General features: G+C 33.9%; 12 protein-coding genes and 1 long non-coding RNA gene across 39 annotated transcripts in view; 9 read left to right on the top strand and 4 right to left on the bottom strand.

Moving 5' to 3' along the window:
* LOC140971599 (G-box-binding factor 4-like) overlaps positions 1 to 1135 on the bottom strand; it is a 2886-nt gene extending 1751 nt beyond the window's left edge. For 2 of the 3 annotated variants that reach the window (XR_012174341.1, XR_012174340.1), the window contains exons 1-2: positions 205 to 1135; positions 27 to 98 (exon numbers count right to left, since the gene is read on the bottom strand). Coding sequence is in view for 1 of the 3 variants with exons in the window: in XM_073433940.1 (XP_073290041.1) it covers positions 27 to 98; positions 205 to 900 (768 nt within the window). In the remaining 2 variants the exon portion in view is untranslated. The remainder of the gene's footprint in view (positions 1 to 26; positions 99 to 204) is intronic. The other variant, XM_073433940.1, reaches the window with a different exon arrangement.
* Positions 1136 to 4210: 3075 nt separating this feature from the next.
* On the top strand, positions 4211 to 5579 carry LOC140958397 (UPF0496 protein At1g20180-like). Its single transcript, XM_073415832.1, has 2 exons — positions 4211 to 4250; positions 4522 to 5579. The coding sequence occupies exons 1-2, from the start codon at positions 4211 to 4213 to the stop codon at positions 5577 to 5579; spliced, it is 1098 nt and encodes a 365-aa protein (XP_073271933.1).
* Positions 5580 to 9104: 3525 nt separating this feature from the next.
* On the top strand, positions 9105 to 12051 carry LOC140971593 (protein PHLOEM UNLOADING MODULATOR-like). The gene is made up of 4 exons (XM_073433932.1): positions 9105 to 9519; positions 10378 to 10772; positions 11180 to 11376; positions 11481 to 12051. Exons 1-4 carry the CDS (start codon positions 9203 to 9205, stop codon positions 11874 to 11876), a joined length of 1305 nt encoding a protein of 434 aa, XP_073290033.1. The 5' UTR covers positions 9105 to 9202; the 3' UTR covers positions 11877 to 12051.
* Positions 12052 to 12568: 517 nt separating this feature from the next.
* LOC140971592 (uncharacterized) lies at positions 12569 to 15039 on the top strand. Its single transcript, XM_073433931.1, has 5 exons — positions 12569 to 12842; positions 13663 to 13751; positions 13991 to 14168; positions 14463 to 14536; positions 14840 to 15039. The coding sequence occupies exons 1-4, from the start codon at positions 12663 to 12665 to the stop codon at positions 14526 to 14528; spliced, it is 513 nt and encodes a 170-aa protein (XP_073290032.1). The 5' UTR covers positions 12569 to 12662; the 3' UTR covers positions 14529 to 14536; positions 14840 to 15039.
* A 3499-nt stretch (positions 15040 to 18538) lies between these two features.
* LOC140971591 (abscisic stress-ripening protein 2-like) lies at positions 18539 to 19499 on the top strand. Its single transcript, XM_073433930.1, has 2 exons — positions 18539 to 18847; positions 19136 to 19499. The coding sequence occupies exons 1-2, from the start codon at positions 18599 to 18601 to the stop codon at positions 19319 to 19321; spliced, it is 435 nt and encodes a 144-aa protein (XP_073290031.1). The 5' UTR covers positions 18539 to 18598; the 3' UTR covers positions 19322 to 19499.
* A 2485-nt stretch (positions 19500 to 21984) lies between these two features.
* Positions 21985 to 27814, top strand: LOC140971590 (cellulose synthase A catalytic subunit 5 [UDP-forming]-like). 2 transcript variants are annotated; one of them, XM_073433929.1, is made up of 15 exons: positions 21985 to 22500; positions 23043 to 23238; positions 23468 to 23652; positions 23726 to 23828; positions 23899 to 24088; positions 24272 to 24344; positions 24483 to 24538; positions 24621 to 24966; positions 25141 to 25278; positions 25366 to 25491; positions 25588 to 25800; positions 25885 to 26155; positions 26326 to 26498; positions 26606 to 26956; positions 27066 to 27814. In XM_073433929.1, the coding sequence occupies exons 1-15, from the start codon at positions 22420 to 22422 to the stop codon at positions 27645 to 27647; spliced, it is 3084 nt and encodes a 1027-aa protein (XP_073290030.1). In that variant the 5' UTR covers positions 21985 to 22419; the 3' UTR covers positions 27648 to 27814. The 2 variants fall into 2 exon arrangements, with proteins under 2 accessions (XP_073290030.1, XP_073290029.1); XM_073433928.1 differs by having other exon boundaries at positions 21986 to 22500; positions 24272 to 24538.
* Positions 27815 to 32620: 4806 nt separating this feature from the next.
* Positions 32621 to 36469, bottom strand: LOC140971588 (protein LIKE COV 2-like). 2 transcript variants are annotated; one of them, XM_073433927.1, is made up of 7 exons: positions 36240 to 36469; positions 35519 to 35571; positions 35321 to 35430; positions 34834 to 35001; positions 34475 to 34572; positions 34044 to 34170; positions 32621 to 32834 (listed from the first exon to the last, which is right to left on the bottom strand). In XM_073433927.1, the coding sequence occupies exons 1-7, from the start codon at positions 36372 to 36374 to the stop codon at positions 32824 to 32826; spliced, it is 702 nt and encodes a 233-aa protein (XP_073290028.1). In that variant the 5' UTR covers positions 36375 to 36469; the 3' UTR covers positions 32621 to 32823. The 2 variants fall into 2 exon arrangements, with proteins under 2 accessions (XP_073290028.1, XP_073290027.1); XM_073433926.1 differs by lacking the exon at positions 32621 to 32834 and adding an exon at positions 33651 to 33902.
* On the top strand, positions 32791 to 33604 carry LOC140971589 (uncharacterized). Its single transcript, XR_012174339.1, has 3 exons — positions 32791 to 32978; positions 33165 to 33288; positions 33382 to 33604. It is a non-coding gene; the product is annotated as an uncharacterized lncRNA (long non-coding RNA).
* A 4019-nt stretch (positions 36470 to 40488) lies between the features above and the next one.
* On the top strand, positions 40489 to 42611 carry LOC140971587 (uncharacterized). Of its 2 annotated transcripts, none has more exons than XM_073433925.1 (2): positions 40489 to 41257; positions 41734 to 42611. In XM_073433925.1, the coding sequence occupies exons 1-2, from the start codon at positions 41212 to 41214 to the stop codon at positions 42498 to 42500; spliced, it is 813 nt and encodes a 270-aa protein (XP_073290026.1). In that variant the 5' UTR covers positions 40489 to 41211; the 3' UTR covers positions 42501 to 42611. The 2 variants fall into 2 exon arrangements, with proteins under 2 accessions (XP_073290026.1, XP_073290025.1); XM_073433924.1 differs by having other exon boundaries at positions 40494 to 41257; positions 41728 to 42611.
* Positions 42612 to 48403: 5792 nt separating this feature from the next.
* LOC140971586 (probable serine/threonine-protein kinase At1g54610) lies at positions 48404 to 52546 on the bottom strand. 2 transcript variants are annotated; one of them, XM_073433923.1, is made up of 7 exons: positions 51704 to 52546; positions 50880 to 51164; positions 50470 to 50787; positions 50172 to 50384; positions 49922 to 50016; positions 49732 to 49837; positions 48404 to 49158 (listed from the first exon to the last, which is right to left on the bottom strand). In XM_073433923.1, the coding sequence occupies exons 1-7, from the start codon at positions 52145 to 52147 to the stop codon at positions 48835 to 48837; spliced, it is 1785 nt and encodes a 594-aa protein (XP_073290024.1). In that variant the 5' UTR covers positions 52148 to 52546; the 3' UTR covers positions 48404 to 48834. The 2 variants fall into 2 exon arrangements, with proteins under 2 accessions (XP_073290024.1, XP_073290023.1); XM_073433922.1 differs by having other exon boundaries at positions 50172 to 50393; positions 51704 to 52544.
* A 963-nt stretch (positions 52547 to 53509) lies between these two features.
* LOC140961676 (light-harvesting complex-like protein OHP2, chloroplastic) lies at positions 53510 to 55260 on the bottom strand. Its single transcript, XM_073420338.1, has 2 exons — positions 54783 to 55260; positions 53510 to 53712 (listed from the first exon to the last, which is right to left on the bottom strand). The coding sequence occupies exons 1-2, from the start codon at positions 55133 to 55135 to the stop codon at positions 53598 to 53600; spliced, it is 468 nt and encodes a 155-aa protein (XP_073276439.1). The 5' UTR covers positions 55136 to 55260; the 3' UTR covers positions 53510 to 53597.
* A 128-nt stretch (positions 55261 to 55388) lies between these two features.
* On the top strand, positions 55389 to 62595 carry LOC140971584 (WD repeat-containing protein DWA2-like). Of its 19 annotated transcripts, none has more exons than XR_012174334.1 (15): positions 55389 to 55572; positions 55659 to 55742; positions 55831 to 55963; positions 56556 to 56667; positions 57468 to 57567; positions 58963 to 59090; positions 59476 to 59545; positions 60107 to 60195; positions 60449 to 60494; positions 60783 to 60856; positions 60941 to 61011; positions 61083 to 61142; positions 61291 to 61349; positions 61431 to 61523; positions 61880 to 62595. XR_012174334.1 is itself a non-coding variant. In XM_073433919.1 (14 exons), exons 1-13 carry the CDS (start codon positions 55528 to 55530, stop codon positions 61330 to 61332), a joined length of 1056 nt encoding a protein of 351 aa, XP_073290020.1. In that variant the 5' UTR covers positions 55389 to 55527; the 3' UTR covers positions 61333 to 61345; positions 61468 to 61863. The 19 variants fall into 19 exon arrangements, 8 of the variants coding, with proteins under 8 accessions (XP_073290020.1, XP_073290019.1, XP_073290018.1 ...); XR_012174333.1 differs by having other exon boundaries at positions 60941 to 61014; positions 61084 to 61142; positions 61291 to 61345; positions 61880 to 62593; XR_012174332.1 differs by having other exon boundaries at positions 60941 to 61014; positions 61084 to 61142; positions 61468 to 61523; positions 61880 to 62593.
* Positions 62596 to 64605: 2010 nt separating this feature from the next.
* The window catches only part of LOC140971583 (protein EARLY STARVATION 1, chloroplastic-like), a 5600-nt gene continuing 2841 nt past the window's right edge, over positions 64606 to 67364 (top strand). The window contains exons 1-3 of one of the 3 annotated variants that reach the window (XM_073433913.1): positions 64606 to 65268; positions 66280 to 66371; positions 66525 to 66718. In XM_073433913.1, coding sequence (XP_073290014.1) covers positions 64991 to 65268; positions 66280 to 66371; positions 66525 to 66718 — 564 coding nt within the window. In that variant the 5' untranslated portion in view covers positions 64606 to 64990. The remainder of the gene's footprint in view (positions 65269 to 66279; positions 66372 to 66524; positions 66719 to 67364) is intronic. The other 2 variants (XR_012174327.1, XM_073433912.1) reach the window with 2 other exon arrangements.

Here is a 67364-nt window from a genome sequence, read left to right as displayed (position 1 = left end):
TATGCAAGAAAAGCCCATTGAGTTACCTTTTCTATAAGCAGCCGCTCATTTTCTTCCTCTAGCTTCACTGCCATTGACTCCAATTCAACTTGATAAGCCTGAATATACGCAAAAATCCAACACCCAAAATATTTAAAAACAGAAAACAAACACAAAAGTCAAACCAATCAAAACGAGCAGCAATCGAAAAGAAGAAAATTCTACCTGCTTCCGCTCCCTTGATCTGGCGGCACTCTCCCTATTCTTAATCATCCTTCTTTGCCTTTGCTGTGCCACCTTATCCAAGGGCTCCAACAAGCTCAGACTCCGTCTCCCTCTTCCACCTCCCAACCCCCCAACATCCAATCCTACCCCTATACCTATTCCCGAAACTCCAGAATTCTTGTAAGCATATATCTCCCCGCCCAACTTCTCCTCTTTAACGTCCGCCGCCGTCTCCTTCTCCTCCTCCTCCTCCTCCTTTGCCGCAGCTTTCACCAAAAAATCCTCTAAAGTCATCATCTCCTCCTTTGGCTGCTGCCCACTCTTTTTCCCAGCCAAAATCTCTCTCCAAACTTCCTCCGCTGTTTTCCTCACCAACTTCCGTTCCTCTTCTCCATCGCTAATCCGAGACACAGCTCCAACAGCATCCAAAAGAGTGATCTCTGCATTCAACAAAGTACCAGTACAACTCTCTGCCTCACCAACAGAACGGCGATGATCTTGATCAGGACTCGGATTCCTTTCCCCGTATACATTTCTCAAAAACCCATCCAAGGGAACTAAATTATCGTGAGAATTGCTGGTGCAGTCAGTTCTAAGAAAATCTATAGCACCAGAAGTAGAAGAGCACGCGGACAGCTTCCGCTTAAGATCAGATTTCCCAGAAGCCGAAGAAGCCATAAGCTTCGACGACGCCATTTCAATAATCGAACAATTGGATAAATTACAAATTTGAGCTTGATCCCAACATCTTTTCCGAAATCCTAGTAACCTAAAAAGGCGTGTGGTGTAGTATAGTAGTGGATAAAATTTGTAAGGATTGGACCTAGGGTTTTGTGAACATTTGGGGATTATATGCAGTGGAGGATATTCAGTTTCTTCAGGTTTTGGAATTCTGACACAGTAAGGGCATGATTGCGTGCTGTGCGCGTGGCTTCATTTCTGTTCCACTAAACTGAAGTCGCACTTAATTACTGCGACTTTGATCGATATTGTTCGAAGCCCAGCCCATCTTATCGGTGAGGTAAGTGGGCTTTGGATTTTGTCTCACAAATCCAATGGATCAGAACAAATTTTTAAAATTTAATTTAAAACGTATAAATATAGGGAACGTTATATCAATTTTATTTTTTTTATTCTTAATTTTGATATTTTATGTGGTTAGATTTTAGTTTTAATTCGTTATATTTATCATATTTGCAACTTTACTCATTTTTCTTTTGCAACGTTGATGTGACACCTATTGCACCGCTTACATGGTTCCAACATAGCGTTGATGTGTACTATCGGAGCCATATCAACAATTCCAACAAAAAATAACTAAAATTATAAAAATTTGATAGTTTAAATGACTAAAACTGAAATTACCAATATAGATAACCGAAATCGCACATATTTATTTCTAATACATATATTTAAATTAATTTTAATAAATGTACATTATAATTATAAATATTTAATTATCTATCCAATTATTTTAAGAATATATATTTAATTAGCACTTGAGACATTTTGGTCATTATAATAAAATTTATAAAATTAATCCATCATTTTAAAATCATACCAAACAACATGTTATTTATCTCACCATACTATTAATCCATATCTCTCATTTTTTAATCACTCTAATTATTAATCATTTACTTATCTCATCACACGTACCAAACGGAGCCTAGAAGTATTATTTTCTGATGGTCGAAATAAGCCTAATCATCGTTCCATTGATAATTAACTGAAAAATGTTCAACGTGAAAGTTTTAGATTATGAAAGACAAATCTATTAGAAATAAACCGACCACGTGTGAACTTCAGTCGTTGTCTGAATTTGTGTGATTTCAGAAAGTTTTTGCACTTGATTTAGGCAATTCTAGTAGATTTCATTTTTTATTTTACTTTAATTTGATTATAAATAAAAAAATATTACATATTAAATTTTTATTAGTATATTAAAATTTTAAGATTCATTTATTGAGTTCTAGTTTTATTAATATATAATTATAATAACAAAATATACATACATAGAGAGAAAAAATTTTTATTATATGCTTATAAATATTTTAAAATTCTAATATATTCAAGTATATAATTTACAAATTGATATATATTTTTATTAATTAATAATTCTAACTTTTTTATACAAAGAGTAAAAGATTATTTAATAATATAATTTTTAAATAAATATTCATTCATTTTTACAATTTAAATAAATAAAATAACCTTAAAAAATAAAATGTGTATCCTTTTGAATTTAATAATAATAATTGAACTTAAAAACAACACAAAAACTCTCACGAAACATTCTCACGAGTCAATGTGAGCTATCCAACTGAAAAAATTAAAAATATTATTTTTTTATGTCAAACTTATTTTTTTCCATGAGGTATAGATCGGTCGAACTGTGTCACGGATATTGATATGTGAGACATTCTCACAGGATACCTACACTAAAAACTATATATCCATGTTAAGGGTAAAATTAATTTTTTAACTTTATCATATAGCAGTGGAGCCATTTTAAATGTTCATATACCAATTTGACAAATTATAAATAATTCATACACAAAAAATGATTTTTACTCTATTTAAAAGCATTTGTCTGGAGCAAATTATTTGGATTTTTTCGTGGATTTTCCACACTAGATTTGGAAAATTGACGTAGAAACCAACTACCACCTCTCATATATATATATATATGTGTCGCTATGCGCCCGTGTTTAAAATTTGAATATAGAAATTAAAGTGAAATTAAATTAAAGGAAAATTGGCAGTCCCCCGCCGTCAATTTTTTTTGTGTTCAGTCTTTGGGTACTTTTTTAGTACCACATTTTCACATAAAGTGTACCACATTTCCACATGAAGTGTACCACATTTTGTATGACATAGTACCACAATTTTGTGGGTAGGGAGTGAACCCAAAGAAATATTTTGATTGGGGATTTTTCACCAACTTCCCCTTAAATTAACCAGCAGTCAATTTTTTTTTTTAAAAAAAAACAAAATCATAAAATCTCACTATGTACGAGATATTTGAGTCACCACAATTTCTAATTCATTTTCCTCGTAATTAACTTGAAAATGATTACAAATAATTAGTCATAAAAATGGCTTAAAAATGTAAACTAAGTACGCATGATTAGTGAATGGAAGATGAGATATGCATGCATTTGGTTAAGCTCATCACCCCAAAAAAGAAGCCTCCACGTTAGGGCAACATTCGGTAGCTTGTAATAAGAGGTCGGGGGTTTCTTGAATGAAGTAATCTTATACACATGTCTCGATATTAAGAATTCCACGTGGAAAATAAACGTATAAATATCAAAATGCAGGCAATTATTTACGTGGGTTGATAACCGAAATACGTGGGATTTATTGGAAGACTTTTCACGTGTATTTGCCAACTTTTCTTAGTGATCAACATCCTTAACATTAACTTACCCCATCATGCATGAATCTCATCATTTTTTTGGTGGTTTACTTAGCCCAAAATAGTAAAAGTTTACCCTCTCTTTTGTTAGATACATGTGTAGTAAATTATTTCTTTATACTCTCTGCATTTTTCTACAATATAAGAGCAAATATATGCTATCCTATAATCANCGTAGTGTCATGCATGCATGAAAGTATTATTGGTAGAGTTAATATTTGCTTAATTAGCTAAACTCTTAAATGTATAGTATAAGAATTTAATTAAAGTCATGCATATATTGTGCATCAAGCTGAGACGAGGATAGACATAAACAGCACCCATTATCCTAGTAAACATCTTCCACAAGATTCTCTCTCTCTCTTTCAAACCCGTATATAAATAGATGAGATGCAACTTGATTTATCCAAAATAGATGATGACGCATTTTAAATACTGGCTGATTTTAAATGTAACTTAGGATATAAATATTGTTTCCAGATGATTACTATGGCATGATTACGGTTCTTCTTCGTACTATTTCACTCTTTTCTTCATCGGATTTGAAGCTGCTTCTTCATATCCTGCAACCAAGAATCACACAGGATGTGGGAAAGATTAAAAAATTCAGTGATCGGGAAGAAAGGTCAGCTCTTCATAGTTATGATAATGATAGATACATGATTTTTGCCGAGACCTACGTACAAGTTTATTTTGTTCAATGTTACAATTTAAGGGAGTTCAATTTCATGATTGAATAGTTTCTTTTAATCAACCCGATCACTTGTATCTTTTTGTGTCTTTAGTTGATTTATTTATTCATGTGTGCACTCTTCAATTTAGTCTACTCAAATATCTTTCCCTGTTAACACACTTCAAATATAAAGGGAGATTTTATAAGCTATGATGTTTTGCAGACAAGAAGAAAATTAAAGAATCTGGTAAAACCCTCATTAATGTTAACGATGAATATCTTTGTGCGGTAAGAACCAAATCCTACGTTGATTTCTTCTTAAAAGTTCAAGTTTTCGTAAACAATCCATCTTCATCACCGAAAAATATCTCCCATGGCGGGTTCAAAGAAATCCTTCAACCTGGCCAAGAAATAATTACACAAGTTTTTGAATCAGCCCTTGTTTCAACCAAATCATCATGTGACCTTAAATCCCTTCTGTTAAATTACTTTGATATAAGTGCCGAAGCCTCGAAATTCTGCAGCCAACTTCTCGAAGTGTTGAGCGAAATTCAAGCTGATTACAGGTTCATCAATCAAGTTATGGATTCCATTACCCACTACTCCTCCGAGCAGTTGAGCTTCATCGTACCTGAGCTGCATTCTTGTGCTATTCTAAAAAACCCCTTCTCCTATATGAGCAAGCAAGATTTTAATCACATTCGTGAGAAACATTCATCTGTTGTACAACATTTGAAGTCTAAGAGGAAAAGGGTGGCAAGAAAAATCAAACTTATTAAATTTTTTAACAAGGCTTCTGGGGTTTGCGCGACAGTAGCCTGTGGTTTAGTTGCTGCAGCAGCCATGTTTTTAGCAGTACATACTCTCACAGCTTTACTAATGGGGCCTGCACTTTTGAGTTTGCCTATAAAACGGCTGAAGAAAAAGATCGTAAAGTACTTTCGATTCTTGAAGAATGGATCTTTGACAAGAACTTTGGGGCTGCTTGATGTAGCAGCTAAGGGTGCATATATCTTGAACCGAGATTTCGACACAATGAGTCGACTAGTTGTTCGACTTCAAGATGAGATTGAACACAACAAGACAATGATTCAGTTCTGTTTGGAGAAGAGGGAAGATAGGCTTTCTTTTGAAGTGTCGAAGGAGCTTAAAAAGAGTGAATTAGGGTTCAAGAAACAGGTGGAGGAGCTTGAAGAGCACGTTTACCTCTGCCTTGTTACGATTAATCGGGCTAGAACATTGGTGATCAAGGNGAAAAGCCTTCAATATTTAATTCTTTAATTTTTTTCATATATGTAAATTTAGTTTATTCTTTAATATTTTCATATGTGAATTAATCTAATTGTTTGTTATGTTGATTTTGGATGTGTTGTAATTAGTTAAAATACTTCATAAAATACAGAGATATATCGTGGCCTTGTTCCATATATGTTTCCGAGTTTAGAGAACACTTTGCAGAAATTAAATGTAGATTTACTTTTATTATGGAGAAATTATTATTATGTAATCATAAATATCAATTTAAGTTTATTAGAACAAATGACTTCTCAGTTTATCTTTTCATTTTTATTTTCAAACACAGCCCACTTTTATTTTTTTACACTTCTTCATAATCTACAAAATTTAATCACTTCTTAAAATCATAATTTATTGCAAACACTTAGTAAAGTTAATTATAAAACAAATTCAGCTTAAGTAATAATTATCATGTACGTAGATTAGGAAATCCTTGATTTTTGAATATTTTTAATTCCTTAAAACATAGTATTTCACCCGTAATCGTATTAGGATGTTATCCCTATTAGAACTAAATTATTAAAATAGATTTTTTGCAATTAGTTTTGGTGTATGGGCAAAGGCTTGATTTCTAAAATAATCAATAAATCTATCTTGTAATTTGTTTACTGTAGAGATGCATCGAAAAACCAATAAGAAAATGCCTATGTTCGAAGAACATTTTTTTGAAATCAAAATGAGAAATTCATTACTGATTGTCGATAACATCATAAATTAACGAAAGCTAAAGTATAATCATGTCTTCACAACTGATCATAGAACCGGCCGCTTTAGCCAAAAAATGAGCAACATGATTAGTTGATCAACAAACAAAAATAAAACCACAAAATTATATTTCCAACGCTAAGACTCTACAATCTTCGAAAATCAAACTAAGACTAGAAACATTACTCGTCGGATTGTTAGAATTTATAACATAAGTGCATCCGATTCAACCAAAACATTCCAGAGGTTTAGATCCTTAAGCCAACTCAAAGCTTCTCGAATACATAAAGCTTCTGCCATTGTCGAAGAATAAGTTCCCAGAAGACAACCATGTACAACAACTTTTACTAACCCGTGATGATCCCGAACAATGCAGCCAAATCCCAAGTGGTTTGTTCCAAAGTACATTTACAATCCGCCCTCGCGTCTGAGTAGAGGTAGTGTCCCTCTGACTCGCCGACATCCACTGAATACGCATATCCAACTCCAATTTAAAAATATAAACTGCTGATTTATACTTCTCATTCCAAACCACATAATTTCTGCCAAATACTCCACAATATTACTGCCACCAATTTTAAATCCACACCAGTACAATATAGAACCAATGATTCGGCCACCAATCTCCGAAAGAACAAGATGATTCCAAGAAACTACCCAGAGAAGTAAGACTCCAAACGCTACGAACAAATGGGCAAGAGACCAAGACATGAAACTCATCCTCAGGTTCATGACGACATATAGGGCACCGCACAGAAACATCCACCCGACCACGTTGTAGTGCCAGCATAGTTGAGAAAAAAGATGAAAGAGTCCGCCACAGAAAATTTCTTACTTTAATTAGTAGGGACCTTCAGATTCCAAATCAACAACCAGTTTACCCCTATAACAAGAATGGGTGGTAAACAAGAAGAAAACAACAATTTGTACCCACTTTTCACAGTATATAGACCCTTACGATCATCTCCCCATATCTAGTATTCATCACAACCTTTCCTACTTAGGGTAATAGAACATATTAATCTCCTCTTTCACAAAAAAGATCATTAAGAATATCCATATTCAAACTTCCATCCTCCGTCCAACGCATTGAGTTTACTGTTGCCTTCTGCAGCACTTCAGGGCACGGGACTCAAATACTCAATATAAGGATTTTCCAAATCTGGTGGCCAAGGTTGTCCCCAAATCTTTGTTCTCTCCAGTGTACCCATACGTTTCCTGGCCCCTCTCCTTATCAACTCATGTGTCGAATTATGCTACGCCATACATAACTCGGGTTAGCTCCAACTTTAGCTTCAAAGAATATCGTCCTAGGATAATATCGGGCTTTGATAACCTGTGAAATTAAAGAGTTTGGCTGTGTCACTAGTTTCCAGCTTTGTTTGGCAATTAACCCCATGAATTTGCGGAAGCCCAAACCCCCTTTTGCCTTATGCAGTGTAAGTTTATCCCAGCTATGCCAATGTAAACCATCTCTGTTGTTACTCGATTTCTCCCACCAGAAAGAGTTCATACGCTCCAAATCCTTACACAACAACATAGGCAAAAGAAACACACCCATAACATACTACGGCAATGCTTGAACCACTGCTTTAAGTAATATTTCTTTTCCCGCACAAGATAATTGTTTATACCTCCATCCATGCAGACGGTGCCATGCATTTTCTTTTATGAAAGCAAAAATATCTGATTTATTTCGACCAATACGAGAGGGAAGACCAAGATAATCACCATGGTTAGTAGTGTACCTCACACCAAAAGATTTCCAAATATTATTCTTCACATCAGAGGGCACATTTGAGCTAGAAGAAATAGAAGACTTCGAGAAATTTACCGTCTGTCCGAAAGCCATTTGATACAATCTTAGACAGGTTTTGATATGACCGCTTTTATTCTTCGTGAATCGAAAAAATAGAAAGCTTTCATCCGCGAAAATGAGATGGAAGACAGATGGAGCATTACGAGGCACTTTAACCCCATGAATATTACCTCGACTCATTTCTTCTTGTAAGAGCGCAGACAACCCTTCAGTACATATCAAGAAAAGATAGGGAGAGATAAGGGATCTCCTTGACGGAGTCTCCCATGAGGAATGATCGGGCCAATATCATGACCATTGTGAACACCTTTTCCCTCACTGAAGAGACGCAAATCATGATACAATCTACCAATTGACAGTGGAAACCCATTTTCAGCATCATATTTCTGAGAAAAGACCATTCAACACGGTCATACGCCTTTGACATATCGATGTTCAATGCAGCCTCCCCTTTTAAACCTTGAGTCTTGCGCTTCAAATAATGTCCAATTTCAAAAGCTATAATCACATTATCTGTTATACCTCTACCCGGAGTAAATGCACTTTTAATATGAAAGATTATGGAATTCAGCACCCTCTTCAATCTGTTCGCAACCTCTTTAACCACAATTTTATAAATGACGTCACATAAAGTGATGGGACGAAGATCAGATAAAGTTACCGGCTGTTTCTTCTTTGGAATGAGCACTATTGAAGTGTCGTTTATCCCATCAGGTAAAAAACCATGGGTGTGTGTGTGTGTTTTAACTAAATATCTTATTATTTTATTTAATATTAAATATTGAAAGAACACTCTAACAAAAATAATCTAGATAGATTTCATTTTTATTATAATCTCTAAATTTTTTATACAATAATTACTTTAAAAAAATTGATGTACATATGTTCATTAATTGTGATATTAGTTTTAATAAAATTTTGAATAATTAGAAAATATTAAATAAAGAAATATTTTTTTAATGCGACAGATATAACTTGCAGTCTGAGATAGAAATGAAGAGAGAGAATTAAATTCTTGCTAAATTTTTATACCACTCTGTCGCAAAGCTCTATTCTATTCTTCCCTCGAATCGGCGAATGTATAATGAGTCCCGCGCCTAACTCCTGGTGCTGCCTCCGTTCGCTTAGTATCGGCGGTCTGGGCTTCACCGCAATTGCATATGTGGGCATAGATTACCTTCGCCACATATCGCCGCCCTGGCACGATCGGCTGCAGCCCTTTCTTTGGGCTGCTCTAGCTATTGCCGCCGTTATACGGGTCCTATTTTACAAGCACTGGTCTTTGGAGCTACGAGCCGCCATTCCCTTTATCCTCTCGTTGATTTTTATGCTCTCAGCTCTTCTCTTTGAAGCCATTTCTGTCCGATCTGTTACCGCTGTTCTCGGGCTCGACTGGCACAAGTATGTATACGAAGAAAATACTGTACAAATTTGAGTTTGTTTGTGGAAGTACCTGAAGCTTCAACTTTTTTTTCTGGCCGTTTTCTATGTTTTACGGAAAGGGTCTTGGATTTTTATGGATCTTTTGGTTGTTGCATACTATGTGGCCAAGATTTAGTTGCAATTGGAGCTTTCTTTTTACTGATTGTTGTGATTTTCTTACCATGATTGTGATCTGTGCGATTTCTTTTTGTAGTTTAAAATTTGACGAGCTGTTGATTGAGTTTTGGGCTCTGAAAATGTCAGGGAAACAAATTATTGAAATACTCTGCTCCTTGTGTTACGTAATTGGTCCTTAATTTTTATTTTTATCTGGCAAGTTAATCCTTCCATTATGGAAAGCATTATATCATATATACTTTTATAATGAAGCAACGATATGGGTCAGATGATTTCATTCCGAAATATATTGGATAATGTTAATAACGTATTGTCATGTCACCTTTTTATTCTATAGGTAGGAGAAGTTAATGTTTTCAAATGGGGCTTGTGTATGATTAGTAATTTATTTCTTCTTTGAGATCTCGTGGTTAGATTTGGAAAGTGCATTAAAAATAAAACTTCCATCAGTCCATGAGCTAGAATTTTTAATGTTGCTTCAAAAAACCTTCTTTCCCTGGCTGCTAATCTTGGATTCGTGGTTTCATTAGTTTAGATTAAGTTCTTGGAAATTATTGTTTGGCTGTAGGAAGCAATAGATCCCCTAATCAAGATTCTAAATTTAAAATCACAAAATGGGTAAAATATACCGCGTTAAACTTTGTTTCACGAAATAACTATGAATATTGATTATATAATGGTCTTCCTAAATTTTTATAGTGCTACAGCACCTCTTCCTGATGTCGGCCAGTGGTTGCTGCTTGCATTGAATGAGAAATTGCCTCCAACAGTGGTTGATATTTTGAGAGCTCGTATCATTGGATTGCACCATTTCTTGATGTTGTTCATAATGCTTGCATTCTCAGTATTATTTGACTCCATCGAAGCCCCTGGCCTAGGCCTAGGTGCGAGGTACATGTTCGCCATGGGTATTGGGCGGCTTCTTCGGGCGATAGCTTTTGTGTCTACGATACTTCCTTCACCGCGCCCGTGGTGTGCATCTGCTCGGTTTAAAGTCCCTCCACAACCTCATCGGTGGGCTCAGAAGTATTATGTTCCGTATTCTACAGATTCTAACGCTATACGACACATCATTCAACATGATTTCGCATATGGTATCACATCTTTATTATTCTCTTCATGATCATATGTACTCTACTGTTTTGGAAACTTGTTTGTAGGTCTTCTTCATGTTTGCATATTGATCCGTTTAATCCATTAGTATTAAATGAACCAAATTCACCCTCATGAGAGTGAGATTTAGAATAATTTGTTCTTATTCGGAGAGTTTAGTAACAGTTTCATAGTTCGTATGACATTCTGGTTGTTTAATAAGAATTTCAAAGTGTCTTGCATTACATAATTTGTTTTCAAGGATTGAACATCTACCAGCAAAAAATGTAAGTATTATAGGATTGAGAGTCTGCCATTGTAGCAAAAATTATATCTAATTATAAGGATGTTATTTGAAGATTTCAACACTTCTTGGGAGTTGCAATAATTCGATTCATCCTACTTTCAGCTGTTGCAGGAGATCTTGGCCTTGCTTTCCAACCAGAGTGGGGGGCGATGAACTTTCTTGCTGATTTTCTTCGACCTACAGCTTCTGAGGCATCTTCTTCATGGCTCAATCTTTTGAAAAAAGCTGGTGGTGGATGCAACGACCTACTATACAGTGGCCATATGCTTGTTGCGGTCTTGACAGCTATGGCCTGGACAGTATGTATACAAAAAAAAAATTTCACTCAAAACGCCCCCGAATTTGTGTGAATTTCCAGAATTGATCAATTCCGTTTGCTTCCTTTCTTGAAAAACTGTCGCAGGAAGCTTATGGTGGGTTCAGCTCAGCACTTATCTGGATCCTCGTCTTACACAGCGCACAACGAGAAATCCGGGAACGCCACCATTACAGCGTGGACTGCATTGTAGCCATCTACATGGGCATCTTTCTGTGGAAAATGACAGGTTTTTTCGGGCCAACAAAGAACACTGCCAGAGATAGGAGGCTAAATAAACTTGCGAAAATACAAAACAGATTACTGCAAGCGGCCAAAGACTCGGATATGGATGAAGTGAGGGAACTTCTTAAAGAGGTGGAGTTGAGCAGCCAAGTTGGCCAGAAACCGAAAAGCAAGGGTATGTGGCTGTTTTCGGGTGCAACCATTGTCTTCACACTTGTAATGGTACTTCTTGCTTTCACATTGACAAGTGATGGCTGATTTAGTTTGTCCATTAGATATTTCCAAAAGATAGAGGCTGCCGGTTTGTGTGTCATTTTCTACTCTTTTCAAACTTTTCTATAAGCCGATGCAACTTTTGTAGTGAGTGACCCCTTGACTATAAAAGCAATAGTTTGCCGCTTTCTTGAAATCCCAAGTTGTTTTTACTTGTTCATTTAAATTTTATTACTTTTTTGGATCAATGCATAGTTATTAATGTAATCTAGGATACAGATGTAATTTGACAGTGCCTTGCCTTAACGAGCACTCACAGGGCTGATTGCTTTCTTGTTTTGAAGTCGAAGTTTTGTTTTTCTACATTTTTAAAAAATATCCACTTTTCAAAATATAAAAATATCATTACTCCATTTTTAAAAAAAAATTTATTTTTACATATCCTCCTCGCCTAATCATCACTTTTATTTGAACTTTTAAGCTCTTCCAGAAATATTTATATCGTACATTACCTTGATACATCTATTTTTAAAAAATTATCAATAACTAATAAAATTCTAAAAAAATTAGAAATTTATTCAGCTTATTAGTATTGTTATTTTCATAAGTAAAATTAAACATATATTTTATTTTGTAACATATTTAAATTTATTTTCGCAATCACCAAGTTGTACCTTCCCCATTCCCACACGCCAAAGTCGCATTCCCTTCTATATAACTTCAAATTCACACGCGTTTCCCTTTGAGTCTTCATTTTTCGGTGACACAGAAACAACAATTTAGCTCCTACGACTCAACTGTTGTATATATTTCGGTAAAAGAGCGACGGAAATGGCCGTTTTAGTTTCGCCCGCAGTCACCAGAACCGCCGTGAATACGCCGCCGTATGCCGCATCGGTGAAAGTGAAGTTTCCGCTATTTTCTTCTCTTCAATTTCCGAAGGAGCTCCGTATTTTGAATACTCGGAGCAAGTCCCTCAAATGTGAAACTAGACCCCGGAGCCTCACGCTGGTAAATGTTAACGAACAAAATTTGGACCTTTTAGACTAATTTGCTTTGGGTTTTGGTTTAGAATTCATTGGAAGGTCTTTTGTGATAAATTTTATTTTGGGCCGATGGAATGTTTCTTTTTCTTTCTTTGCTTTTAAGTGATGGATTGTTAGTTCGAAATGAAAAAAACTTTATGCTATGCGAATGGAATTGCGCTGTACATGATATTAGGTGGAATTCTTTATTATGTTCCTTGATTTCCCCGAAACTGAGAAGGGTGTGATTTTTCTGGAGATGTGTTCCATTTTTGTTTCTTGATATTTTAGTTAAAGAAGATATTCTGAAAATGCAAAAATGTATAATTTTTTTTTGGAAAAAAATTATACCTCTGATGATGCAGTTGGGTTAAATTAGGTTGAGTTTTCTCTCAATATCGTTGTAGATAATGTTGAACTATAATGCTAATACTTCATATTCTTTCGATTGTGAAAGTAAAGTAGCTGATATTGATTCACAAGCCAGAAGGTCGTGAAAAACAGTAAAGAGGAACATTGCACTTTATTGTATCTCCGGTTTACAAGGATGAGGCTTGTGGTTATTCATAGGAAAGTTGGGGCATGAAGCATTATAAACAGTTTTTATTTTTCATCCAAAAGAAAGGAAACCTGAAACTAATTTGTGAAAGATAAAGTTCTGTGCATGAATAGTTGACGGTAACTAGGTAGTCTATCTTTGTCATTCGTTTGAGTTATTTGAGCTTCATTTATCTCCATACTTTGATGTAGAAAGGTTGAATTTAAAGATCTTGGATATTTTACAGTTGTGAGTGTTATTGCATCAGGTTGCATCAAAGAAGGAGATATTTGCTTCTTTTGACGAGTTGTTGGAAAGATCTGATAAACCAGTGTTTGTCGATTTCTATGCAACTTGGTATGTCTCTTTTGCTTCTTTCAGCTCTAGTAGTTTCTCTATCTTATAATCATTGTCTTGATTACCTATTTTGGTTTTAATAGCTATTCATTATGATAGCAAAACAACCAAGTTACAATCACAATGCTAGAATACCAGGATTACTTTGTTGAACTGGTGTGAGCTAGCACGGATGCTGAGCACTGTCAACTTCTCACTTAAATTTATATTGAGCTTGATTCGGCTTTTGAACTTTTTAGGTGTGGTCCTTGCCAGTTCATGGTTCCTGTTCTGGAAGAAGTGAGCTCTTTAATGAAAGATAAGATTCAGGTGGTCAAAATCGACACTGAAAAGTATCCCACAATTGCAAACGAATACAAAATTGAGGCATTACCAACTTTCATTTTGTTTGTGGATGGGAAACCATGTGATCGATTTGTAAGTATTATTTTCATTTCATTGAACTTATTGAATGCTTGCTTAGCATCTAAAAAGTTGGAGCTATCTTAGAATATTATCTACTGAGCTAGAGAAAACCTTGAGTGTGAACTCGTGTGAGATGGCTAGACACAAGAAATGCACACTGTTTCCTGGTATAGGCTGTGTATTAAACATGTCAGTAATATGAAATGTTCCATGATTCACATTAATGATTTAATGTTTGATACCACTTTTAGGAACCATTTTTAATTATATCCATTCTTAAATATATTTGTATATGTCAAATTTCAGGAGGGTGCGATGGCTGCGGAGAAGCTCGTTGAACGCATCGAGACTTCGCTGCAAGTCAAGCAGTAGTGGCAAAGGTGAGATCTCGTGCACATAAAAAGTAGTCAAACAAACACACACAAAAGAAAGTGTTTTGGTTTCAAGCGAGTTACCTTTACTGCTATGGATATGGTTTCTTTTGCAACTGGTGTAACGTTTGGGTTCAAACCAATGGGAAAACATGTTATCAGTGGTGGAGCAAATGTCTCCCTCAAATTTTGGTCTTTTGTGTTAGTTTCCCTACTAAAAGAAAAAGAGTATGGGGTGCACTACTGTGACTGAAACAATATGAAGTTAAATGGCATCATCTTCACGTATACTATTTCATCACTCAATTACAGGAGCATTTTCCTCATTGTTGGATGGGCAAAGGCACCACCAAAATTTGTCACAACAGCATAACAAATTCATTGATATGTCTCAATTTTTAGTTAGTTTCTTTCTTCCTCTCTGGTTGTGTAATGGTATGTGTGAATCATTATTTATCAAGAAGAAAACAAGATGAGATTCCAAGTTATTTTCTTCATGTCTTTAGTTCTCACTCTTATCTCATCGCGATTAGAAATGCGAAACATAGTATTGATGTGATTTCAGCTTCAGATTTATCTAATTTATTGTGATACAAGTCATGTTGGAATGTGCAATAAAACTTGCTATAAATTATAACAAATACATAATTACCTTTTTTATATATATTTTTAAGTTGGAGTTACTTAAATAAAAAGTTTAAGCTCATGAAAATGACTATAAATAAAGCTTATACTTGTTAGGAAATTAGATTTAAATTTTTTGTATTCCTTTTGAGAGAAAAAAATGGCATACTCGGTCTCTTTCAACTATGTCACCATTATCAATAACTAGATTTGAAATTCAATAAACATAAATTCGTCGAAACAATAAATATAAATCAAATGCTTCAAATTCCTTGGCTAATTCTATCCTAATATGGAGATTTACTTAACTTTGAAATGACTATGATTCCAAAAAATAACTATGATTAACTAATTCCGAAACTTTTAACTTTCGAAACTTTTTTCCCCTTCAAATACAACCATAATTATTATTAAAAAAAAGAAGGTAAAACTGTTTACTTAGTTTAGGATTTAAAATAGAAAATATAGACAAATTTTAGTGAAATATAAGTTTTAATGTACAAAATGAAAATATAATAAATATATAAAACGAACTACGTATAATTTGAAGATTTTAGTCATTATATTTTTCTGTGTTGTAGAATTTACAAATAGTTAGAATAGGTTTATTATCAATTATAAATGGGTAGAATAAAATTTTATTTTTTATAAATTTCTTATAATAATTAAAATTAAAAATATTCGAATTTTAAAAGTACAATTTTACTACAAAAACAAGAATTATAGAAGTTAAACCATCAGGTATAATTTTTATATAATTTTTAATTTACAATATTTAATTGTAGCAATAGAATACTTATACCTTAACTTATGTCTCCTCCTTTTGTTAATCGTGGTTAGATAATTATGAAATGACATGTCAAAATATAAAGAAAAGAAATGGAGCATAAACGGTTTGTTTATTTTCGTTAATCATGTTTAAAGAAATATAGAGCAATTTTATAAACCCCCAAAAAAAATTGGACACGTGTAAAAAAAACTAAATAAGAGTGTAACCCGTCTGGTGTGGTGTAAGGTAGAAATCGTTTGGATTTATTAATTTTAAAGATATTTAAATTTATAGTTATTGTTTTGTAAAATAAGATTATAAATTTTAAATTCATCTCTTACATGTTTAGATATTATTTTATGTTAATAAAGATGAATTTCAATTTTATCTAATAATAAAATCATTTGAAATTATTATACTTTTATTATTAATATATAAATAATATACAAATAAATAACAGGTAAATTTAAAACTTGATTTATTATTTTATTATAACAATAAAATTAATCAAATGACAAACACACTATTTATGTACTTCATAAAACAATCATTACTTATAGTTGATTCTAAAAATATTCTATATTCTATATTATATTTTAGAACATATCTCACTGCAATTATCGGTTAACCGCAAACAAATCTGTATAAGATTTATTAAGCAAAATCAACATAGTTTAACATAAACAGATAAAAGCTTTTTCATAAGAAAAAAAAAATCAAAATATATGTTTTTATCTCTAGAACCTTTATATGGGAGTAAGTATCTTATGAGACGGTCTCACGAATTTTTATCTGTGAGATGAGTCAACCCTACCGATATTCATAATAAAAAACAATATTCTTAGCATAAAAAGTAATACTTTTTCATGGATGATTCAAATAAGAGATTCAACCCACGAAATTGATCCGTGAGACCGTCTCACAAGAGTTTTTGTGTTTATTCTACGAGCATTTATTCAAAATATTTCCCCAAACCATAAAATTCAAAACCAACATTCCGATAGTTTTTAGAACTTAACTAGTGAACTAAAAGATATTATTTTTATGTTGCATAAAAATATTTGTACTAAACCATATTTTATAACGAATATATCTTCTCTAAATATACAAACTTCTATTATTCCTCTTCAAATTAAAAAAGTTTACTTTTGTAGCACATTATTGAGATAAAGTGTGAGAACGATAAATTTTGGCTCTTATTTTAATAAAAAAACAGAATATTCTGAATATTTGATGGATTATTCCCTCAAACGTGGGGCTTGTGAAATTAACATTGCCGACATGTTTATTCACCCTAATGTCCAAATCAATACAACCTTTAATTTTATTTATTAGTATTTGTTTAATCATAGTTTCAAGACGCCCGCCAACTGTAAAAACTGTAAATTGTAATGTAAAAAACACAAATCTAATAGGATGATCACTTCTCCCTTTTTTTGTATATAATATAATTACCCTTATTTTTCAATGTTTGTATTAGCCAAGAAAAATCTTTCTAAATTTAAGATATTGATATTGAATAAAAAATAAATAAATAAATAAATTGTAACTTAAGTTTAATGTACTTGACTTTAATAAGTTGTGTAACCAATCAATTATTTCACCAAAATTAATGCCATGGAAGAAGAGCAACTGAACAGTTGACAAATAACGAACGGCCACATGCTAATATACGTACCATATACACAAATCCATGTGTCACCATACAAAAGCTGGTAGTCTTTTTCTTCCCCAAAATTAATGAAGCTTCTTTCTATTATATTATTTAATTTAAAATCATTAATCTTTATTTAAATATATAAAATTTATATTTCACAATAAATTAAATTTAATGTATATTTATGTACCATCTGCCAACATTAACTGGTAGATATGATAAAGAGTGAATATATTAAAATATAATTTTATTAAAAATAAATTTATTCGTTTGTTGGATAATTTATTAAAAATTAAACTAATTAAAGAAATACCTAAATGCAATGAATCGTCCTTGTGGAATAGTAGCCCGACTGATACATTGGAGTGTGACCCTATCATCTCCGGTATCATGTGGTTCATTTCCTAACCAGACCATTTTATTTGGTGAAGGCCTACTTACAAAGCAGAATTATAATAATTTTTATAAAATGGAGCAAACTTTTAATTATCTGATTGAATCCATATACCGAATCAAAATATATTTTGTCTATTGACACAAAAATGATATTTTTTTTTATAGAAAATATACTCACACGTATGATTAATTTATATTCCAAATAAAAGAACTCAAATCATGATTAGATAGAGATGGATGAATAGTATGAGATGAAACCACCAAATGATGAATAGTATGAGATGAAACCACCAAATTAATTTATTTATTGAATACTTTTTTTAATACACAATGTAATTTCTCACACTACCGATTAGATTTGAGTGTGGATCCGAAACTTATTTATATCAGACAATGAATATAAAAAACAACTAAATTTACTTAAATAAATTAAGGAAACTACCTGCAATAATCGAGACTCTAATTTGAGGCCAACAAATCTCGGCTTATCTATTTAATATGTAGTTGGATAGTCGAGATATTTAGGGTATCACATCCTCTATATAAATGGTGCACACTTGCCAGGTCTATACGATATTATATCATTAAATTGATAAAATTAATATATTTTTACTAAATATCGATCATGTCTCAGGAGAAGCATCACCACCACGGCCTTTTCCACCACCACAAGGAGGAGGAGCCGGTTGCGGTGGTTTACACGGAAAACGTTTCTGGCGTGGATGACAATACCGGCCTCGGCTACGAAACCACAGACACTGTTGGTTACGTTGGGGAAAGGCCACACCATGATTATGAAAAGGACAGAAAGGAGCATAAGCATAAGGAACACCTGGGCGAGATGGGAGCTGTGGCTGCCGGTGCTTTTGCCTTGGTGAGTTTCTTGTTGCTTGTCCCGTTGATTGACCGTTTGGCCATCGATTTTTTTTCTTCATTATTTAGTCATTTTCACCGTTTTGGTGACTTGGTCACTACTGAGGGTCACATCATTACTATGACGAAAAATGATTTTAAAGAAAGGCTAAATTTTGATGAATCACAGAACAAAAACCTATAGAACGAAATTTGAATAGGTGAAGTGCCTTATGAGTGCAGGATCAAAATTGAATTTGGCTTACAACATACATTTAACATATATCTATGGCATAAAATTTACGTGTAGTACGAGAAACACGAGGCAAAGAAAGACCCGGATCACAAGCACAGGCACAAGATAGAGGAAGAGATCGCGGGTGCGGTGGCCGTGGGAGCCGGTGGCTACACATTCCACGAGCATCACGAGAAGAAAGAAGTCAAGGAGGAAGAAGAAGAAAGGGGCGAGGGAAAGAAGCACCACCACCTCTTTTGATTATATGTATATATAAATATTATGTATTATTATTAAATAAAGCTTGCGTGTGTTGGTATTTACATGGTTTGGATCACAATAAGTAAGATGCTTGTAATTGAGTTGGATGATGTTTATCTCTTTCTGGCCTGGGGAATTTTTGTGTGAGAATTTGTCATATATAAATGATGATTTTGCATATTGGATATTTTTTTATGTTAAATTGGTAAATAAACATATAACATAAGAGTTATAAGAATTACAAAATACATTTTAAAATAAAACTTTATTGAAATTTATTTTTTTGGCTTGATTAATTCACCCATCCCATCACTAATACTGGTACTTAATGTCAAAGCGATCATGTCAACGGTCGGATTAAATCATCAGTATAATTATTTTTCCCATTCAACCGTTAGGATTAATAAATGTTCTGAAATTATTTGGAACTTATAGAAAATAAATTTTATGATAAAATTAGGTATTTTTTTATGAACCATTAAATACGTCCATAATTTGAAACTCTCTCTTTAAACCACCCGTTTATCATTTAATAATATGATAAAGTACTATGCAAATATTTTGAATTGCAATATAACTAATTTCTTATACATTGAAAGTCATTCCAACAAATAATGTATTTGTAAGAGTAACAATTGTTAGTTGTTCGGTTGGATAAAATACTTGAGAGTTGTATGTATGAGCTTGGACAATCATCTTTTTTTGAGCTAACTTTTAGATTGAGTTAGGTCAAAGTTTTAATCTTAATAACAACTTATCCAATGCTGATTGACATGTTGTAGTTATCAAATTATAACATTTTCCCCGAGATTGCCAATCGCAGCTTGAATTGGGCTGTTTGATGAATTTGGATCCAATATTCCAGGGTTTAATTGGGCTGTTTGATGAATTGGGATCCAATATTCTCCGATAACTTCGATAAAATTTTGATTCTTCGACCATTTTCGCGTCCCAGTTGTCGCTTTGGAGATATATTATCTACAACCTAATTGTGTCTAATTGTTTGGGACAGGAAAAATATTTTAACTGGGTTTTCAGATAAAAGTTCCAATCAGCACCAAACCTATGCGATAATCTTAAACGATAAAGTTGCATTATCGTATTTTTATTTCTTGCCACAAATATTATGTCCTTGGAAAGATGCCTTCGCCGGACTATAGATAAAAAAAAAAATGTTAATTTTGGATTCTCAAGAATTGCTGAATTCATTTTCTATTATCAATAATCGAAAGCATAATCAAATTATTTACGTGCGAAGTGATACAATGTTTGCTTCGAAATAATCGTGATAATTGTCGTATACTATTGGAACTTGTTTCCAACGTGACAGCTACATGTGTTATATTTTTCATTTTAAAAAAAAAATAAGAAAGAAAGCAGGAAAACAAAGAAAGAAAATCCCTTTTCTCCGTTTGTAACATAATACAAGTAAAGAATATTTCAATTCAAAGAAGAATGGAAAAAAAGACAACGTTTCTTTTTTGAAACCAGTCATATTCTTGGCCGACGGCAATCATATTAATTTTATTTTTATACATATTCCTCAAATTTTAGTTTAGAAACATGAAATTAATTGAAAATTAAATTTTATTTATTTAATTAAAAAAGAAATTCTGATATCTCATTAATTAGAGTTTCATAATTCTCCTATAACAGTTATTCGATGTTGCCTGAACCCTCGGCAATTGCCTAAAGGATCAAATCGGCCGCCGCTGGTCCAACTTATATAGGCGTACAAAAAAACCAAACTCGAACCATTGAATTTAAATACAATAAAATTTTGAACTCGGTCCTGTAAAATTTCTTCAGAAAATTATTTACAATTTCGAATGGGTAAAATGTTAATTTTAGTCCAGCGTGTATCGGTACGTGACACTTTTAGTCATGCATGGTTTGTTAAATCAATTATAATCGTATAACTATGTTTTTTTTGATTAATTTAATCATTTTGATCGAAATCATGTAAATAAATGACTAATATTTATGTTAAAATTTATAACTACGTTGTCAAATATATGTGTATCTCGAGAAATTTTTTTTAACCACGTACTTGCAAAATTTGAACGATAAAAATGGTCGTTTAATTACATTATTTTGGGTGGAAGGACTAAAATTGATCAAAATGACACAGTAACACGACTATAATTGATTCAATGAAACATACCTGGTTAAAAAAATCACACACAGTACATATTAGACTAAAATTGACTTTTTTCCATTCAAATAAATCTTATGAAATGTAATACAAATATACACACATGTATAATTTATTCATTAATATTATAAATGACACTAATAAGTTTATTTTATATTGTTACAAGTGTAAATAATATTTAAAAAAGTAATTTTGAACTCGCCAGCTAAGTTACTTGACCTCATGAACAAGCTCTATGTTTGTATTTAACATATACAAATATTTTATCATAAAAATATAACATTATATTTTATCATAAAAATATAGTATTATATTGAGAATATTAATTCTATTTGTTACTCATAAAATTCAATTTTGAGCTAAAAAATTCATAAAATTACCCAGAAAAAACCTACAGATTCTATACGTGATCCTACCACCATCACAATACTTTATGAGAAGAACTAAGTACGATTCTTGATCATTGAACTTGAGCCGTATGCATGTAACCTTAGATACGTTAACTGCCATTTCTGCTATTCTTTGTCCGTTGCTTGTTCCTTTTCCGTATACGTTCTTTACACAAACACAAACTGACAATTTTTTTTATCGACTTTTTTGATCTTTTCGCCGACCTGGTGGCATTTGGTGAAATATTCTTATCCACTAAAGAATGAAATAAGGAGGGAGATAAACCCTTCGCTTTACTGATCACTTGTTTCCCTTCACAAAATGAAATGATAAATAGTGTTTCGTTTTTCTGGAGCCTTTTAATGCGTCGTTTTGGTTTGATTTAAAGAGGATGTGGTTGATACATAGAGAAAAAGAAATAAATCAGAGTGGCTTGTGTTTCTTTCTTTCTTTCACTAGTACCAATGATCCTTGACTGAAAGATATTCGGGTTTTTTGTTTGCTTCTTATTGATAGTGAAGTCGTGCGAAGAAAAAGGAGAGGTTCGGAGGGAATGGATACTAAAGGGAAACTTGTGGCTGGTTCACACATCAAGAATGAATTTGTAATCATAGATGCCGATGAGATTGGAAGAGTGAGTTGCTTACATGCATACAATTATGATTTCTCCCTTCGTTTTTCACTTTAGGTTGTTTCAGGGAAAATTCACGTATAATTTCTGAGAAGTCCACGGTTTCGAGTTTCGCCCTCTTGATTGAAAGTACACTAATAGATTACATCACCTCTTGATTCGTGTCGTCCCTCCTCCTGTGATTTCGTGTGTCGAGCCCTTGGTAGAACATTGCTGGCCCTTTACACGTGACTTTGTTTCATGATGTCCAACTCCTAGCTATTCGTTCTAAGGTTTCTTTTTGTGAAAGTGCAGATTTTCCAGGTTACGGCCTACAGGCCATCTTAGTTTGAAACCTGTTGGTGGTTTAACAGGAATTTCTTGTTAGTGTTTTATGTTACTGACTTTTCTTCATTTTCTTATGCTAACTACCTTTTCAGCTTTTCGAATTCCAGGGCCGTTACAACTTCCAAATTCTTCTTCCTTGCATTATTGTACTTTAGCATCTGTCGTATGATATCAAATCTTATGCCAATTCACGTATAATTTAATTGTTTTATTGGCAGGTGACATCTGTGCCGGGGTTTACCGGACAAATTTGTCAGATTTGTGGAGATGAGATCGAGCTTAGTATAAATGGGGAGCCTTTCGTTGCCTGTGATGAATGTGCATTCCCTGTTTGTAGGCCTTGCTATGAATATGAAAGGAGAGAGGGAAACCAAGTCTGTCCACAGTGCAAAACCAGATACAGGCGATTAAAAGGTAATCTATTCTTGTGCATATCAATGATGGAACGAGAATTTTCATCTGGAGAAACTAGATCTCGAAAAGTTTTAGATGCTGAGAAATTTATATTTTCGTGCATATAGAACACAAAAATATATCAACTGTTGAGAAATTCAAGTGGGAGTGGGTGATGGCATCTGCCGACCCTCCTCTGTCAAAAACTTCCGCTTTTTCAGGTGTGATTCATAGGCCTGTTGACCTTCAGGGAGTCGTAGAGTCAATGGAGATGAAGATGAAGACGAATTCGATGATTTAGAGAACGAATTTGATTATTTCAGCCATGAAAGGAGCTTTCATCACCAGGTTTCTGAAGAAGATCTCGCTACTCGAGCCGTACGGGATCACTCTTCTGTTAACCCGGAAATTCCTCTCCTTGCTTGTGGCCAAGAGGTAGATGTTACCTCTTTTGTCATATATGGAAATTTGATTACCATTTTTTACACAAATATGAATCTTGATTAAGGATGATGCAATTTCCGGGAACAAAAACGGTCTTATGATCCTTTCCTTCATGGGTCATGGAAAGCAAATCCATCATACACGCTGTACCGATTCCTCCATGATTGGTAAGTTTTTTTGGATTGAGCATGCAGATATTGGGTTATTTTTGTTGATTGAAAGTTCAATTTCCTGCAGAAACTTCTGTGCCACCACGGCCAATGGATCCTAAGAAAGACCTGGCTGTATATGGCTATGGTACGATCGCATGGAAGGACAGAATGGACGAATGGAAGAAAAAGCAGAACAATAGACTTCAAGTAGTTAGATGTGAAGGAGATAAAGGTGGTGACAATGGAGAAGAGCTGGATGATCTTGGTTTACCCAAGTAGGTCTTCTGTTTATGCGCATGATTATTATTGATGTATAATATTTATAAGTATAATAATTTATATTGCAATTATAGCTACTTAAAATGATTGTATAAAGTACTTTCGCTGACGATTCTTCATCTATGGAGTAATGAACATGAAAATGAATCGACTAAAACCTTGTTTATCATAATTAACAGGATGGATGAAAGTAGACAGCCACTGTCTAGGAAGCTAAGTATTCCTTCGAGCAAGATAAACCCATATAGAATGGTTATTCTACTTCGAATAGCTATCCTTTGTTTGTTCATTCATTATAGAATTCTTCATCCTGTCAATGATGCATATGGATTGTGGTTAACGTCGATTATATGTGAGATATGGTTTGGTTTCTCATGGATATTTGATCAGCTTCCTAAGTGGTTCCCAATTGAGAGAGAAACATACCTGGATAGACTCTCACTAAGGTATAGATTTTTCTCATTTTCTCTGTATGTTTAACTTGTTATTTTTGTTTCCAAACATCTGCATATTCAACTTCTTAACCAGGTATGAGAAAGAAGGAAAGCCTTCTGAGCTGCTGCCTGTGGATATATTTGTTAGTACAGTGGATCCCAAGAAAGAACCTCCCCTCATTACTGCCAACACAGTTCTTTCTATACTTGCTGTTGATTACCCGGCGGATAAGGTTGCATGCTATGTCTCGGATGATGGTGCTGCCATGCTTACTTTTGAAGCTCTTTCTGAGACATATGAGTTTTCCAGGAAATGGGTTCCATTCTGCAAGAAATTTAGCATAGAACCTCGAGCACCTGAGTGTTATTTTGTTCCGAGGGTCGATTATTTGAGAGACAATGTAGAACCAACGTTTGTGAGGGAACGCCGTGCAATGAAGGTGTTGTTTTTATTCCCTTTTATCTTTTTTGACATTTTTGTCATTAACTTGTTATATCGCTTCAATTTGAAAGATTTGAACTGCATACATTCAAGAACATGAAAAAGGAGAAAGAGGTCAAGGACTCAAATTTGATGGCTGAAACTTGTCACTCACTATTAATTGTTTTGACAGAGAGAATACGAAGAGTTCAAAGTTCGAATTAATGGATTGGTTGCCACGGCACAGAAGGTTCCTGAGGAAGGTTGGACCATGCAGGATGGAACTCCATGGCCGGGGAATAATATCCGGGATCACCCTGGAATAATCCAGGTAGAGCATTCTGTATTTGTATTCTTCCTATTAGCAGAATGGTAGTGATTTAGAAGGATATGAGAACGAATTTAGTTATCTTGACAGGTATTCCATGGTCAAAATAGGGTTCGAGATGTTGAAGGGAATGAGTTGCCTCGTCTTATATATGTTTCTCGTGAGAAAAGGCCGGGATTCGAAAATCACAAAAAAGCCGGGGCTATGAATGCTTTGGTAACTCACTTTTTTTTCTCTTGCTTGGCTTATCTTTTCTTTGTGAGATGAATTTAGAATATTACTGATGGATGATTTGTGCTTAATTAATTCAAGGTACGGGTGTCAGCTGTCATCTCAAATGCTCCTTGCTTACTCAATCTTGATTCCAACAACTACATGAATAACAGCAAGGTTCTCAGAGAAGCTATGTGTTTCATGATGGACCCTAAGGAGGGCAAGAAAATATGCTACGTGCAGTTTCCACAAAGATTTGAAGGAGCTGATAAACATGATAGATATTCAAATCGTAACGTTGTCTTTTTTGATGTATGTATAGCTTCTTTCTGGTTTTATATTAAAGTTACCTAATTGATCTTTGAAAATGTTAAATTATATTTTTATTGGCAATAGATAAATATGAAAGGACTTGATGGGATACAAGGCCCAGTTTATGTTGGAACTGGATGCATATTCAGGAGGCAAGCCCTTTATGGATATGACGCCCCTAAGAAGGCGAAACGATCTGGTACCACATGCAACTGTTGGCCAAAATGGTGTTGCTGCTGTGAACCTGAAAAGAAGAGTAAGAAATGGAAATTAAAGGATGATAAGAAAAAGAGCAATAAGATGGAAGATTCAACTCAAATTCATGCTCTTGAAAATCTTGAGAAAGGGGTAGAAGGTGAGAAAATATATGTTAAAAAGTAATCAAGATCATGAACACCTTAAACTTTGATATATGGAATCTGTAGTTAATAATCATGAATATGGCAACTCCTAGAGCTTGTCTCTTCTTCAGATTCTTGAAGATCACATCAATATCGTAACTTTTTTTTTTGTGTTTCGTGGCAGATGTCGAAAGAATAAAATTAGAGAAAAAATTTGGACAATCACATGGTTTTGTCGCATCAACTCTTGTACAGGATGGAGGCATTCCTCAGGGTGCAACACCTGCTTCCCTCTTGCAAGAAGCCATACATGTCGTTAGTTGTGGTTATGAAGATAAAACAGAATGGGGAAAAGAGGTATAAATAAATCTCCGTGGCCACTTTTGAAAATATTGTCCTAAAAAACCTTCTCTTTTTTTCATCATTTATGCATACACGGTAAGTTTACTGTTCATTATGACCAGGTTGGTTGGATTTATGGTTCGATTACAGAAGATATTTTAACCTGTTTTAAGATGCACTGCGATGGATGGCGATCTGTGTACTGCACTCCCAAAATATCGGCATTCAAGGGATCGTCTCCAATCAATCTATCAGATCATTTACATGAGGTTCTTCAAAGGGCCTTAGGATCGGTTGAAATTTTCTTCAGCAGGCATTGCCCTATTTGGTATGGATATGGATGTGGCCTGAAAATACTACAAAGAGTTTCGTACATTAATTCCGTTATATATCCCTTGTCGTCACTTTTCTTGATTTCTTATTGCACCCTGCCAGCAATTTGCCTTCTTACAGGAAAATTCATCATCTCTGAGGTATGATAGCTAATGAACCTTGAACCATTTGCAATTCTGGATAATATTTTAAATTTCGATTCATTTTAAGCGTTTTTTTTTATTGAGAGTTTTCTTCTACAATCTGCAGATCAATAACTATGGAAGTATAATCTTCATAGGCCTATTTCTATCGATGGCTGCCACTAGTATCCTTGAGATTCAGTGGGGCGGCATAGGACTCGACGACTGGTGGACAAATGAGCAATTTTGGGTGCTCGGGGGTGTTTCATCCCATTTTTTCGCTCTCATTCAAGGTCTCCTAAAGGTTTTGACCGGCGTAAACATGAACTTCACTGTTACATCCGGAAGCGCCGATGACGGAGAATTTTCCGAACTTTACATCTTCAAATGGACATATTTGTTAATTCCTCCTATGACTTTGTTGATCATCAACATCATTGGAATCATAGTTGGGATTTCAGACACTATCATGAACGGGTACGAATCATGGGGACCTTTTTTTGGCAGACTTTTATATGCATTATGGGTGATCGTTCATTTATATCCGTTTCTCAAAGGTTGCATGGGTAAAAAAGAAAAACTTCCCACCATTATTCTTGTATGGTCGATTCTTCTGGCTTCTATTTTAACGTTAATGTGGGTACGTATCAACCCGTTTTTGTCGAGAGATGGAATCATACTAGATGATTGTGGGTTGAATTGTGATTAGTAGTTTATATATAGAAAGAACTACGCAAAAACATTGACTTGATAAAGATCAAGTGGCCCCTCATAACCAAATTTATAGGAGTTCAAAGAAGCTCTGGTGATCAGTGTAGCTGAACACATGCTTGTATTGCTATGTAATATGATTCTCTGAATACAGTTAGGTGTACGTCCAAGTTTATTCATTAAAATATCAGTTTCAATTTCAGCATTATTTTTAGGCATATTTTCATCAAAACATGGAAGGCTTTCTTGGGGTTATTAGCTTGTCTTTTAGGGTCTTCACAGGATGAAATGACAATTTAATGGTATGCAAATTATTTACGGAAAATAATATTATATTCTACAAATAATTTTCAGATATTTAAACATCCAACAATTGACACTAAAAAAAACATAATTTCAAATAACAAAGCATCAGGTCCAGAAAGCATCCATTGTTCTAACATAAACCACTATAATTAAGTTTGATATATATTAAACAAAAATCCCATATCGCCACATCTTTTTAACCACAATTTGTCGAAAAAAGTCGCATATCATTGTTGAATTTCAATTGCCAGGAATCATTAAAAAGAAACAAAAAATAATTACAATTATTGAGCAACTGGGTTGTGGTTGTGGCTTCTGGATGAGGAACCTACCGGAAGTAGGAATTGGTAGCTTATAGGTGAACAATGGACAAGTTTTTTTACCCAACGACGCTACATTCTTATGAGTAAATTTAGTGTAAATTCAAGTTTGGCATACGTAATTCAATTGAGGAGTCCTTTTTTGGGCTTTTTAACCGTTTACCGCACATTTCGTAATGCTTTAGTAAAATAAAGTAAAACAAAAAAGTTTGACAAACTAACGTGTCACGCCTCTTGTTTAATTCTTTTTTTAAAAAAAAAAAAGCAAGTCACGCCATCTGAGATGGCGTATTTGCTTAATAATTATTTTTTTTAAGGTGTGACTTACATTTTTCTTTTTTTTTAATAAAAAAATAATACACTGAGTTGCTTTAATTATTTCACGCCTCATCACATATATTAAAGACAAAGACTGCAACAAGCACATGCAATATTAAAGCCGCATAGTATTTTCGTCGATCGATGCAATGTAATAAAATTGGTCAAAGGCTAAAAAGCCACGTGAGATTGATTTATCGAAAATTGGATGGTAGTGAAAGGCTGTAAAGCCATGTGCATGTGCTCTTTTTTGTTTTGGAAGCATACGCTCACTTTGCCTATATATTAGGAAGAGTTGGGTTTTAAGTTTTTCTCACTTTCATCTCGAGTAAGTTTTCTTAATGTTTTTTTATGTAATTTGTTTATTGGATTGACTCAAATTTTGAGTTAATTTTAATTTTTTTGCAGGTAAATTTTGGTTCAACCGTTAATATAAGGTATGTATATTAATATAATTTTTTATGTTAAATATTAAATTTATAGAAAAAATTATTATTTATGTTAAAATATAATTTGTATGCTATGTTGATTTATTTTTGTTCTTTTAATTATAATTATTATTTGTTTTTGTAATTANATAAAAGGAAGTCACGCCGATTAACTCGGCGTGACTTACTTAATTTTTTTAAAAAAATTTAAAACCAAGTCACGCCCATTGATTGGGCGTGACTCGCTTAATTTTTTTAAAAATATATATAAAAGCAAGTCACGCCAATTAACTCGGCGTGACTTTGGCGTGACTTACTTAATTTTTAAAAAAATTTTAAACCAAGTCACGCCCATGACTTGCTTAAATTTTTTAAAAAAAAATTTTAAAGCAAGTCACGCCAATGTACTAGGCGTGACTTGCTTATTTTTTTAAAAAATAAATTTAAAACAAGTCACGCCACTTAATTGGGCGTGTCTTATTTAATTTTTTTTTTAATAAACAAGTCACGCCAATTGAATAGGCATGACTTGATTACTTTTTTTTAAAAAAAAATAATTTTTGACTCTTGTTATTGAAAAACCATCTTTCGTAAAGAATTACGATACATGACAGCCCAGATGACAGAGCCGAGTTTGCAGCACAAATTAAGGAACTGCTTGATATGAAAATCATCATACCAAGTAAGTCACCACACATGTCTCCAGATTTTTTGGTAAACAAAGAAGCTGAGAAGAGACGGGGAAAAAACATTTAAGCATAATCTTATTGCAAGGTTATGATCGTTGTTCTAATTGATTGATTTCTAGAGAAATCATATCAATTTCGAACTGTAGAGTTGTTCCGGGCATATTAACAGATCAGTGATGATCTGGTTTTTTCAGCCTTTATCAGGCCTCTGGTAAAGACACATCAACTCTGAGCCTGTATTCCTATCAGTTTTGAAGGTACGGGAGCTTTTGGAAGGGTTCCTAATATCTTCATTTTTTGTTTTCCTTGGGCTTTTACTAATTGGGCCTGGAAAGAAACTTTTGGTATTGTGAATTGGTTTTCGGGAACCAATTCAATAGAAGAAGTATTCCAAATTTTAGAATATCCTTTGGCTGCTTCTTGGGCATCCGAGAGAAGTGGAAAGCCTTTGAAGACTTTCTCTTTTCTGCAAGTTTTAGAATGTAAATGTATCGTAATTCTTTACGAAAGATGGTTTTTCAATAACAAGAGTCACAAATTATTTTTTTTTTAAAAAAAAGTAATCAAGTCACGCCTATTCAATTGGCGTGACTTGTTTATTAAAAAAAAATTTAAATAAGACACGCCCAATTAAGTGGCATGACTTGTTTTAAAATTATTTTTAAAAAAAATAAGCAAGTCACGCNTTAAATTTTAAATATTTCCTATTAATAATGACAAGCTCATCATAATAAATGATTTTTATATATCTTTAAAAAATTAATAATAATTACAAAAACAAATAATAATTATAATTAAAAGAACAAAAATAAATCAGCATAGCATACAAATTATATTTTAATATAAATAATAATTTTTTCTATAAATTTAATATTTAACATAAAAAATTATATTAATATACATACCTTATATTAACGGTTGAATCAAAATTTACCTGCAAAAAAATTAAAATTAACTCAAAATTTGAGTCAATCCAATAAACAAATTACATAAAAAACATTAAGAAAACTTACTCGAGATGAAAGTGAGAAAAACTTAAAACCCAACGCTTCCTAATATATAGGCAAAATGAGCGGATGCTTCCAAAACAAAAAAGAGCACATGCACATGGCTTTACAGCCTTTCACTACCCTCCAATTTTCGATAAATCAATCTCACGTGGCTTTTCAGCCTTTGACCAATTTTATTACATTGCATTGATCGACGAAATATTATGCAACTTTAATATTGCATGTGCTTGTTGCAGTCTTTGTCTTTAATAGATGTGATGAGACGTGAAATAATTAAAGCAACTCATATTATTATTATTTTTTTTTTAAAAAAAAATGTAAGTCACGCCTTAAAAAAATAATTATTAAGCAAATACGTCATCTCAGATGGCGTGACTTGCTTTTTTTAAAAAAAAGAATTAAACAAGTCACGCCATCTGAATCTCATATGGCGTGACTAGTATTTAAAAAAAAAAAAAATTTAAGTCACGCCTGTTCAAGAGGCGTGACACGTTAGTTTGTCAAAATTTTTTTTTTTAATTTATTTTACTAAAGCATTACGAAATGTGCGGTAAACGATTAAAAAGCCTTTTTTTTCACGGTAAACGGTTAAAAAACCTGTCCTTTTTTCCGTCTTGCCCCCTTCTGTTTGAATATCTTAGTTGGGCTATATGCCTAGAAATGATTTAGAGATCCTTGAAATTAGCGTCTACCTCCCCTGACTTCAATTTCCACCCCAAGTGTGAGCTGTTGGGGATTCCTCATTTAGCGTATGCGGATGATCTTCTTCTTATATCAAGAGGTGATGTTGGGAGAGTATTGAAGACCCATTGAAGGGGGCGTATTGGGTCTCAGAGATCTTAAGGCTTGGAATAAATCACTGTTATCAAAAGTGTTATGGAACATTCATTGAAAAAAGGACTTCTTGGGGATAAAGTGAGTTAATCATTTCTACTTTGCGGATTTCTGGGGTTGGGGGTGCCGAAAAGAATGGATTCCCCATCACTGAAAAGCCTTGTCATGATTCGGGATGAAATGAGAAATAGGATGGAATCAGAAGACGATGTGGGGGCACATTTAAGAGATTGGTTTGATGATAGCAATAATAATGAACCTTTCCAACATCTGTTTTCTCGTGTCATAAGACAAAGGAATTATGGAAGAAGGTGAGAGATTGGTTGGAGTCGAAGAAAACAACGGGGTCAGCACAAGCCTTGCTCCGAGCTTTCAGAAGTTGGTATCATGGCTCATCTAAAGTTGCAAATTTTCGTATTTCAGCCATTGTTGAGACCATTTATATATCATATCTGGAACATGAGGAATAGACAGTTGTTCATGTGGAAGACACAGATTCGGATGCTACTTTGAGGAAGATTCGGATTTTAATGCATGGAAATCGCATTATGGACTGATGTGGGGTCTTTTCCATTGGTCTAGCTGGAGACCCGGGGTATGCCCCCCGTATTTGTAGCTGGAGATCTGGTGTATGTTTGCCACCGTTTTTGTGTTATTATACTGGTGCATAATGTTTAGCACACTACTAGGATGTTTGGACAGAGATTCAATTGCTGGGTCACACGCTTTGCTCAGGGCAGTGTACGCGGACTTAGTGCATCGGCTGTACTTCATACAGTTCACGCTGAGCTAGGGATATGTTGATTTCTCCTGGTTAGACCCAATGTAATTGTACGAACTATATTTAACTTTAATAGAATTTTTTTCATTAAAAAAATTGAGTGAGATCAATGGGAGCGAACCAAGTTGTAGCTAAAAAAATTGAGTGAGATCAATGGGAGCCAACCAAGTTGTAGCTAATTTAGTGTAGTTACTTTTTAGGAAAAAATAATTATAAATTTCAAACTACTCTTCTCCTTGGATCCATTACTCCATTACATCGTCCCTGTTGCACACGAGGATATATCAGTATAGGCATTATTACGCACAAGAATGTACATTTTCAATGAGAGATTATGAAGCAATTGAGCCCTATCTTGGTTGACTATTGGCTATCGTGCTGAAATTCTGATGCTTGTGGTGTTCAACCAGGTGGGAAGAAGCTGTTGACAGTCGACACCACAGCCACGTCTGAGGACTGGGTTTTTCTCCATTCTTGAATACTCCATGTTAAGCCCAAGCTCCATCAAGGAGGCATGCCCGTCGGTGGGAGTAGCTAAATGTGGAAAACCGATTGGCCTGGAGGAGAAAATAAAAGTAGACTTGATCGTTATGGTTCTGCTGACGTTGATCCGAAGACCGGTGCAAGTCTTGGGAAGGGTGAGGTACGGCATGTTCCTTTCTTCTATTCTTGGACAACAGCTCAATCATCAGGCTTTTTAAATTCACATTGGAACCAGTATAATAGAATGTTTATGGTACAAAAATATTCTGACAAGTGCTCGTGTTTTTACCGAATCTCGGAATAAATGTTCAAGTTACGTATTATTACATGCTGTATGCGTTTACAGTGCACGATGAACAACTAGTTGATGACATTCCAGTTGAGAAACTGTTGGTTCTCGACGTCCTTGGACATTATATGCGCTCCTAGCCAAGTAAATTTTTCCAACACATCAATTCCGAATCCTCAAGGTCCGTTTCTGGAGCATGTTCAGTTTCCTCGTTGTCATTTTTTTTCAGTCCTTGTTTCTTATGGCACTCATCAAAAGTTGATAATTCATACAGGAATTTACTGGGACAAACTATCTCCAGAAAAGCTTGGTCAAATAAGAATACTTCGAGAACTGGAGTAAAATGGAGCGAAAATCAGGGCAAAAGCATCCTTGTGGCCCCTCGGAAAAATTACCCCCAACAGCTCAAAGGAAACGTTGAATCATTTAATTCTATGAATTGTTTCAGCTCGTGTAACAACCTTTTTTTGATTCATTTGGGTCAATCAAGTTTTTGCTCCAAATAATTATGTATTTGTATCAGTACGAGTTAGCAAAGCAAAATAACACAACACATGATTGCATTCTTTAACGTCAGTCGTCAGGCTAATTCTGGGTAACTTAACAGCCGTTAAGTATTGTTGTCAAAGGAGAAGGAAGATCGTGGGTGTAAGACTTAAATTGGTCATAATCACAGAGAATGCGTGGCTCGAATAATGCATGTATAACTTGCTCCATTTTATTCATTCTGGCGCGTAATCCCTCCAATAGGTGTAATCAACTGAGGCATCGACATCCCTACGGAAACAATTATCTCTGAAACAAAAAAAAAGGAAGGATGGACGGACGGATGGATCAATAAAACCCCGAGCATTCAGAGCATCAAGGAATCAAAATTGGAGGATCTGATTTAAATGGTTAAAAGGCATACTCATTAGGACAAAAAGAAAGACCTACCTATGCCTTCGCTGACAGACAAATTTGGTCTGATAATCTCCTTAGAGTTAACAAGAAATACGTCTCCTATATATAAATGATTTGTTGGCACATAAATGGAACATAATTCTTCATCTCCATCTTCTCTCTGCAATTAAGCAACAAGACGACTAATGAATGACTAGCGAAAGCAGATATATGTAAACACCGGTATTCATCAACATGTCAGGACATGACCTGCCAAAAAGTAGCTTCTTTATCAAAATCATATAATGACAATGTGTTCTGGTTTAAAATTCAGTCCAACACCTCCTTCCCGGTATTTTCAATGGTGCAAGATATGGCACACCCAAGTGGAAATCAACTAATTACCCCGAAAAAGATGAAGAGACAAATTTCTATGTGATTTTGGAATCCAACTTAGAGGTGATAAAGAGACGAGAGCTAAGAACCTGAAGAACAATGGATGATGTAATGAATCCCAGAGCATATTCTCCAACACGAGGATGACGGATGATGGCAAATTCCTTGAAAGCGGTTGTATTCTGGTCTAAAAGAAAACAAATGATGTTTTAACAGTATTCAAGAACGTATGAAGATACTTGTGTAACACTAGAATGCAAGAAGAAAAACACCAGTGGAATATCAGGGCGACTGAAACAATGTTATAAGATATCACCTTTCTTGCTATATTCAAAAACCCAATTGGAAATTATTTTAAGACCAAAAACTAAAATAGATACATCCAACATAGTAAATCCGCTTTGTCAAACAACTGTGAGCTTAAAGTTCCTTTGGCTTGTACAGTTACCTGGAGATATAGAAGAGCTAATTTGCTTGGATGCTGAATACAAATGTTTTACAAATGGCATTTTTTTTATAAACCATTCCCCTATCAAGAAAACTGTAGCACCCAACCACGATGAAGCAAATACACCAACAAAGAAAATAAAGATTAACGATGTGAGGAATCCAAGGCCTGCACCAAATATAAAGCGAGAATCAGGAAAATAAATTCACAATTAATGAAAAAATGCAGCCATTTAGTGAATTCACTTATTTTCGTCTGCTCACTATGAGAATGACAATTCATCATAATCAGACAAAAAAAGAGGACAAAAGACTGATTGAGATAGCATAATTTCATTAGAAATATATTCGACTAACCCAAAAATAATTTTCGCAAAGTAACTGTTCTTACATGAAATGTGATTTACAATTAGAAACTTAAAACCAGGAATCAAGGATTAAAACTGAGTGTGTAGTATGGCAGAAAATATCAATATTTAATGACTCACCAAATATGTCAACCCCAAGTCTTTCATATATAGGGCTGAAAAAACCATCTACAAACTGAATAAACCACCAAGTCACGAAAAATGTAACAGCCACCGGAAAGAGAACGACACTGCAATTTTAATGTCACCAAGCAGAGCTATGTAAAAGCTCGAAAAGGGACAGGAAAACATTTCGGACCATTGAAATTAAAGTATTACCATCCGGTCATAAACTTCTTTGAAACCCAACTCTGAAAAACAGCATGGAAGGCCTGATCAAATACAGGAGTTAGCATGATTACTAGCAGAAGAAATTATATTTATCGAACTGTACAATGTAAACCAGGAACAAAGCTGTACAAAGGTTGCTCCAATAGAGTAAGAAACTTATGTAGTTTATGTCAAAAATGGTATCGAAAAATTAATTCGACGGAGTTCAAGCATGAATTTTTGGAATTTTAAAAAAAAAAATACTTTCTTTTTTAACAAGGTGTGAGATATACAACCGGAGGCTAGCAAAGAAATTCAGGAATTCACCAAATCATCACTGCAAAGATTGTAGATACGACAACAATGCACCATCTAGAATATTTTCAGAGGGAAAAAAAAGGTATTAGATCATGCATTTTGTAAACCATTTATTTCCCTCATTTGACGTTTCCTCTTCACAATGAGGATTTCACTCTTGTTATTACTTATTATATAGTAACAGTAGTAAGACTTTACAAGCTATTCGTACACATGATTTAAAAATAATTCAATCAGGCCATTATGCATATAATCTTCATCGTTTAAGATTGCAAGTTCCCAAATTTAGGCAATTAAGGTAAAATTATTGCATTCTTATGATAAATTGAGTTAAGAAAAACAAAACAAAATTGAAAAATACATAACAATTGAAAACGCATATAAGTGAGGATACAGTAGAAATATAATTGACCTGACGGGTGGAGGAAGTGTTTGGTGAACGCGGAGGGGATTTGACGGGATCTTCCTCATCCTTTTGACCCAGCGAATTCGAACCACCAGCTGACTCTTTCTTTCCCCGTTTACTGTTAATAAATTCCTCCGCCATTGAAGAGATAGAGAAAGGGTGGACACGTCGTCCATTTTAGTAAATCTTTGTAACTTAGGGAATTTTCCCAATGGTCCCTCCGATTTTCTTGCAACTCCCAAATACCAAATATTGTTAACAGTAAATCTACTATTAAATTATATCATCAATCTATATATAAAAAAAATATTATTTTTATTATATCGATTGAACATCCGTCTCACAAAAATTTTTTGTTTATTATTAATAAAAAAAATTGGACTAAATTTGAGTCAAATTTAATGTTTCACGCTAAATAGTATCTTAATTTTTTGGGTTGGACTCCATTCCCGAGCCCAACTTTGTTCGATATGTTTACACCGTACTTGATCAAGTCAAACTTTAAAAGCTAAAAATGGTTGCAACCGGAAAGTCATCAATTTGGATAAGGATTTTAAAGTTTAATTAAGTTTGACATGGTAATTGTAGAGAAGTCAACAACCCTTCCACTGGGCCTACTAGACATCCTTGGTCCTCTCACCTTAAGTTTAATAAAATTTATATTTTCAAAACGAAATTGGGCAATGGACAGACGACGCCTTATTTGTCTAGGTCTTTGGACCACAGGCCTTGAACGAGACTGGACTCAACCAGTCAGACTATGTTTATGAAATTTGATCTATTACGTTTCGGTTCGGCCCATATGAAAATAATTGGACAAACATATATCCAACCCTATCGATGCAGCACAAAACATTTTTTTTATAAAACCAATTCCAACAAAATAAAAAAATATATGGTTTGAGATCAAAATGAGGTTTGAATGTAGATGTTGTCCTCCTTAGAACTCGATCAAAAAAACTAGTCTTGGATATTTAGTATGGAGTATTTTCCATTCGAATGATATCATTGGATCGAATTCAATCGTATCGAGCTTTTGTGACGTTTCCAACACGCATAACAAAAATCAATGAACATCATAGATATGTGCTTAGATTTTTAAGTTTCGAGTTGCGAAGTATTGGATCCTGAATATACAAACAATTTTTATTTGTTGTATTGCTAACTTATTTGATGACATATAACCAAGTCAAGATTGCTTCAATCATATTTCTTTACTAGTTATTCGAATGATGTACTTCTAAATTGAACAGTATCATCTCCGATCTTCAGTGGAGAGGAGCCCAAAAACAGAGCAATGTGGAAAAATATTTCAATAATAAATGATTAGTAAAATAATGATTCAATAGTAGTTCGACAAATCTATTTTCTCACTATTTTTTAAAAACTCAATTCTAACTATTTTCGTGTTCAAAGATTTAATTTAATGTCTAAAAATTTCCCAGACATTTTTTTAAACAAGAGACATATAAAGGTAAAAATCATCAACATATTCATTTGGTTGATTCTTGAAATGATATGATAATGATATATGATCTAAAAATATTATGAATATAAAACGTGATGAAATAAAAATACAATCAACTCAACTAATGTCTCATTTGACTCGAATTCGAATCATATGTGCCTCTAATATAATTTAATTTATTTTTTTTATCAGATTATATAATTAAAAAATTGCGTTGATTTTAAAACTAAATGAGGAATTAGGTAATCCGTCTGGCCCTACATAGACCTACCTACGGCCTATAGCTCTTTAATGGAACCCACCTAGTTTTCACCAAATGAATCCACGTGTGAGTTAATCGGGTTTGACCCTACCTCCTAATTTGACACCAACCTAATAAATCTCGTCCATATCCTTTCCACACCTCACTTATCCCATTCTTAATCCCGACAAATTCCACCGAACTATTATTATTGCATCTAATAAAAAGATAAATTCAACTTATTTATTTATTAAAAAAATCACATGATCCAGTCACTACAAATGTTTTTTTTTTATCATTATTTCTCTAATTTTTTTGTGATATGATCCTATTAAAGAGAAAATTTGTAAAATAATCACGGTCAACTATTTATTTAAGAAAATGACTTTTTATTTTCTTAAATAAATAGTTGATCGAAGTTAAAAAACAAAATACCGCGATATATTGTATCTATCTGACATAATTTATTAATGATAAGTATGCTAATTGTCGAATCAGATACAAGAGTTCATTTCAAAAGTCGAAAATTCTAAAAAAAATTCTTAAATTCAATTCGAAGCTCGAGTTATTCTAAAATTAAGGTCCGACATATATTTCTTTAATAAATATAATATTATAATGTATTAATAAAATTTAAAAACTCGCAAGTGGCTCATGAAAAATATTTAAATAAAATAATTTAAACTCAAATTCGATTTAAAAAAATTAGTATATATTTAAATTCTCCTCCGATAATTTCGAACACAGCTATAATAGTTCCAAAATTAGGTCCAGGATTATTGACTAATAATTTGAAAGTGTTATCCCATGATTAAATAAAAATATAAAGTTTCTACCCGACATGCAACTCATAAAGAAAAATATCGTTTACATTTTTGTTAATATTTGTATGAGAGACGATTATTTAGTTCGAATTCAATGTTCCTCACGTATTATTATTATTATTATTATTATTATTATGTTCCTCACGTATCTCACAATAGATTATCACTGACGACTCAAGCTCTATATACATAAATATAAATATAATACTAGATGAAACACTCTAATTTTGTCGTACAAAAAGGCATTAGCACAAATTAGTATTATTATTATTATCATCATCCAAAAGTCACACAGGTGACGTGCTTTGACCAAATCACACATATTTTAGAAAAATCATATTAATGAATTTTGAAAATTAGGATATCATTATATCTTTCGTGCAAAAGAGTGGAGGCGAAAAGCCATTTATATTATGCGTCCTCTATTATTAATTTGATTTAGCGAACCTTCTTGTTTTTTTTTTTTTTTTTTTTTGCTCATATTTATAATAACAAACAATCTTTTTTTATAAAAATTAATATGTTTTTATGAGTGAACTAAATATGAAATTTGTCTTACAAAATTAACTCGTGAAATCATCTCATAAAATTTTTCATGTTGTTTTAAATGCGTTCAACCGCGTCAGTCATGCCCGAGTATATTGAGAATGAAACGAAGGCTTCAAAAAGCACATAGAAGGCGTTTAAAGAAAAATACAAGTATTGTACAAAAATACTAATCGATGTTTATAATAATATCTTTCAAAATGTTTATTTTGTTTATGACAATATGATAGTGAGTCGAATGATTTAAATAGGTTATTTTAGGAGTCAATCTTACAACTAAAATTTTTAAAATCATGAGACCGTCTCACGGATCTTAATCTGTGAGACGGGTCAACCATACCCATATTCACAATAAATAGTAGTACTCTTAGCATAAAAAGTAATACTTTTTCATGAATGACCCAAATAAGAGATATGTCTCACAAATACGACCCGTGACCGTCTCACACAAGTTTTTGTCTAAAATCAAATCAAATAATGTCAACCCTCAAGTTGTGCAAAAACTAAGATTTTCATTTGATAATCTCCTGGCTTCTCATTTCTTCCCCTTGCGTATCTTACTCAAATTAAATAAAATCAAATACAAGTAAAATTATAATACAACGAATTCAGCATTTTTTTAAAAGTATTACATTGAGATGGTCTCTTTCATATCGGAATATATTTAATTATATCACTGCACCACTGGATTGATAGTCGGATTTAGAAATTCGGTTGAAGCAGCACTCTCAGCTAGTGACATTCGAGTACCAAACCCGAACCGGAACTCCAGCCCAATTCCAAACGGAAAGCGACCCCATACAGAAATTTGGCGTTGACCTCTTCTGAGTCTGATTGAATTTCGGAACCGCATTATATTATCTTGTTGCACCAATTTTAATTCAGGAATTCATCATCTTATTTAAATTTATTTTGCATCAGTTAAACCAATTTACCAATAATTAAATTAACCTCTTTGTTTCGTTTCCGTTTCCAATTTGGTTTGGTATTGCAAATGGTTGAGTTTACTTACACACCAAGAAGTTGAGCACCGACATTCCTTTCGGGTCCCCCAAGAGGCAGGTTCATTTTGTCACTAACCGGTTAAATTAATGGTGGGAACGCATATAATTTTATAGTCGGCTATTTCAATTTTATTAAAACCAAACGAAAAAGCAAAATGGAAACATTATTTATAATATTAATACTAATGTAATATGTATTTGTAATAGTTTTTTGGAATTTTTAAAACATTTAAGCACAGAGGTGCGCTTTAACTTACTGTTCCATTGAGAGTGCCTTTTAAACATATTCCTTTTCGCTTCTTCCTATAATAATATTATTTACCTGTAAGAGAAAGGGTCTTCGTCGTAAAACGGGGCTGCAAGATTATGCACTTTGTCGAGAATTGATCAAGGCTTGCATGCGCTTCTTCTTCAAAAGTCTGCTGTACACGGAATATTTGTGGACAGGTCGTAAAGTTAAATTTTGCGGTTTAGTATTCGGTGGACGTATTGTCAGAAAAATTGTTTGGTTTCTGGAAGATTGTGTTTTGATTCTTGCTTGGATTTGAGTTGGCTGTGTTTGCTAGGAAAGGTGGCGAACAGACGAGACATCACCGAGGACGCCAGGTTCCAGGCAACACAAGATGTAGAAAACACCGCCACCGCCACCACCGCTGCGGTACCATACTTCCCCATACAACAACAGGAACAACCAGATTACTTATTGTCGGCGGTGGTGGCGCCGCATACTCTTCCCGGGTACAGAATCGTGTCGGGACGGAGGCAAGTCGGCGAGTCCGAACAAACTAGCAGCATAATTACGGCCACTGCTACTGAAACTTTTTCACCTGTTTATTCGTCTTCGAGCTTTGGCCAGAAAAGGAGACGTGATCAAGAAGGAAGCGCCGCCGCTCAGATGATTTATTCGGGGTTTGAAGGGTCGTCTTCCTCGGTTAGGCCTGGTTAGTTTTTTGACATTACTTTTTTTTTTTTATTGTTTTCATTTTTGGTGTTCTGGAACTTCTCATTCTCACACCATGTTAGCTTGATTTCTTCACAGTTTTTTTTTTCTTCTAAAAAATGGAAATTTACAATATAGTTACGCATGTTGGAAAAAAAACTACAAGTTTTTTTCCTCTTATTTGAAATATTCTGTTGAATAATTTTTGTTTGGAAAATTGTAATTTTGATATAAGAATTTGTTATTTTGAGTTTTAATCCGATAATTTAAGCCTCTTCTCCATCTCTCCTTCACCGTCAGGTCACGCACTCAAATAAGAATCGCATTATAATAATAAGTATTTGAGTTATCATGCACTCTTCAAATTCAAAGTTACTGTGAAATTATTTTTTCTTAATGAATTATTTACCTATCCAATTCATTGTCAACCCTTTTACCCATTTTGTCCATTTGTTAATTTTCTTTTTCCAGATGCAGGGGGGAGCTCAAGTATGACACCAGCTACCACCCCCCCGCCCCCCATTTCCTCCTCGGCTCCAGCCGCCACCCCAGCAGAACAAACTACACACCCCGAATCCTCAACCACCACTTCACATGAAGAGATGGGAGAAAGAAAAAGATACAGAGGAGTACGGCAGAGACCCTGGGGAAAATGGGCAGCAGAAATACGTGACCCACACAAAGCGGCCAGAGTTTGGCTAGGCACTTTCGACACCGCAGAAGCCGCCGCCAGAGCATACGACGAGGCTGCCCTTCGTTTCAGAGGCAACAGAGCCAAACTCAACTTCCCTGAAAACGTCAGACAAATGCCACCGCCACAATCTACACAACCCACCATATTAGCCCCTACTCAGTCAGTACCCGCTGCCGCTGCAGCTTCCACTCTACCTCCGTCATTCTTCCAATCCTCCGCCAGGGACTACTGGGAATACTCGCAGTTACTTCAAAGCACAGCCGATTTCCAGCCGCAGCCATCCACGACTTTTTTTGAGCAAATGATGTATAATCCATCATTAGCTGGTTTATACTCAGATGCATTAAATTCTTCATCTTCTTCGCAGCCTTCATTCATTTCTGAATCGGTTTCCACTTCTTCTTCCTCTTCTTCGTATTCCCTGCAGTTCTCTAGTGACCAAACTATAAGTTTCCAGCCACCAGGGAGCGATCAACAATCTCAAAGGAGCAACCAGAATTTTCCCGCGCCGCCGTGGACCTCCCAGCAATATCCTCCGTCGTCTTCTTGATTTGATTTTTTAAGTTAAGATATTAGCGTTTTTATATTTGGGTTTTTGAAAATTGTATGCGCGCACGATTTTAGTTACTTTTTTCAATAAATAATTAAATTCAAAATTCAATGATATAACATAAATAATAAATTAAATTTTAATTGGTAATAAAATTGATAGCATCTAAAAACAGAAAAATTACATAACACACGTCTGATTGCTGGTTTTAGTTTAAACTTGAAACCAAAATAACTAATTTAGGTTTATCCGAAATAGGAAATGGAAAGATATCGGAGGCCTAGGAATGGAAAAAAGTGAGATTTATATTTTCTTTTAAGGGTGCGTTTCAATCGGTGGATTGGAATGGAATGAATGAATTTTGATTATAATTTTTTTAATAATGAAAATAAACAATTTATTTATATGCACTTTAGTAATATAAATTATGATGAATTTTAAATTAGTTCACGATTGATTGAACTTGAAATCAATGTTAATTAACATAATAAAATTTAATGTTAATTAATATAAAATACTATATAACATTAAGTGATGAATATAAAATTCATTTGAAAATATATCAAATCTACTTAGTCGTGTTTTTTTGGATTGAGTATATATATGTTATATTATGTATTTTGTTAATTTTAAATATTGGAGAGAAGATGTATTTTTTATTTTAAAACCATGGTTGATTACTTTTTTTAGAAAGTTTATTAAAAGCTCTAAATTCTTAAATAAGTTACCTAAAATTTTTTGTTACTAAAATAGTATAAATAAGTTTTTCATTATTTATAATTGGAGAAAACACAGAAAAAAATAAATTATTATTCATTAAATTATTATTTTTTGGTTTAATCTTAATTTATTTTTTATTTTCAAATTATCACTTCGAATGATTTTTAATTTTTATGTTTTATCTTGTGTTTTCTTCCCTATTTTAACTTTACAAATTAAACACAATATTTTATTAAGAAATATGGATATTATCGACGAAATTGGATACTATCTGACACGATCATTTTGAAATAAAATTTTATTTATAAAACTTGTGCAAAATAAAAAACAAACAAACAAAACATGCATAAATTAATTTCAATATTTATTTTACATCTACATAAAGTGAATAAAGTCAGAATAATATTTTACTTGACAAAAAGTATTAAGTTAGTTGCTAGAAGGTATAATAGATATTTTGTAAAATAATATAAAACAAAGTAAAAATCTTACTTTTATCACAAGTTTTAACAAAAATTAATTTTTAACACCTGATATTTTTAGGTGTTTTGTAAGAAAAAAATTNGTAAGATATATATATATATATATATATACACACACACACATACTGACATTTTAAATACAATAATAAACAATATTAGTATAATTTTATGTGTGTGCATATATTTTTTATAATTATTTAATATTTAAATATTCATTTTCGTCATTGAGATTACTTTTTCTAACTCCGTCTCTGGTGTCCCATTCCTTATCGATAGCTCCAAAAAATGTCCCTTTTTACACATACTTCTAAAGTGCTCAATTATGAAATTGGGTTCTCTCAAGTGACGTTCAAAAGAACACAAACGTTGATATTGTTTTCGTTAAGAAAACATTTACAACGATTTTTTTCCCTGTTATTGATTTTGAGGTGGCTTTCCTGTAATGCAAGTTGACCCATTCTTTGTTACAAAACGTGAAGGAATTAAATCAAACCAATGAGTTGTCCTAATATTTGATGAATCATCGGAGTTGATCATGATTTATAGCTTATGTGATATCAATGTCTCAGAATTTTGAAAATGAAATATTTATATCTGCCATAGACACCAATTACCCACGAAATTTGTGTTAGAATTGGATTTTTGGGATAAAGTAATAATAGATATGTCACTCTATGTTTTACTTGGGAGATCATCAGCTACAAGTAATTATTTCTATTGGAGAGAAAATGATGTTAGGGAAAGGGGCACATTTCAAGTATATAACCCATTACCAAGTCTTTTTCCACCTTTCTATTCAGTCAATTGGATATGTATGGTTTGCTAATTCAAAATTATTATTGTTTGGTATTTTAGTTGAATTACACCAACTATGTTGTTAAGAAGTCATGTAATATCTATATTATACCCAAAATATCAAAAATCTAAAAAGAAAAAAATACAATTTATTTACTCCAATAATATATTAAGGATTTTTATAAAATTATTATAATACTAATTTAAAGAATATTGATAATAGTCCATGCTATGCTATATTATTGAATTGAATACGAATTAAAATAACTAATTTTGATATCTAAAGCATGTCGAATTTTATAGTATTTAATATATATCTCCATAATAATGTTATATTTATGAGAAACATAATAAACTAAATGCCCAATTAAACACAAAATTTAGGAATAAAATTACCGAAACCATACCGATATTTTATATATAGATTTATTAGGAATATATATTAAATTAAGATCCAATGAGTTAAAATTAGGTTCCAATAATATCAGGATTGTTACACACACACAATTCCTAAATGCTAATTCAAAATTTCATAGTTTGCTTTTGTCTTAGTCCAATCTGTAATGGAACATTTTTTTGAGATGGTTTTTGCAGAGACAGGTGGAGTCCAATTTCTCTACGTACTGTTATGTTAGGTCCTACGCTACTGTTGGTCGATTCAATTTCATATCTTATTCCTAATCTATATGTATAATTTTGATATGTTGTTTTATATTGATGGAGACTTTATGACGGCAGCAAAATATTTATAAAAACTTATGAAACATCAAATTGAGTGTCTTCTTATACACTCTTCTTAGTCTCGAGAAATGTGCTACATTAAATGCTCTAACAATTATCATGTGAACGATCGATGTGACGTTCCACAAAATGTTCTTGCGACATCTATGATAAGCATGTCAACATATGAACAACATATCAAATATATATATGTGTATATATATATATATAATAATAATAAAATAAAAAAAACATATACACATTGCACAATTTAATGAGTAGACGTTACAAATGCGAAGATCTAATTGCACTTGATTTATCTTTTATGCAGTTTTATCAACTATTTTTGTGCAATCATGTAGCAGGACCCAACTTGACAATCATTCCCTTTAAACTTTAAAAATAAATCATTTTTTTTTCGTTTAACTTTTAAATTATAATTTTTCTCTTCTTAAATCTCGATAACCATCGCATCGAATTGTCGATCGGTTCCTTTTTTTGTTTGGTATAATAATTAAAGACTGATTTAATTTTGTTTGTCACACAATTTTGGTGAGGATGGATAGTTCCCATGGTTGTGAGACATGTAGAGATATGCGCCATGAATCATAATAAAATTTAACCAGCAATAATAATAATAATAATATAAAATTCTTGTGAGACGGTCTCACAAGTTAATTTTGTCACGAGACATATATGTATTTATATCATCTATGAAAAAAATAATATTTTTATGTTAAAATGTTATTTTTTTTTATTGTAAATATGAATATGGTTAATCATAATAGATTTAATCAATAATAATTGAAAGGAAATTAATTGACCAAACAAAGTTCAGTGAACAAATGTGCCAATTATACATTTTTCTATGTTCCTTTTAACTTATGGCAAAAACTTGTGTGAGACGGTCTCACGGGTCGTATTTGTGAGACGGATCTCTTATTTGGGTCATCCATGAAAAAGTATTACTTTTTATGCTAAGCGTATTACTTTTTATTGTGAATATGGGTAGGGTTGACCCGTCTCACGGATTAAGATCCGTGAGACCTACTCTTAACTTATTTATGACCTAAACCAAACAATTAGGTCCTGATATTTTACAATGTTCGCGTTGCGTATATGAATCAAAATAAGTGGAATATATTTGTTAACTTTTTTAATATAAACTTATTTGACGACAAATAATTTATTTATATACATAAAATAATAATATACGTTTCGATATTGCTGTTTAGAATAGAAAATTGATCTGATACATAGTGTTAGGAATTATTTTGTTCGACAGATACCAAAAGTAATAAAAATATTAGACTAGGATGTAAAATCGTGAATTTGTGTTTTATCAGAATTAAATGTTGTGCCAGATGTTACAACATCTCGGACAACATCTACATGCAGCGGAAAATTAACTTTTATAACACAAACTCACTTTAAATAAATAATTGGACAAGTTTAAATATGCACAAGTATAAATACTTGTGCGGTGCCTTATGACAAAAATTAATCACTAGAAAACCAAATCGTTTACACAAAAACCTATCACTAGTGATTTTAACAAAAATCAATTTCCTCAACACTTTGAGAAAATAAAGTTTTCTAAAAACAAATAACCAGAATAAAACTTAAACAAGAAAGCAAAACGTGATGCCAAAAGGAAATCCACGAAAATGATCTTCAGCCAACTTCTTCACAGATGTTGGCAACATTCAAGGCAACACTCGGTATCTGCACTCTTCACAACAGCAACGTCTTTGTAGAATAATTATCTCTGAAGAACACGATATGCGAAAGTATGATATGAATTATTGAACGAGGAAGAGAGAGCATCAATGATGTCCTTGATCTCTATTTTAGATGTAGACTTTTATTTCTACAGGGAAATCTATATCATAAGGAAAGTAAGAGTTTTATTAGAAATAAACTCTTTTAAATATTGATACCAAATCACAATAATATCTCATTATCAAGAATAAAATCCTAGAATATTTATCTCATTAATTAGAAAGACAAGGTCTCATTAAATATCATATTATCTAGAAAGTCAAAACATATTTAATTATTCAAAATCATATCATTATATTATTTGCATAATTATCTCATTATCTAGAAAGGCAAAATATATGCAATCAAATCAACAAAGAAAGACAATTAGAGAAATAAATTAAATTAAGAAATTATTAGGAAAATATATTTTCCTTCACATAGGAAAGGGTGTTATGCAATAATCGTATGAGAAATAAATATAAGATACTGATTGTTAAAATACATAGGGGAAAATATAAAATTTAGTCATTATTATATTTTAAAATTTTTAAATATGAAATAATCACAAGATTAACATCTCTTGGGATGGGTCTTACGACCAAATAGTTCGTGGGTCTAACGAAAGGCCTTAGTAGTTTGTAAAGCCCAATTCATACTATAACGGGCAATGGCATTGGAAAATGGCCTAATTTCCTTGGTAGGAGCAAAGAAATTTAATTTGAGAAATCCTATGTTTTAAGCCGAAGGTGTATGAATTTTAAATTTCTGTGGCCAAAAACATCAATTGAATCTTTATTAAAGTGACGAGTGAGCATATATATTGCATGGTAATCCGAGCTTTAGGCTCACATGCAAGGTCACGCCAACTAAAGTAGCATGTCAAAAACTTCTGTGAGACGGTCTCACGGGTCGTATTTGTGAGACGGATCTCTTATTTGGGTCATCCATGAAAAAATATTACTTTTTATGCTAAGAATATTACTTTATATTTTGAATATGGTAGGGTTGACTCGTCTCACAAATTAAAATCCGTGAGACGGTCTCACATGATACCCACTCAAGTAGCATTCATGATTTCAAGAGTGAGGCGAAAAGCATAAAAATGCTAACAAAACGTTGAATGTTTTAGGAAAAAGTTGTCGAACAAATAACACAAAATTTGGCTTTTGAACCCTCTTTATTCGGATAAAAACTATGTCAAATACAAAACTTTTCTTCCCAAGAATCGAATGAAAGATTGGAAGATTACGGAGAAGAGCAGATCATATCCCCAGTATACATCCGACTTCGAGTTTCCAGGTCGATCCAATTACATGTACACGTTCAACGGGCCGATTGCGAACAAGAACCAATCCTTTGCAACGTTAAATGAGCCAGACGTGAAAAGGAAGAAGGAGATTGCTTCCTATAACATGTTCACTACGCGAGGTAAAGTCAAGACATCTGTTTTAGAGAGTTTCAAGTGGATCAAATCTAAATTCAATGATGTTCGTTAATTGACAATCAGTGTATAATGTTTAAGGTAGTTGGATATTAATATCTTAAAGTTTGATCCAAAAGTAGTCGTTCATTATAATTTTATCCAACAATTCGTAGAGGCAACCAATTCAGGCAGAGAGTCGAGTAGCATACCTTCTAAAGGATCACATGTATGTTTTAATTATTATATAATGGATTTGCATTATACGCGCTTTCGAAGTTGATGATTAATCCACAACAGAAAGTTACCATTGTTTAATCATGTCTAAAGCGATATATATAGTACGTATAGTAAAGAATTAAGTACTACAATAATACAATAAACTATAAATTAAAGAAAATGCACCACCCTCTACCATTTCCATGCCTCCTGGTCATCCACGAGGCCTGTTTTTGTTCTCCAAACTCCGGAAGTCTCTGGTGGATGCAGACCTTTGCACTGTGCCCAATCTGTAGGTACTATCATGATCTAAGATATCGTTGACTGCACGTCTATTATCTGTGGGTAACGGGGGCCGGTTCTTGATATTCCTTGTACCATTAGGATGAGCTTCTGTCCTAGGAACGACAGACGAAGGAAATAAAAGAGTCGGGCTTTCCCCATTTACTCGTGGCTTTGTGTTTGTAGATGAAGAGCTTGATTTGCTGCTTCCAGGTTCTGTGCTAAAGACCGATGTCTCTGTACTTTTCTGCAGTTCCTGAATAGAAGGAATGTCAAAAGGTTTGATCAGCTCTGGTGAGTGACATTTTGTACAAAAAAGTTTAACAGAAGAATGATCTTGAATAAAAGGATGGTCAAAAGGTTTGATCAGCTGCAGCAACTGATATTGTTCGGTGCGGTTGCTTAACCTTTATGGTGATCAATGCATGATACAAGGGTTACTTAGTATGAAAGATTTGAGTCGGAGTCACATAAGTTGTAAGTTGGAGCAATCACGGAGGAAGAATTATTGGGAAGATTATCAATGTGACATTGCAACAAAACATGGTGATTGACTAATGTACTATTTAAAAGATTTAGTGACACTTCTAGTATCGGTTACAACTTTTAGCTCAGCGACAACTGCTTTTTGACTCAAATTACAACCTTCAGAATTGGTTGGTGTTACACTCTAGCTCCCGCAAGACGGGACCCTATGAGCAAGAGTCAGCATAGCGGGCTACACTAGTAACTTATTTCAAGTTGTTCAAGTTTTATTTGAATTGATTTATGGAGCAATAAAACTTTATTGCCCAAACGTGACTAACTTGTAAAGTCGCAAATAACTTACAACTTTAGCTCCTTCAGCAACTTCTTTAGGTTCCTCAGAAGCCAGACTCTTTTTCCTTTGCTCTCTCTGTGATTGAGAACGGAGCCTAGCTTTATAGGTCCTATGTCTGTATAGAAGAGAACATATTTACACCTCACTTAGAACCAGGATATAATGTCGGTTATTGATGTGGATAAATTAAACAACTTACCTTCTCTTCTCATTTATCAAAGCTTGGTCATCATCTTCAACATGTATTATAGGCAAACCAGACACTTCACAAGCTAGAGGACTTGTCACAAAGAACTGCAATTATAATTGATGTCACATTGAATCGTTTATTAATCAACTCTGTCAAGGACCAAGAAACAAGAAGCTCCATATCACGGTAAAATATTCATTATAATGTACTTGTGCCAAAAAAGGGCGACTAGTACGTAAAATATTCCTGTTTGACTAACCTCGTTTTGGAGAGCGGAACCTGCACTTCCACGATACGCAGGATCCAGAGCAAGAAGAATGCTCAAAAGGCCGAAGGAGGAAGATGGGAAGTTCCTAAAATTTCCCCAAAGGCTGGACTTGTATGACTGTGGAGGTTTAAGAGCGGTGGAGAGCTTCAGCCGTACATAGAACTCGTCTGGAGGTGTGCCACATAGTTTGAAAATCCTATGCAGCTGTTCAACCTGAATATGCATCATATAATTCATGGCATAACAAACCAAAAAGTAATGCATATTTACATAAAATTTATTGCACTACCTCTGTTCTGCCGGGCAAGATGGGCCTGCCAGCAAACATCTCAGCCATGAGGCAACCGACACTCCACAGATCGATTCCTACCCCATAATCTGTGGAACCTAGAAGCAATTCAGGTGCTCGGTACCAGAGGGTGACAACTCGACTAGTTAGAGGACGCTTTTTTTCTCTGTTGAAGAAATTCGCAAGCCCGAAGTCTGCAATTTTCAGCATCCCATTTCTGTCAATGAGTAAATTAGATCCCTTTATATCTCGGTGCAGTATACCCCGGTCATGGCAATGCTGGAGGCCTGAAAGTAGTTGTTGCATGTAACACTTAATCTGCATAAAATAACGTATTATAACATCAATAATCGAAATAATTCTACCAAACCCATTCATAGAAATTAAAGCATCAGCAGAAATACTTAAACCTGTGGTTCTGTGAGCCTCTCCTCTGACCGTGATAGGATTCTGGATAAGTCAGAATGCATACAATCGAAAACCAAGTACAGGCTATACTGCATTCTTGAGGTGGCTAATCCTTCAAGCTTCACAATATTTGGATGATCCAGTTTCTGTAAAATCATGATCTCCCGCGCCATGAATTTCACACTCTCAGGTTCTGATGTGTCGAATCGAACTTTCTTCAAGGCTACGATCTTTCCAGTGTCTTTATCTCTAGCTTTATAGACATTGCTGTAAGTTCCCTGGCCTACCTACATGATTAAAACCAAGTCCATTTAATCATTTCTTTTTCGAAATAAAATCATTCTTCTTGTAAAAAAAATCATAATGTATGACAGCAATGAGACCTAACAATTATTAAAAATCTTGGCACTCGGCTAGCATTAGAGCACCAAAAATATGCCTAACATCTCAGGAGAAGCATGGTCTGTACATGCACTGAAAACAGCAGCCTCCCTTAAACGATTAGGATAAATATTTGACTCAGCAATCCGGATCTAGTTTTACATTTCTTGCTGTATCTCCTGTTAAAACTAGTCTTGTACACGAAATACACACACGACATGCATCTGCAACAAGAAATAATTATTTTGACTTCACTCCGACACGATTTTCCTTACATTAAATTTTTCGTAAATGCCTTTTTCAAACATACTTGATCGCGGAACTATTCTTCATCAACCAATTAGCGAGCCGCATGTTATCAAGAATCTCTTTTTCGATAATTTATCATGTTGAGCTACACACTTCGAGCTCCAAAATACTAAAAAGTAAGTGAAAGTAGATAAACCTTGTCAATCTTGACATAAGAATCAGCACTTTTCGGAACAATATTCTTCAAAACTTCTCCTGGAAGGTTATAAGCCAGCCACTTAGGCCAACCATCAACCAACCCATCTTCTTCATCCTTCTTATTCAACTCAATTCTCTTAGAAACATTCCCATTACTCCCCGCATCACCATTGCTGCCGCTACTCCTTTTCCCTTCATCGACAGCCCTCATATTCCTTTCCTTAACGTCCCTTTTGTCCACAAAATTTACCCTCCCGTTCACGGCTCCATTTCCATTCTCTGTCCTTAAAACCCGGCCTGACTCATGCCTTGAAACCCTCTGCCCGGCCGACCTCCCCGTCCCTACATACCCTCCTTTTACATACCCATTTTCCATCTTCAACTTCTCGAGCTCTGGTGGATGAGACTTAATCGAAGGCCTAGTGCTCTGTGCACACCCCATTTTCGTAAAAAAAAACACTTTAAAAACGTAACAAGTTTGATGGTCCAACGTTAATGCAAATGTCCTTTGATCAACCAGTTGTACGTAGTTTTTGAACCATTATTACTGAATAAAACAAGAATTCTACAAGAACAAGGGAATCGGGGGAAATACGACATGTGGGAGAAGGGGAGATAACAAATGTTTTGTTAATGATTTTAAAAAAAGCAACGAGAAAGTGAAAAGACAAGATTTTGAATATGGGAATGATCCGACAAAAACTTGGCCGGCAGCAGGGGGCGGCAGTTTAGATATTCACGGTTTCAGGATCATATTTTGTGCCTATACTTTGCTTCTTCCGCTGAATATAATCATCGGAATCACTGAAGGCCGCCAGTGGCTTTTCCAAAATCGACGTTAAATGCATTTAAATTGATTTACCAAAAATAGTCTTAAATGATTCCGAATACATGAGTAGCTAATCAGATATCTCGAATTCTTTTTTTTTTTCGTGAAATAAGTTAAAATTAATAATTTTTACATAAAAAATTTTTAAAAAATTTTTTATGAATAATTCAAATAAAATATTAATCTCACAAAATTAATGTTAAGGTTTTTGCGACTAATATAAAATAACGGAAATAATTACGTTTTAAAATTGATCATAAAAACGTAAGATAAGTTAATTGGGCTCATCATTTGAAGCTAGTTAAAATTATTTGACACATGCGCAAAAGGAGGAGGTAATAATTTATCTAGGGCTCATGGGCTTTTTATGACATTTTAACAATGGGCTTAATAATAGGCTTATCTACACAAACTTTTATTGGGCTTCTAAAGGACGACAGAACTGTTGTTGCCCTTTAAACAAATTCTCAATTCTTATAATTCCTAAATATTTCACGATGATTAACAGTGTAACAAACTCTTCCCTCTGCTCAAAAAAACATCTCACTTTATTAATTTTATTCGCCTAAGTAAAAAAATTTAGGTTGTCCCAAAAAATGTTAATTTTTTAAAAATATCTAAGCCGTGAAACTTCTATAAAGCTAATCGAAGCACATGGGATGCCCTGAAACAGACCATTCTAATTTTCTTCAAAATAACGATTGAAAAAAATATTTTTCAAATAAAGTGTTTTCATATTCAAATTTGGCTGAGATAAATTTGAGTGGGTGAGTATTTGATTAGTAACCATAAGTTCGATTATTTCTACCAACATATTCTCATGCGAACCTATTACACGTGACTTGTCCAGTGCAATTTACCTGGCTAACATAGTTTGGAGGCTAGTGCGTTAACCCGAGAGTTTACCCAGTGCGTCTCGAATGATAGCGGTTGCGGGTTACCACGTCATTAAAAAAAAGAAGAAGAAGAGGAAACTGAACAAAACTCGGAAATATTTATACAAAATACAATATGATTTCAAACAAGAAAGCTAATGAATATCAAGAAAATTGGAATGATGTATTCATTCAAGATCGAGAATTCCGAAATTGGAAAGGAGGATTTTGAGTTGATCAACAAAGTCTGACCCAGTTGCATATTCTGTTAACATTCCCACAGCAAAACCAAAGATTGCCCATCTGCTCAAAAAACAACCCATTATTATTATTATTATTATTATTATTATTATTGTTATTATTATCCAATAAGTCAAGCAACAAGATTATAACAGCTAATCTACATAACATTTTTACACAGGACACAACAACATTCTGATTCTTAATCTCGTTTTCCAGTAAATTTAGACCACGTTAGAGCAAAAACAGTTTTTTTTCAAACAAAAGAAAGTATAGACACAAAAGATTAGCCTGCCTTATAAGCTGGCATATGTGAAAGAGTGAGCAAATCTTATTAATCGCTCCTAATTATTTGTAAAACCCACAGATTGATTGTCAATCCCTTGAGAGGCTAACACCAGCAGCAGCCACACTTCCTATATTTTACTCAACTCGTAAAATGGACCTCTGACCCGATTGTGGCCATATTTCCAGCTCGCCTGTTGTTTCACAGGCTCGGTTCTTAACAAGAGCATCAGTACTAAGCAGTAAGTACAAAAGGAGGGGTGCATACCCAAAATATAATCTAGTAGATGGAAAGTCACTTCAAGCTCAATATCAATTCAAAACTTATTTCACAACATCTAGTGTGCGTGCACACACCAGGTCTTGGAAAATCTCATTTTCAACCACTGTGTAAAATAATTGGCCACATTGAGGAGTTTATTTGATATATAGGTGATTGGTGACCTCTTAGCAATGAGAAACAGAGGATTGTTAAGAGTGAAATGGGTGAGAAACCAAGAGGAAAAAGATAGAAAATGCAAGTGTGAGATTAGAATTGCATTCTTTATTCCATTCATTGAGTTTGGCTGAGCTGGGAGCGGGAGCATTACATTATATCTCACTTCTAGATTAGCCATGCCAACAACCAAGCTGCCTTAAGCTCAGAAAGTAATGAAAAAAGGGTGGTCCGAATTATGCGTTTGGGTTTTTTTTTTATATAGTTTTTTTTACATTTTAAATCCACGGAATTCGATACACCAAGGAAAAAATCAACACAAATAGTTCAAATCCAATTCAAGAAAATTTCAGACCCCACCAAAATCTAAAGCAAACGTACGAAAAGGGTTTCCCAATAACTCCATCATTACCTTCCATTGGAGACTTCATTCTTGCTAATGAAACCAAAGAAGGGACCTTGATCATCTTCCTCAATCTTCTTTTGCTTGAAATATTCTTGAAGCTCTCTGGCCTTTTGTCTCTGAAACTCCAAGGTAATCACATTCTTGTCTACCCCATCAGCCGCACCCACCGGTTTGGGAGGAGCACTCGGCATCGGAGAATCCGGCTTTACAGGCGTAGGAACCACTGGTCTTCTTATAGGGCCCTCAGCTTGAGAGCTTCTAATGGTGAATTTGAGTGTGGGAGAGGAAGAAGATGGTGAGTATGAAGCGTAATTGTGAAGTTTGATGCATGGGATCGAAGAAGATGATGCTACTGACATTGTGCTGAATCTTTGTTTTGATTTCTCGTTGTATTTGATGTGGATAAATTTGTGTACATTGCGGATCAGTGGTGGCTTCGACGTGGGGCGTTTGTGGATGAAATGGAGCCAAGTTTACGCATAATAAGAGTCAAATGGACTTGTCTTTCATTTGCATTTTCAAAGTTCTATAAAATATTTTTTTTAAGAAAAAGGAACGTAAATTTTTTTTTAATGATGATAAGATATACTGATTTTAAATTCATTTAATTTTGACATAAATTTATCTGTTGGGCTTCAATTTGAAAGTTCTCGGCCCAATCCAATGTTTCGCTAGCTGCAGATGTAGCCTATACATAGTTAATCGGTATTTGGGTGGGTTTTCCTAAATCGTTGAGTTTCTGTTCAGTCCGATGCAAGGAGGATCAACCGGCGGTGGATATGGACTCAAATATCAGGTCAATTCTGAATCTCCCGAATCTACTATAAACATAACTTAGTGAAAACAAGATTTGAAACCTGGATGGAATTTTGATTGCTCTAGGCGAGGTGCATTTCCGATGTGAAAGCAGATATAGATCACACCAGTTTCTTAACAGGAACTCTTAGCCTTAAAGAAGAAAACGAAGTATGTGTTGATCTTTGCTCGAGCTCAGTTAATATCGTTTAGTTTGGATTTCGGTAGACGTTGATCGAAGTTTGGTGTGGATTTTCAGGTACATTTGATAAGGCTTTCTTCAGGTGGCACAGAATTGATCTGCGAGGGTTTGTTTTCGCATCCGAACGAGATATGGGATCTTGCATCCTGCCCTTTCGATCAACGCATATTTTCTACTGTTTTCTCTTCTGGTAATTTATTACACTCAATTTCAGATTATTTATTATCCTGGCTTATGCAATTATTAGATTTTTTTTCTTTGAAAGACTGACAATTAAGAATCTTCTTTAACTTATGCAATCTGCGAGGGTTTGTTCTCGCGTGAATTGTTAATTTAGCCCAGTCTCAACTACGTTTGGGTTCTTAATTTGAAACACTCGACTCGAGAAGCTAAGAAATGATAGAACGTTGATGTAATTAGCTAGCTACTTGAGTTTGATTAGCTTTTTTTTTCATGTTGAAATTGGTTTCGTTTAGTAATAAAAACAGGTTCAATGACAACTCCTAATGTTGTGCTGTTCATCTCCACCTGATTCATTTGCTCTTGTTTATGTGTCATCATTACGTTTTTTTGCATGAACTTTCAGCTCATAGGTAGTAGAAAGTCACACTGACTAATTGTATCACATGATCACAGACAGTTTCTTGAACATAGATTCTCTAACAGCCGAACTCACTTTCAAAAAGAAGTACAAGACTGTTTCATGTAGTTTAATCTGGATTACTATCTTAGCTTCATGTTAACAAATAATGAGGTTTTGCTGTTTGTTTTGTGTCTGTAAGGGGAAACGTATGAGGCAGTGGTCTGGCAAATCCCCGAGTTATATGGCCAGCTGAGCTCCCCCCAATTGGAACGCATTGCTTCTCTGGATTCACATACTTGCAAAATTAAAAGGTGAGATTTTTTGTCGATCATCAGTAGAATTGATCTGGTCCAGGATTTGTAACGACTATTAACCTTTTGCCTAATTTTTTATTTCTTGTCCTCTATATAATGTGAATACGACACTCTTGTTGAAAGTTTGTGCTGACCACTTGAATTGCCAGCATAAAATTCAGTCACTTGTCTAAAGAAAGTTGAAATATTATATTTCCCACGAATTGCTGCTAAATTAGTTTTCAAATTTTGGAAGCTTCCTAATGGTAATACCTGTTTTTCAATTTCTTCAGGTGGTGTAAAATATGACTTTTGGAAAAAAAATACTTTAGGTTCGTGATAGCTCAATTTGGGGAGCTCATGAAAGTAGATGAGTTTTACATTCTTTATTGACCACATATGGCATCATCATTTGATACAATTTTATATTAAGTTTCGTGATTTGGTAGAGCATCTTGATTGCAATGTCTGTTTCTATATGACCTATTAATTTCGGATCACAAGACACAGATCTTGCAATTAACAATCTTGAATTGATCACTATGTCCCATGGTTGAATGGAAGAACAATAAAGGAGAGTGTCTTTCTTTTTGAACATTGGGTACACTAATAGATTGTGAAATCACTAGATTTTGGTACTTATATGAAAGAAGGTTCCTTGGGACTTTCTGAATTATGAAGCTAAGCTGTTCCACTTTGGCGCTCTTTGAAATCATGCTGTAATTTGGACAAGATGGACCCCTTAGTTAGCTGGAAGTCTTCTGTCTAAGCAATTCAATTCTACTTGATATACTGAAAGGTATTGCTGCTATTTGCAGCGTTCTTTGGTGGCCCACTGGAAGGCATGACAAGTTGGTTAGTATTGATGAGCAGAATCTCTTCTTGTGGAGCTTGGATACTTCGAAGAAGACCGCTCAGGTATGCATGACTCATCAATACTATTGATAGAGATGCTTTAGATTTGATTATTATACTGTTTTTTAGTCAATTATGCTTTTACTTCACTATCCCTACTTTTGAAGAATGGTTGACTTTATGTGTGGTTCTTTTAGGTTGTCGGAAAATCATATTTTCAACTATCGCGGTATATATATGGCCCCAGCTCACATATTCCCAATGAAAGTTGAAGCTGCTAAGGGAAAAATTACCTCTTTGAAAGGATTAGACAAATGTTAATGGGCTGAAATACTACCAGAAGTGATTTAACTGTTTCTCAAGCAACATGATCTGAGTTCGCTTTAGAAAGTTTCACATTTTGAAAATGCATTAGTGCCATAGAGCCAATCAATATAATTATGGTTCTAGACCCAATTGTACGGGCATTTCCTGAGGACCCATGTGAAATCAATTTGGTTGGTGATTCCTTAGTTTTATTTTTTGAAGAAGATTCCTTAGTTTTATGAAGTCGACAAAAGAAAGTGAAGAAATTATTAATTTATTCGAATTGTCTCCTCTCAGTGTGTCATGTCATGTGCTTATTAGTCCAAATATAATAATGGCTTTAATTTCGTTTTCTTACTTGTCAAAGCTGGTTATTTGTTTTTCCTTTTTAGAGTTGTGCTTTGTGTCATTTGTACAATTGATACCTTCAGGTTTGTTGTGCTTGTGGATAAATAGTTGTTTTGAATGCCATGGCAAAACATTTTCAAAACTTTTTATATGAATAATATCCTACAAACTTGATTTTATGAGCATATCTTTGGTCTTTGAGTTTTTTATTTAATATACTGTTTTGCAATGCTTGCTCTTTAAGAGTTAGCATCTCTTCATAAGAAATGCGAGTTGGACTGGTTTGAGTTGGTCTATCAGTTTTCTTAATCAACTGTTTTTGTGACGCTCACTTTTTCAGAGTCCTTATTCTCTTCATAACAAAATGTGATTTCTACACCTTTTTTAGTCCGTTGAATATTTATTATGGTAGATGCAAAAGTGAAGTTATTGTTTCCAGTAATTTTATTAAATTGTTAATTTATAAATTTTGAAAACTATAATGTTCATTTCAAGTTTTATATTTACCTTTGTTTCGTTTCTGTTATCACTACATTTCTCACAAAAAAGTTAATTTATTCTTTAAACGTTCATAAATTTTGGCAATGAATAAGCTAGTGTTATTTGACCACTCATGCTCCATCTTGATTTGTTCAGAAATTTAGTCACAAGTTGGCATAAGTTCTTTATCTGACATCTATTTGTTTCCATGTTGCATCATGATGTGTCGACATGCATTTTGTTGCAGAAGTGAGGATCATGAACCACTTAATACCCCCACTATGATTTGGATGATTCTTATTCAATGTCTACTGCATAATCTAGGTACAATCACAAGAATCTGCGGGCATGCTTCATTCTATATCTGGTGGTGCATGGGATCCTCATGACTTCAATTTTGTTTCATTGGCAAGTGAATCGTCAGTACAACTGTGGGATTTGAGGACGATGAAGTATGTTAACTTCGATTCCATGTTTTTGCATATTTCTGAGAAACAAATTGTTAGGAACCTATTTGAGCTTAGTATTCAAGTCAACCCATTGATGATTCTTTTATCCGTGTAGTTAACAGTTAGGTTTTATTTCAGTGCTGTAATGCATAGTACAGCCCCTCTTTTTTGTCCTTACCTTTGCTGTGGTTTTCTAATTTGCAATGGGAATGCTACTTCATTACTTCCTGCTGATTCAAGTTTAGCGTGAATGATAGAAGTAAAATTTCAGTCCTGCAGCTACCACTAATATTTGATTAGCAAATTTGTTACTTTTTTGTTTCTTGAAACTTATTTTGAAAACAAACATTTTGATTGTGACTATTATATATGGTTCTTGTGCATGCAGGAAGACTGATTCCATTGAACATTCTCATGTCCGCAATCTAGACTACAACATGAAAAAGAGGTACATGCTTGTAAGTACCGAGAAAACTTCAGGAGTTCATTTCCAACCCATAGGTTGTCCAAGTCTCAAGTTGGTTCTTAGGGAAAGTGAACTGATGTCTGACATGACATTAAACTGCCACTGCTCATCTTTTTTTTTCAAATCTCACTTGGCCATTTCAGCTGTGAGAATTTTCTAAATCAAATTTTACTTGATATTTACATCAGATGATCTTGTTTTTCACGGGACAAAGGGAACAGACGACTTTTAGACTCAGCTGAACTTGACCTACCTTGCAATAGTGAAACTCGTTGCTGTTGAATCTAGTTGTTTGACGAATCAGTCTTGTGTGGCATGATCACGATTTTTTTCTCTTTCAAAGCACACACTTCCCGTCATAGTTTTATGGATTCCGTTTTTTGACCCAAGCCTAGAAATTGTAGTTTGATTCTTGTAGAAATATCAATGTTTGGTGATGAATGCGGCAGTCCCACTCTAGACTTTCTTATGTGTTGCAATATCGCAAGTGGAACAACATAAACCAAATTTTTTTCCTTCTCTTACCCCATCAAGTCCCTTTTAATTTTCACAGGTAACGGCAGAAGATGACTCTGGCATACATATTTGGGACCTCAGAAAGCTGAAATTCCCAGTTTCAGAGCTCCCTGGACATTCGCACTGGTAACATTTTTGCAGCATTGAGTGTTGTTGTAGCTTATATTTTTCACATTCATGTGATAGTTTTTTCTTTGGACACCTTTACTTCTGTTTATTTTAATTATTTTTAGTTGTCTGTACTTTATATGTTTTACTTCATTTTTCGCATTTGTTTGCTAGTTGTATACCGGTACTATTGACCTTTGAATAAGATCTTTTAATCATTTGTAATTTTCCCATAATTGATGTTAGTGATGATGATGATGTTTTTTTACAGGACCTGGACAGTAAAATGCAATCCCGAGTATCAAGGCCTAATTCTGGTACCTCCTTGCTCCTTATCTGTCCCATTCCCTTTATTCACGCAGAATGTTTTACACTCCTGAAGTCGTTACCCCTGTAAAGATATTTTCTCAAACCCTTCATATAGTATCAAATATGTTCAGACAGCTTAATGATCAGAAATAGATTTGACGAAGTTGTCAACGGCATATTGTGCCGTGCGATTAAGTCAATTCATTTTTTCACATGAAATCGGGCTCCAGATCAGATGCAAATTTTTTTTATATATAAATACTGATGTTTTACTGATGATGCAAAGGCTTTTGTAGAGTGCTGGAACAGACTCGGCTGTCAATTTGTGGTTTACCTCTCCTTCCAGCAGTGATGAGTTGACCTCAGATAGGTCTATGATCCATTTAATTATAAGGATTTGTTTCCATGACCTCGCTTCTTAGTGTTGCTCATAGATAATGTAATTTTATGTCAGCTTCGTTGGCTCCCCAACCCGGAGTACAGATCTATTGCTTAATTCATACAGTGATTATGAAGACAGTGTCTATGGTAACTCTGCAAACTTGATTTGCTTTTGGCTTTAGTTCTGATTCTAATCAACTGTTCATTTTAAGGCAGGTCTTGCTTGGAGTTCTCGAGAGCCTTGGATATTTGCATCTGTGTCTTATGATGGGAGGGTAAGATTGCTAATTCCTAGATACCTGTCCAAATTTCAGATTTATGTTATACACTTAAGTTTTTCCATTATTCGAGGCATCACTATATCTACATTACTACTATTTCTTCGTGAATGTTAGGTACTTCAATTTTGTTATTTTTTTGCAGGTGGTCGTGGAATCAATTAAACCTCATCTTCCTGAAAAATGAACTGAACAACATAGTGGGTCCGACATATGTAATCCAGTTTCTCATTTTCATATTGTCACCCTTAATTTTTTTTTCAATATCAGATATTTATTTGTTAGGTCTAATCTTACTGAGGGTATTGTCATTCTTGTGAAGGTCTGCTATTATTGCCGACACTATGAAATGTGTTGCATTGCTCCAATCTGTCAATGGTATGGTGATTTTTCTTTCCTTATCCTTCCATTACATGATTTTTCAATGTAGTGTTTCCATTATATATGATGTGTAGCTTATATTTTTCACATCCACTGAATTTACGGACTGACAATATTTTTCTTGTTTGGGTTGTAAAGCTCATGATATCTTGCAAAAGTGGCCGATCTTTTTTGTTTGTTCTCCCTTTTTTGTGACAATTCCGGAGATGCTCTGTTATAATTCTTCGAGACAGCATTTAAAATTCAAAATTCTTGCGTAATTTGAAGGCTAGAAGTGTTTTTTAAAAAATAATTTACATGCATTAATTTTAAGTACGATACTCCAAGAAAACACGGAAGAATTGTGGTGGCAGCACAATAAAAACACATCAGGAAAACCAAGAAAAAGCGTCGGCATCATGGAAACTTTGTTACTCCAAATGGATTGGACGAGTTGCACAAACATATAGTAGCGTAACGCTTATCCTAATACCAAACGCAGACGAGTCATTCTCGTTTTCTGGGCATGTGTCACTCTTTTCCACCAAGAACTCCGCCTCGAGACATGTAAGTATTAATAATTTTTTTTATCTTATCCACGTCTCCTGCAATGTTATAATTTCACTTGGTTCTGACACGTGGAACTCAAGTAAATGCATGGAAGTACAAGGATCTCCGCTATCATTATCTCAAATGAGTGACTAGAAATCTGATTCTAAAAGCCCGTCTTGTCGGAGGCCCACTTGCTCCCGCTAGCCCGTTAAGAAATATTTTGTGGCTGAGATTGATAAATAAAAAGATCTGGTTACTTGGATGTGATTTTGTTAAGCTTGCGTGAAAAGGGTATCTTTTTCGTGGGTGGAATTTAATGTCAAATTTGTATTAGATCTTTAGTAGACGTGGATATGATTGGGTCCTGAGATCTCCAAGATTCACGTACTCGGTGGGTAGCATTTGATTTTGACCAAAAAGTGAGATTTGACTCCCAATATTTTTTAGTTTGTTGGTTTATTTTTTGTATATTGGTCAAACGCAAGACCCGAAACACGATAGTAGAAGTTACCGCTTGCAATACAAAGCTAAGCTATACAAATCGAAAATGTGTTCCAAATCCTCTCCTACAAACTAAATTACACTTGGTGATACATATATTAAATTTAGCAAGTGGAAATTAATTATCCATAATTCTTCTGTAAATTATACTACACTTGGTGCTACATTTTGATTTCTTTAAACTCTGCAATTTTTGTATCGCTCTTAAAAAAAATCATTAAATTATTGGATACAAATTTATAATAAAAATTTAGTTGAACTAATTTTGGATTATATTTTCATTTATAAGATTATGTAAAAACAATGAGTTTATGTATGTGCGTGCATTATTGGATATAAGTTATAGTCATTATTTAAAAAAAAAAAGGAACGATTTGACCTTCATATTCATTTACTTTTTAGTATATCTTCATTATGTTAATTTATATAAATTCATTAATTTAATACAAGGCTGGTTGAAGCCGTGCAAATCATTCCAAATATTTTCAGTAGAGGGGTCGATGAAACGGGAAAAAAAAGTTTATTGGTTGAAGCCGTGCAAATCATTCCAAATATTTTCAGAGGTCGATGAAACGGGAAAAAAATTAGTTTTGTTGCTACTTTAAATATACACGCTTTTATCCGTTAATTGGAATATGGAGCACAGGTCGACTATTACGATGAGTATCTATAGAATTGTCAAACTGGGTCGGCGGGGTGGTTGGGATATGACCAAGCCAACTCAACCTCGTCAATTTTAAGTTATATTTGATGGGTTGGATCTCGTTGGCCTGCAACTCGCAACAACACAACATTTGGCGTAGTGGGTTGCCAATTGGATAGACTTGATTGAATGATTGTAAATGAAAAATTTACCAAGTCATTTGGAAAAGTCAGTTTACTCGAGGCTATCACGGAATCCCAACAATTGTGCTTGAAGCAGTTGCACCGCAAAGTTGTAGATATGACATGATTTTTTTGGGTACAGGAGTAACTTAAAGGACATCGTACTTACTTACATGATTTTGTATAACATGATTGTTGATGATGAAAGACATGCAATAGGTAATTGATGAGATAAATATGACAATGATCGTTATTTAGATGCATCAGGGTTCCGAGAATACACAAAGAGAAATTGTGAGCTACGTGATAATCAAGTACGCAATCATCTTCGAGTCGACTTGGCAGAAGAATTAAAAACGAGATTGAAGTTGGAATTGGATTTTGATTTGAAATTAGATTTCGATTTAAAATGTATGGATTTAGAATTTTATTGTAGTGTCTGACAAATTTTTTTTAAGAATTAGATTTGATAGCTAAAATTAAATTTATTTTATATTTAAAAATTTTATTTTACTTTATTTTTTTAAATCTCTTTTTATTAATAATATTTAGTACTTATATATTGTTTATACATGATATAAAAAATTGATTTATAAATATAAAAATATATGTTTTCAATTAAATAAATTTTTTAATAATTAAAAAAATCATAGAAAGAAAATTAAAATAAAGGCATCAAATTATGATAAATTAAGTTTTTAGTATACAAAATAATCGATTATCATAAAAAAAAAAAGAATTTATATAATTTTTAAAATATAACTATTTCTAATTTATTTCAAAATAATTTTTCAATTATACGATAAAGTACGTGTGAATTAAACGTATTAATTTTTGAGAAAATGATATTTTAATTAGTTTTGAAAAGAAAAAATAAGTTATTTTGTTCATATAATCAAAATATCATAAAATCCTTTCAATTTTGTTAAGATTTCATTTAGTCATTAAATTTAACCAAATATCAATCTCGTTTTAAAATTTTATTACATCAAACATTTAAAATACGTTTTTTAATTTTAAATCCAACAAAATTAGATGGAATCCATTCCATCAAAAATACCATTAAAATTATGAGTATGATTGGGTGGAGTGATTTATAAAAATTGTGCATTTTAAATTTTGATTTGATATGGATGTGATACAATAAATCTGACGGTGAAGATGAGTTTACTTACGGTCAGCCTAATAACGAGTGAAAAGATGACAGGTGGCTTATTGATTGCGGAGCCACTTCCACCTCGTGGATTCGCAGCCCTCGCTCTTGGCCGGATCTAACACCACTATAGTCCCGATTTAACCCTACGCCAATTCACTTCACTTCCACTGCTGTTGAAATCTATGTAAGTATACCGCGCAGCACCCCGATTCTATCCGGTTCTCTCTCCACCAATGCCTGCATTTCCCCGCTTCTCTCTCTCTCCACAAAACCCAATCCCAAAAAGTAGTGTGTGTTTCTAGGTTAAGCAAACTACATTTGAAAATTGATATACCTATTTTTGTTTTCGGAAGCGACGAGGATTGATCCATTTCTTTTGATTTGTTGCTATACATTATCGCCCGCTTCTGTTGCTGCTTGACGGCATTGATGTAAAATTTTGAAGGCGGGCATGGCGGCTGCGAGGGGGTTTGCGACGCCGATAAACGTGAGGTTATTGAGGAGAGCTGACGTGGCATTCATCAATGGTAAGAATGGAGTGGTTTTGGAGGTGCGGGGGAAGAAGAGGAGGACTCTGGTGAAGGAATTTGTCAAGTGTTGCTGTTCGGAGATTCGGAGGGTTAGTGGGTCCGGTAAGAGTGTAGAGAAGTTTGAGGACCGCCGGTTTGATCCAAATAAGAGTTCGAATTATCGGGGTCGGGCCCCAGCCATGCCCTTTGCTTCTTCTAAGTACGCCTCGGTTCATTTCACTTTTTTTACTCAGCTTTTCTTTTTTCAGTGCCCAAATGACAAGAATAGGTTCCCTCTCTCTTTATGCATAGAGGAGTGACTCTCCCTTGTTTTGGCTTATTGGGCCTAAAAGGCTGCTTAATATTTTGATTTTGATTTTAGTTTTGGTTTAGTTCTGACAGTTTACCATTTGATTTGATGTGACTTGTTTGTTGGGATATAGCTTGATTTTTTTAGGCAAATGAAATTAACCCAGGAACTGCCCTTCATGAATTCTACATAGACTAGCAAGTTTTTTCATTTTTCCTACTATGAAAAAGTCGAAAACTTTATAAGATGGATTCCTTTGGTATGTTCTTTCAGCCAAGAGTTACGAGTTAATGTCTTAGAATAAAATAGGCTCTGAATAGACGTGCTTATTTTTTTACATTTAAAATTTCTGGAAATGTAAGATGCGTAACAGATGCCTAACTGGTGTGATTATTTAGTATATTCCATTGCTAGAAAAAAAATGATATATCTGCTTTTCTCTTCTAAGCGGTATACTCATTATAGCAATTTTTAGCAAAATTACACACTTTTGTTTGATCATCATGATTGTTTTAAATATTAGCAGAGATGAAAATAACTATGTTATCATTGGTGTGTATCTCTCACATTTAAGATTTGAATGTTAAGAGAATCATATGATTGAAGTGGTTTCTGCATCAAATCAGTCTTATCTTTCTGTTAAACACCGAGCTTTACTGAGGCAGAAGTTGGGACATGGTAGGGGAGACCCTATTTTAGTTGCAAATGGGCAGATTTGTGAATAATTAGTGGTTTGTGAGGAATTATAACATGTTGCCCATTATAAGATTTTGAATGTAGGCTCAATTTGTCACTAGCTTTATAGAAAGAAGCATCGAAGTTGTTGGTTAAAATAAACATCCTCCATTTCCAATCACGCGATGAAGGATACATGTATCTGATTATTCGAAGTTTAAAAGTTATCAATTTTGTATGCTGTAGATCTTGGCTTGTTTCAAAACAAGAAAAGTTCTTCTCCCGATGCACGCCAAGAAATTCAGGTCCTCAGTCCCGAGATTCTCCACCCAAACGAGGTAATACATTTGTACTTTTCTAGCTAACTACTCTGTTATATCAGAAGTATCAAAGAATCTCGATCAATTAAGTGTGAATGTGTATTTGACCAGAGTATTCGATTCTTTATGAATTGGTTTAATTTGTCGTAAGTAATACTCTGTCTGCTGTAGATACTGGAATTGCAAACGAGAAAGACTGGGGTATCAGTTTGTTAAATGAAAATGTCAATGAATCCGGAACCAATGAAGATGGTAGTACTTGGTTCCGTGAAAGTGGAGAAGATCTTGGAGATAATGGTTACAGATGTAGATGGACACGGATGGGAGGTCAAAGCCATGATGGCACCTCAGAATGGAAAGAAATGGTATATGAATGCTGTAAAGTTAATTTAATGCATTGAACATGTGAAGCTATTTGATTATGCGAATGTTCTGTGTCAATTAAACCTTGGAACAAGGCTCCACTATAATCCTTGTTTTCTCTACAGATTTTGTTTTATATTTTCCAATCAAAACATAACTATTTTACATTGCAGTTTACATTTTTCTTGTGTTCACTACAAAATTTTTGCTTGCATTTTTTCTTTGAGATGCCACCAGTTTGCATTTCACTTAGTTATATCAACTTTCATGTGAGTTAATGATCTGGAGAGTGTATCGACTTCTATCATTCTTTCAAACCCTATGTTACTCACAAAATTGGCCATCTGCACAGCGTGAAAGATTTGTAGCTTTTATTGGAGAACATATGCACATTGTCTCATGAAAAATTCTTTACAGCGTTATAATGCAATTGGCCCATTGGACAATCAAATTGAAAATCTTTTCCAAAATACATCAAGTTTGTGCTGATGATACCATAACATTCTGAGCTAAACTTTTCAGGATTCAGAATGACCAATTAAATCAAGGTAATGCATTATAAGAACATCTAATTTACAGAAGAAAGGTCAAGAGCACAACTGGAGCTTGCTACATACCAATCAATGATTACTTTTGAGCTTATTAAAA

The sequence above is a fragment of the Primulina huaijiensis genome, chromosome 2, assembly GCF_012295235.1.
Source record: "Primulina huaijiensis isolate GDHJ02 chromosome 2, ASM1229523v2, whole genome shotgun sequence".
NCBI classification, from domain to species: Eukaryota; Viridiplantae; Streptophyta; class Magnoliopsida; order Lamiales; family Gesneriaceae; genus Primulina; species Primulina huaijiensis.
The sequence above is the reverse complement of the archived record's forward strand: the minus strand, read 5'-3'. Positions and strand labels throughout refer to the sequence as shown.

What these genes read in the sequence shown, in the direction of transcription:
- LOC140971593 (XM_073433932.1), top strand. Translation starts at nt 9,203, where the DNA reads ATGAGTCCCGCGCCTAACTCCTGGTGCTGCCTCCGTTCGCTTAGTATC. An exon ending in TCAACATGATTTCGCATATG is followed by an intron (nt 10,773 to 11,179) that starts GTATCACATCTT and finishes TCCTACTTTCAG; the next exon opens with CTGTTGCAGGAGATCTTGGC. An exon ending in TGACAGCTATGGCCTGGACA is followed by an intron (nt 11,377 to 11,480) that starts GTATGTATACAA and finishes AAACTGTCGCAG; the next exon opens with GAAGCTTATGGTGGGTTCAG.
- LOC140971592 (XM_073433931.1), top strand. Translation starts at nt 12,663, where the DNA reads ATGGCCGTTTTAGTTTCGCCCGCAGTCACCAGAACCGCCGTGAATACG. An exon ending in GACCCCGGAGCCTCACGCTG is followed by an intron (nt 12,843 to 13,662) that starts GTAAATGTTAAC and finishes TTATTGCATCAG; the next exon opens with GTTGCATCAAAGAAGGAGAT. An exon ending in GGAAACCATGTGATCGATTT is followed by an intron (nt 14,169 to 14,462) that starts GTAAGTATTATT and finishes GTCAAATTTCAG; the next exon opens with GAGGGTGCGATGGCTGCGGA.
- LOC140971591 (XM_073433930.1), top strand. Translation starts at nt 18,599, where the DNA reads ATGTCTCAGGAGAAGCATCACCACCACGGCCTTTTCCACCACCACAAG. An exon ending in CTGCCGGTGCTTTTGCCTTG is followed by an intron (nt 18,848 to 19,135) that starts GTGAGTTTCTTG and finishes ATTTACGTGTAG; the next exon opens with TACGAGAAACACGAGGCAAA.
- LOC140971590 (XM_073433928.1), top strand. Translation starts at nt 22,420, where the DNA reads ATGGATACTAAAGGGAAACTTGTGGCTGGTTCACACATCAAGAATGAA. An exon ending in ATGCCGATGAGATTGGAAGA is followed by an intron (nt 22,501 to 23,042) that starts GTGAGTTGCTTA and finishes TTTTATTGGCAG; the next exon opens with GTGACATCTGTGCCGGGGTT. An exon ending in CCGGGGCTATGAATGCTTTG is followed by an intron (nt 25,492 to 25,587) that starts GTAACTCACTTT and finishes AATTAATTCAAG; the next exon opens with GTACGGGTGTCAGCTGTCAT.
- LOC140971588 (XM_073433926.1), bottom strand. Translation starts at nt 36,374, where the DNA reads ATGGCGGAGGAATTTATTAACAGTAAACGGGGAAAGAAAGAGTCAGCT. An exon ending in TAGCTCTTCTATATCTCCAG is followed by an intron (nt 34,573 to 34,833) that starts GTAACTGTACAA and finishes GTTTTCTTTTAG; the next exon opens with ACCAGAATACAACCGCTTTC. An exon ending in CATCATCCATTGTTCTTCAG is followed by an intron (nt 34,171 to 34,474) that starts GTTCTTAGCTCT and finishes GCTTAATTGCAG; the next exon opens with AGAGAAGATGGAGATGAAGA.
- LOC140971587 (XM_073433924.1), top strand. Translation starts at nt 41,212, where the DNA reads ATGATTTATTCGGGGTTTGAAGGGTCGTCTTCCTCGGTTAGGCCTG. An exon ending in GTCTTCCTCGGTTAGGCCTG is followed by an intron (nt 41,258 to 41,727) that starts GTTAGTTTTTTG and finishes TTCTTTTTCCAG; the next exon opens with ATGCAGGGGGGAGCTCAAGT.
- LOC140971586 (XM_073433922.1), bottom strand. Translation starts at nt 52,147, where the DNA reads ATGGGGTGTGCACAGAGCACTAGGCCTTCGATTAAGTCTCATCCACCA. An exon ending in GTTCCGCTCTCCAAAACGAG is followed by an intron (nt 50,017 to 50,171) that starts GTTAGTCAAACA and finishes TTATAATTGCAG; the next exon opens with TTCTTTGTGACAAGTCCTCT. An exon ending in TTGATAAATGAGAAGAGAAG is followed by an intron (nt 49,838 to 49,921) that starts GTAAGTTGTTTA and finishes TCTTCTATACAG; the next exon opens with ACATAGGACCTATAAAGCTA.
- LOC140961676 (XM_073420338.1), bottom strand. Translation starts at nt 55,135, where the DNA reads ATGTCAGTAGCATCATCTTCTTCGATCCCATGCATCAAACTTCACAAT. An exon ending in AATGAAGTCTCCAATGGAAG is followed by an intron (nt 53,713 to 54,782) that starts GTAATGATGGAG and finishes TTTTTTGAGCAG; the next exon opens with ATGGGCAATCTTTGGTTTTG.
- LOC140971584 (XM_073433919.1), top strand. Translation starts at nt 55,528, where the DNA reads ATGCAAGGAGGATCAACCGGCGGTGGATATGGACTCAAATATCAG. An exon ending in TTCTACTGTTTTCTCTTCTG is followed by an intron (nt 55,964 to 56,555) that starts GTAATTTATTAC and finishes TGTGTCTGTAAG; the next exon opens with GGGAAACGTATGAGGCAGTG. An exon ending in TGAAAAAGAGGTACATGCTT is followed by an intron (nt 59,546 to 60,106) that starts GTAAGTACCGAG and finishes TAATTTTCACAG; the next exon opens with GTAACGGCAGAAGATGACTC.